The sequence below is a fragment of the Homo sapiens genome, chromosome 20, assembly GCF_000001405.40.
Source record: "Homo sapiens chromosome 20, GRCh38.p14 Primary Assembly".
NCBI lineage: Eukaryota > Metazoa > Chordata > Mammalia > Primates > Hominidae > Homo > Homo sapiens.
In genome coordinates, this window is record NC_000020.11 from 18198031 (window position 1) to 18256692 (window position 58662).

Below are 58662 nucleotides of genomic sequence, written 5' to 3' on the forward strand. Positions count from 1 at the left end.
TGCAGCTACTCAGGAGGCTGAGATAAGAGAATTGCTTGAACCTGGCAGGTGGAGGTTGCAGTGAGCCGAGATTGTGCCACTGCACTCCAGCCTGGGCAGCAGAGTGAGACTCCGTCTCAAAAAAACAAAAAAAATTACAGGTATGTTATATTCTGCTCTTTAAGTATATCTGATTGTTTTAATATTAAAATGGATTTTTTCACTCCAAAGCTTTGGGTAGAATTGAAACCCTAAGAAGATGGGCAGTTTTAGCTTATGGTTTGGGACACTCTATGAGCCTCCAGAGAGAGAGAGTGTGCGCACAAGCACACACACAAATGTGCACTATCAATCTGAAATTTCATTCTTTTCCTCTTAATGAATAATCAAGGAGTTCAAGACACACTTGTTTTCACTTTGACACTATAATTCGTTTCATTTTGAGAAAGAGAATTTTGAGTTGAAGATAAATGACAGTTGAAAAGCAAACGTGCTACTAATATGTTCACATTTGCCCAAAATGTCTAGTATTCCAGTTAAACTGAATATTGCTAAAGGTTCAATTAAATGAAAAGATATGTCCAGTGAAGGACATTAGGCTCCAAGTGGGATAAAAAGAAAAAGCCTGATCTTAGAAGGTCTTGAGGAAGCAAGGATTGTTGGCAACATGGGCCCTTGAGATTAAGCCTTAGGCTATGGCCTCATGCCTCTGAGTACAGTAGTTGCTTACCACTGAGGAGCAGACACTACTCAGCTCTTGCAGAGCCAGTGCTAGGCTGGGCTTGGTAAAAACAGCAAAGGTCACAAAGCATTAAGCAGACAATATTAGGTGCTAAAAATACAAAAATAACGGAAGCTCCCATTTCTGAACTCCTCTTTCTCCAGCAGCCCTATGAGGTGGTCCTGTAATTGCCTCTATTTTATGAAGAGAAAACTGAGGCTTCAGAGGTTAAGTAACTCCCCAAGGATGCACAGATAGTAAGCAGAAGATAGCATCTAAGTCCAGGCTAGAATGGGCCTCTCAGCCAGCCCCCTCCTTGTCTGCAGAAGTGAGTAAGATGTAGGAGGAAAATCATCCAAGGCCAAAGAGGCCCTTGAACCCTGGATAGGGACTCATGATTCAGAGCCCAGCCATATACTTCCCATTCACTTTGCTGGTGGGACCTCTAACTTCTTGTTTAGATATTTGATTGCTGGTCTCCCAAGTCAAGTTTCTTAATCTGAGGTGGTTGTATGCAAAGGCAAGTGTATATGAGTATGAGAGTATGAATGTATTTCTGGGGAGAGGGCCTGAAGCTTTATCAGATCTTCAAAGGGGTATGTGAGACAAATAGTAGTAATTAGCCCTGTTTAGATGCAGACTCGAGGCCGGGCGTGGTGGCTCACACCTGTAATCCCAGCACTTTGGGAGGCCAAGATGGGCAGATCACCAGAGGTCAGGAGTTCAAGACCAGCTTGGCCAACATGGTGAAACCCCATGTCTACTAAAAATACAAAAATTTGCCAGGCATGGTGGTGGTTGCCTGTAATCCCAGCTCCTCCTTGGGAGGCTGAGGCAGGAGAATCATTTGAACCAGGGAGGCGGAGGTTGCAGTGAGCCAAGACTGTGCCACTGTACTCCAGCCTGGGCAACAGAATGAGACTGTGTCGCCAAAGAACAAAACAAAACAAAAAACAGATGCAGACTCAAGGAAGAAACTTTCTAGAGCCAGCTGGGTAGTTGGGATAAAGGTACAAAGGGAACGACTCACCAAACAAATTTAAAATGTTTATTTTAAATTTTGACATAATATCAGGCTTAAGGAAAAGTTGCAAAAGAGAACAAAGAATTTCCAGATACTCTTTACCCCAGTTCTGTAAATGTTAATATTTTATACATTTGCCTCTCCCTCCTCTCTTTCTCACACATGCACACTCACTCATACACACAGACACTTTTTTTTTCTGGACAAGTTAAAAGTAAGTTGCAGATATCATGCTCATTTTACCCTTAATATTTTGGTGTGTATTTCTAAAAGCAAGGAATGTTCTTACCTAACCACAGTACAATGATCAAAATCAGGGAAATCAGTGTTAATATGCTGTTATCCAATCTATAAATCAAATTCAGATTTCACTAATTGTCCTACTACTGCCCTTTATGGCAAAAGAATATCCAAGATCCAGTGTTGCATTCAGTGGCCATGCTGCTTTAATCTATAATCAGGAACTGTTCCTGAGTCTTTTTTGACATTGACATTTTGAAGAGTACTTGGCTAATTTGTAGAATGTCCCTGAATTTGGGTATGTTCGCTGTTTCCTCATGCTTGTTGAAATTTGTTTTTGTGACCTAACATATGATCTATCCTGGAGAAAGGTTCATATGCTGAAGTGAAGAATGTGTGTTCTACAGCAGTTAGATGAAATGTTCTGTAAATATCTGTTAGGTCCATTTGGTTTAGAGTGCAGTATAAGTCCGAAGTTTCTTTGTTGATTTTCTTTGTAGATGACCTCTCCACTGAGTGAAGGGTGGTGAAGTCCCCAACTATTATTATATTGGAGCCTATCTCTCCTTTTTATTTTCTCAAAATGCATTTTCAGACCAATGGAACTTATCTCTTAAGCTCTAATGATATTTATTTTATATCTCTAGGTTCTCTGGTGTTGGATGCATATATATTTATAATTGTTATATCCTCTTGCTGAATTGATCCCTTTATCATTTATATAATGGCCTTCTTTGTCTCCTTTTATGGTTTTTGACTTAAAGTTTATTTTGTCTGATATAAGAATAGCTACTCTTGCATGCTTTTGGTTTCCATTTGTGTGGAATGTCTTTCCATTCCTTCACATTCAGTCTTTGTGTCTTTTCAGGTGAAGCGAGTTTCTTGAGGGCAGCATATAGCCAAGTCTTGACTTTTTTTTTTAAATCCATTTAGCCAGTCTATATATTTGATTTATTTATTTATTATTTTTTTGAGATGGAGTTTCGCTCTTGTTGCCCAGGCTGGAGTGCAATGGCACGATCTCAGCTCACTGTAAACTCTGCCTCCCACATTCAAGCAATTCTCCTGCCTCAGAATGTTGGCAAGTAGCTGGGATTACAGGCATGCACCACCTCACCCAGCTAATTTTGTATTTTTAGTAGAGATGGGGTTTCACCATGTTGGTCAGGCTGGTCTCAAACTCCTGACCTCAAGTGATCCGCCTGCCTCTGCCTGCCAAAGTGCTGGGATTACAGGCATAAGCCACCATGCCCAGGCAGTCTATATTTTTAAATTGGGAAATTTAAGCCATTTGTCTTCAAGGTTATTGTTGATAGTAGGTGAGAACTTACTCCTGTCATTTTGTTAATTGTTTTTTGATTGGTTTGTATATCCTTTGTCCCTTTCTCCTTCTCTTGTTGCTTATCTTTGTGATTTGGTGGTTTTCTGTAGTAATCATGTTTGATTCTTTTTTTATTTCCTTTCACTTGTGTATCTGCTGTACCAGCAAATTTTGGACTTTCATGTGTTTTTATGATGATAGGTATTGTCTTTTCACTTCCAGATATAGGATTCCCTTAAGCATTCCTTGTAGAATTGGTCTAGTGGTGATGAATACCCTCCATTTTTCTTGTGTGGGAAAGACTACTACTCCTTTATTTCTGAAGGATAGCTTTGCTGGGTATATTACCCATGGTTGGCAGGTTTTTTCTTTTAGCACATGGAATATATCATCCCATTCTCTCCTGGACTGTAATGTTTCTGCTAAGAAATCTGCTGTTAGTCTGAAGGGGCTAATATGTGACTTGATGCTTTTTTGTTGCTGTTTTTTTAGCATTTTCTCTGTCTTTGACATTTGATAATTTCACTGTAATGTGCCTGAGAGAGGATATTTTTGGGTTGAATCTATTTGAGGATCTTTGAGTTTCCTGTGTCTGAATGTCTATATCTCTTCCAAGACTTGTGAAGTTTTTGACTATTTCATTAAATTGGTTCTCTTTGCCTTTCCTCATTTCTTCTCCTTCTGGAACTCCCAAAATTCAAGTATTTGTCTGCTTGATGTTTTCTCATATATCATGTAAGCTTTCTTCATTAACATTTCTTTTTTTTCCTTTATTTTTCTTTCTTTTTGACTGACAAGTTATTTCAAAAGACTTGTCTTCAAGTTTAGAAATTCTTTCTTCAGCTTGATCTAGTCCATTTTTGAAGATCTTATATTTTTTAATTTCATTTATTGAATTATTCATTTCCAGGATATATGTTTGCTTCTTTTTATATGTATATATCTGTCTATCTGTTTAATTTCCCATTCAGATTGTGAATTGCTTTTCTGATATCTTTGTTTTGTCACCCGTGTTCTCTTGCAATCTCCATGTGTTCCTTGAGATCTTTATTTTGAAATCCTTTTCAAGCATTTAATAAATTTTCTTTTCTTTGCGTTCTGTTACTAGAGAATTATTTGTGTGTGTGTGTGTGTGTCTCTGTGTGTGTGTGTGTGTGTGTTTGGAGGTGGTGTGTTTCCTTGCTTTTTCATGTTTCTTGTGTTTTTATGTTGATAGCTGTACATCTGATGTAACAGATGCTTCTTCCAATTTTATGGAGTAGCTCTCATAGGGAATTACTTTTTCCTGTAGATGTATCTGTAGTGTCAGTGGGTAGGGTATTTTGCCTTTAGTTCTGGGTGGGTACCATAGTGTAGTCTTCATATTATTTATTTGACCGTATCAATGCCAGTGGTATCTGTGAATGCCCCAGTGGCTTTGGCTACAATTTGTGAGGTTGTGGTGAGACTTTGCTGGGGACTGGGGTGACCAGTAGCTAGGCTGGCTGGTCCTCAGGCCCTTGGGCAAGGTACATGGGCAGTAGAGCCCCTGGTGGGTCAGTCCTCAGGCCCCCAGGTGGTGGGGAACATGGGTGGCAGTGGCAGCAGGCCTGGTAGGCTTGTCCTTGGACCCCCAGGGGGCAGCCACTAGTGGGGGCAGCAGTGGGTCCTCTGTCAAGCTAGTCCCTAGGTGGAACATGTGAGCACTGGCAGTGGCAGCATGGGCCCCTGGTGAGCCAGTCCTCAGGCACATGAGCAGAGAAGTGGCAGCAGTGGGCCAGGTGGGCCATGGGTACCAGCCATGACAGTGGCATGGGTACCAGCAATGGCAGCAGCAGACTCTGGGGAGGTCTGTCATTGGCTTTCAGGTGGTGCATGCACATGGGTATACAGCAGCTCCATTGCTGGACAAGCTGGGTCTCTGCCAGTGGCAATGGCCCTGGGCAGGCAGCTCTCAGTCTCTGGGGAGTGCATGCCTCTGCTCTCTATGTCCTGGGAGCAGCCTCCTTGATGTGCTGGACTGTTTGTTCCCAGGATATAGTGCACTGTGTGGGCTCAGGTACCCAGGAACATGGCCACATGGCTGAATCCAGTTGGTGTCACAACACTTCTGCACTCTGAGGAGATGTCAGCAGGGCCCTAGAAATCAGGACCTTTACTTTTTAGCACACACAGTTTTTAAAAATTTATAATTCAACCCAGTTTATTATATTTACAATTTCCTACGTTTTAAAGTATTGAATAGATGACTTACGAGGTACAAAATGAATTTTCAGAGCAAAGTTGGAGAACTTTCACTTCTCGTTTTCTCTTTTTTTTTTTTTTAGATGGAGTCTTATTCCATTGTCCAGGCTGGACTGCAGTGGTGTGGTCTCAGCTCACTGCAACCCCCACCTCCTGAGTTCAAGCTATTCTCCTACCTCAGCCTCCTGGGTAGCTGGGATTACAGGCACCCGCCACCACGCCTGGCTGATTTTTTGTATTTTTAGTAGAGACAGGGTTTCACCATGTTGGTCAGGCTGGTCTCAAACTCCTCACCTCAGGTCATCTCCCCTCCTTGGCCTCCCAAAGTGCTGTGATTACAGGCATGCACCACTGCACCTAGCCACACTTCTCATTTTCAAAACTTAACTACAACGCTACAGTGATCAAAGCAGTGTGGTGATGGCATAAGGACAGATCATACAGAACAATGGAATAGAATTAAGAGCCTAAAAATAAACCCTTATAATCAGCTGATTAATGAGAAAGGAATAGTCTTTTTAGAAAATAGTTCTGGGACAACTGGATATCCACATGCCAAATGAATAAATGTGGACTCCACCCCCCCGACCGGCCTACTTCACATCATACAAAAATTAACACAAAATGCATCATAAGCCTAAATGTAAGAACTAATACTATAAAACTCTCAGAAGAAAGCATAGGAGTAAATTTTCATGATCTTGGTTAGTCAGTGGTTTCTTAGATATAATGCTAAAAGCACAAATGATAAAACATTGATAAATTATATTTAATAAAAATTAAAAGCATTCAACTTCAAAAGACATAATCAACAAAGTAAAAAGACAAGCCGCAGACTGGAAGAAAACCTTTCAAATTCACGTATCTGATAAGGTATTTATATCCAGAGTACATAGAGAACTCTTACAACTCAACAATATAAACACCCACCCAGATGGGTTTACAGGTGAATTCTAGCAAGCATTTAGGAAATAAATTATAGTAATTATTTTACAATCTATCTCTCAGAAAATAGAAGCAGAGGGCCTACTTCCTAACTCATTCCTGAGGTCAGCATTACCCTAATACCAAAACCAAATACACTGCAAGAAAACTACAGATTAGTATCTCTCATGAACATAGGTGCAGGAATTCTCAACAAAATATTAGCAAGTTGAATCCAACAATGTATAAAAAGAATTATAAAAGACAACCAAGTGTGATATATCCAGGAATGTAAGGCTGGTTCAGCATTCAAAAATCAGTTAATGCAATTCATCATATCAACAGAACAAAGAAGAAAAATCACACGATTATATCAATACATGCATAAAAAGCATTTGACAAACTTCGATACCCATGCATGATAAAAACTCTCAGCAAAGTAGGAATAGATGGGAATTTCCTTAACTTGATACAGAACATCTACAAAAACTCTACAGCTAAAATCATATCTAATGGTGAAAAGCTAGAAGTTTGTACACTAAGATCAGGAACAAGGCAAGGATGTCCTCTTCCTTTCACCACTCTTTTCAATATTGTACTGGAAGTCCTAGCTCATGCAATAAGATAAGAAAATAAAACTTTGTTTACAGATGACGTGATTACCTATGTAGAAAATCCAAAAGAATAAATAAAAAACTCCTGGAATTAATAAGTGATTATAGCAAGGTTGCAGGATATAAAGTTAGTATACAAAAGTCATTCACTTTCCTATATATTAGTAATGAACAAGTGGAATTTGAAATTTAAAAAACACAATGTTATTTATATTAGCAACCCCTAAAATGAAATACTCCGGTACAAATCTAACAAAATGAAAGGTATACAGACTGTGAAGGAAGATATAATGCTGTCTTTGTTTGCAGATGTTATGATTATTTATGTTGAAAATGTGAGTAATAAAGAAAAAGGAAAAAAACAAAACTCCTGAAACTAATAAAGTGATTATATCAAGGTTGTAGGATACAAGGTTAATACAAAAAAAAGCCAGTCACTTTCTTATATACCAGCAATGAACAAGTGGAATTTGAAATTAAAAACACAATACCATTAACACTAGTACCAAAAAAGAAATACTTAGGTACAAATCTAACAAAACATGTACAAGATCTATGTGAGGAAAACTATAAAAGTCTAATGAAAGAAATCAAATTACTAAATGGGAGCTATTCCATGTTCATGGATACTGTCAAGATGTCACCTCTCTTCAACTTGATGTACAGAATCAATGCAGTTTCAGTAAAGATGCCAGCAAGCTCTTTTTTATTATATTGACAAATTGGTTCTAAAATTTACATGGAGATGCAAAAAACCCAGAATAGCTAGTTTGAAGAAGAACAAAGTCAGAGGACTGACACTACCCAACTTTAAAACTTACTATAAAGTTACAATAATCAAAGCAGTGGTATTGACAAAAGAGTAAAGAAATAGATTAACGAAACAGAATAGGGAGCCCAGAAATAGACCCACATAAATATAGTCAGCTGATCTTTGACAAAGGAGCAAAGGCAATACAATGGAGCAAAGATAGTCTTTCCAACAAAGGATGCTAAAAGAACTTGAGGTCCTATACTTTTCATAAAAATTAACTCAAAATGGATCAGAGATCTACATGTAAAATGCAAAACTATGAAAGTCCTAGAAGATTACATAGGAGAAAATCTAGATGACCTTGAGTATGATGATGACTTTTTAGATATAACACCAAAAGTATGATTAATGAAAGAAATAATTGGACTTCATTGAGATTAAAAATTTTGCCTTCTCATTACAAATGAGAAGGCAAGCCACAGACTAAAAGATATAATTGTAATAGACTTATTTAAAATATTCAAATAATCTTAAAACTTAACAAAGAAGATAGATATGGCAAATAAGCATATGAAAAGATGCTCAACACCACATCATTAAAGAATTGCAAATTGAAACAATGAGATACAACTGCATACCTTTTAGAACATTTTAGGGGAATCTCAGTGTTTCTCATTTACTTAAATAAGTTCTTGCTACAGTTTTGGTGGTAATCCTCACAGGAGTCTGAGGGGACTGATTGCATCTGGAGAATTTGTGGGGAAGCCTCGGAAGCTTATTTCATGAATTATTAGAGTGAGGAGGGAGGTTGAGGGAGGGAGGGAAAGAGAAGGAAGAGACCAAGACCAAGAAAAAACAACCCAAAGGCAGGTCTTGTCGTATCTTCTAGTCCCTCGGCTGGACCTCAACCAACCCCCAGTGCTCATCTCTGAGCACTAGGAGGAGGGACTGTAAGGAAAAACTGGTCACCTGTTCTCTTTCTCTGGAGGCCCTTTGTTCCAGTTGCACAGCCTGATTCGCTCTTCCATCTGCTCCCATTAGTCAACGAAGGCCTGGTGTCACCATCCCAGGAACCTGGCTTCTTTCGCTGGGCTCCCTCCAGTCAGCAACACCAGATTGCTCTTTCTTCCCACTTAGCCCTGCCCCCTTTTGAATCTCATATAAAGTTCTATTTTCTCTTCTAATTCTCAGGTTATTTGCATTACAGCCACAGGTGTGGCTGTAAAAAACTTGGCCTTTGGATTGTTTGGGCTTGAATCCTGTATTTGCTACCTGTGGTTCAGTTTCCCTACCTGTTAAAAATATTTCTTTTGTTGTGAGGGGTATGTGAAGTACATACATGGCGCCTCGTAACTGGTGGGCACACAACAATGGTGGTTATCCTCAGGAGTAGAGAGTATCCCAAACAGTGTGGGGCTGGAACTGTGTAATTCTTCACGTTCACTGCACAAAGCACCAGGTTCCTGGGTTCCTTCCTCAGAGAATCTCATGTAGTTGGTCTGGGGTATAGCCCTGGCATAGGGGTTTTTAAAAGTTTCCCAGACCAGATGATCCTGACAGATGGCCAAGACTGAGAACCATAGGTGTGCGGGACTAATCAAGGATGGAAATCTCTTTGTGCACTTTATCTAACCCGCCTCACCCCCTAGATCCTATGCCTTTGCTTAGCCCTGGTCTTGACCCCCAGGCACACTGTGCCTCCAATGCTGGACAGGCCCTCATTTCACTTTCTGAAGTGTATTTCTTTCTCCAAGCCCGAAGGCCTGTCTGAACATTTGGTAACTGACCTACTCAGAATGAAGCAGGACTCACTTTGTCTTTTTTAGGTAGAAGCTGACTCCGTGTTGGATTACATTTTTTCTCACAATCACTTTTTCTTTGGTATCATATTGGTGCTTATCCTTTTCCTCCCTGAATTTCTATAGACAGAAGACCAGACTCACTGGCTTTCGTGCACTAAAAATCTAAACCACTGGAGTTTACATGGAGGAGCCCAGGTGTAAATTAATGTTTGGGCAAAGCAAGGCTTCTCCCCAGGGTAATCAAAATCCCCAGGGCTAGAGATAAGGAAGGGAGGGGTGAGGTAGGAAGAAGGCTGTACAGCTGAATTAGGTAGGATGCTTTAGGCTGCAAGTAATAGAAATGCCAACTCAAACTGGTTTAACCCACCATCAATTATTGTCTCACCTAGCATATGTCCAGAGGCAGTGTGTCCCATAGTCACATAGCTTGTTAGCTTATTAGCTGTGTGGCCTTGTGCAACTGACTTAGTCTCAATTTCCTCATCTGTGAGAAGGATTGTTGCATATCAAATTAGATAATATAAGCAAAATTCTTACAGCACTCTATAGCATAAAGTAAGTGCTTTATAAGTGTTAGCAACTGTATTGGTCAGTCATTGCTCCATAACAAACAAATGCAAACATCTCAGTCTACAACAATTGGTATTTCCTTCTCATGTGTCTACAGGTTGGCAGGATTTGGTTGGGCCACTCTAATTCAATCTGTGTGTGGCTGGGCATGGTGGCCTATGCCTGTAATCCCAGCATTTGGGGAGGCTGAGGTGGGTGGATTGATTGAGCCCAGGAGTTCGAGACCAGCCTGGGTAACATGGTGAAACCCCATCTCTACAAAAAAAAAAAAAAAAAAAAAGCCTGGCATGGTGATGTGTGCCTGTAGTCCCAGCTACTTCAGAGGCTAAGGTGGGAGGATCACATGAGCCCAGGAGGTCAAGGCTGCAGTGAGCCATGATTATGCCACTGCACTCCAGCCTGAGTGGCAGAGAGAGAACCTGTCTTAAAAAAAGAAAACAGAAAAAAAAAAAAAGACTCACAATCTGTGTGCTGCTGGGTTTAGCTCTTGTGCTGATGGGCTCAGGTTTGCCTCACACATGTTCCTTCTGGTCTCATGGCAGCACTACAACAGGCACCAGAAGAATGCTTTCCCACAGCAATAGTAGAGGCACAAGACAGTGGAAAAACACAAGGCCTTGGTCAGGAACTGGGACATTGTCCCACACGCGCGTGTGTGTGTTCGTGTGTGTGTATGCACACATACAGGGCAGAAATTATGAGTGAAAGAGACAGGGATGGAGGAAGGAATGGGGGAAGGAGGAGAGGAGTAGGTAAGGAAGGAATGCACGTCAATCTGAGTAAAGGGTATATAGGTATTCTTTGTACTGTTTTTATTTTTGCAACTTTTCTGTGTTTACAGTTATTTCCAAATAAAAAATAAGCAGAAAGGAAAAGCTAATCATCTCCCCCTATTCCAGTCCCCCAGGCATGTATCCTTCCGTAGCTTCTCCACACCTACACGAACCTAGACGATTCCTTCCACACCTTCCCCACACCCACACGAACCTAGATGAATTCCTTCCACACCTTCTCCACACCCACACGAACCTAGACGATTCCTTCCACACCTTCCCCACACCCATTCTCCACACCCACACGAACCTAGACGATTCCTTCCACACCTCCACACCCACACGAACCTAGATGAATTCCTTCCACACCTTCCCCACACCCACACAAACCTAGACGATTCCTTCCACACCTTCTCCACACCCACACGAACCTAGACGAATTCCTTCCAGACCTTCTCCACACCCACACAGACCTAGACGATTCCTTCCACACCTCCACACCCACACGAACCTAGACGAATTCCTTCCACACCTTGTGCACACCCACACGAACCTAGACGAATTCCTTCCACACCTTCTCCACACCCACACGAACCTAGACGAATTCCTTCCACACCTTCTCCACACCCACACGAACCTAGACGATTCCTTCCACACCTTCCCCACACCCACACAGACCTAGACGAATTCCTTGCACACCTTCTCCACACCCACACGAACCTAGACGAATTCCTTCCACACCTTCTCCATACCCACACGAACCTAGACAATTCCTTCCACACCTTCTCACACCCACACAAACCTAGATGAATTCCTTCCACACCTTCTCCACACCCACACGAACCTAAACGATTCCTTCCACACCTTCTCCACACCCACACACACCTAGATGAATTCCTTCCACACCTTCCCCACACCCACACAGACCTAGACGAATTCCTTCCACACCTTCTCCACACCCACACGAACCTAGACGATTCCTTCCACACCTTCTCCATACCCACACGAACCTAGACAATTCCTTCCACACCTTCTCACACCCACACAAACCTAGATGAATTCCTTCCACACCTTCCCCACACCCACACAGACCTAGACGAATTCCTTCCACACCTTCTCCACACCCACACGAACCTAGACGATTCCTTCCACACCTTCCCCACACCCACACGAACCTAGACAATTCCTTGCACACCTTCTCACACCCACACAAACCTAGACGAATTCCTTCCACACCTTCTCCACACCCACACAAACCTAGACGAATTCCTTCCACACCTTCCTCACACCCACACGAACCTAGACGATTCCTTCCACACCTTCCCCACACCCACACAGACCTAGACGAATTCCTTCCACACCTTCTCCACACCCACACGAACCTAGACGATTCCTTCCACACCTTCCCCACACCCACACGAACCTAGACAATTCCTTCCACACCTTCTCACACCCACACAAACCTAGATGAATTCCTTCCACACCTTCTCCACACCCACACAAACCTAGACGAATTCCTTCCACACCTTCCTCACACCCACACGAACCTAGATGATTCCTTCCACACCTTCCCCACACCCACACAGACCTAGACGAATTCCTTCCACACCTTCCTAACACCCACACGAACCTAGAGAATTCCTTCCACACCTTCACACCCACACAAACCTAGACGAATTCCTTCCACACCTTCTCCACACCCACACAAACCTAGACAAATTCTTATACACTTAAAATGGGATTTTGTTGTTTTATTAAAATGCAGTCATTCTCTATGCATTAATTATTGTGCAGCTTGATTTTTCTCCTTTTTTTTTGTTAAATCTTCCTCCGTCATCCAGGCTGGAGTGCAGTGGCGTGATCTCAGCTCACTGCAACCTCCACCTCCTAGGTTCAAGTGATTCTCCTGCCTCAGCCTCCTGAGTAGCTAGGATCACAGAGTTGTACGATAATGCCTGTCTAATTTTTGTATTTTTAGTACACACGGGATTTCACCATGTTGGCCAGGCTGGTCTTGAACTCCTGGCCTCAAGCAATCTGCCCACCTTGGCCTCCCAAAGTGCTGGGATTACAGGCATGAGCCACCGCATCTGGCCGATTTTTCTCTTCACAATACATCATAGACATCCCTTCAGGCCAAAAGACATAGATTTAATTTACTTTTAAATAGAGCTGCATAGTATTCTACATGTGTGTAAGTATCACAGTTTCTTCAACCATCCCTTATTGGTTGATACTCTGGCAGTTTCCAGTTTTTTGCCTACAAATAAAGCAGCAAACAGTATGCTTGCACATATAACCTGTTGTATTGGTGCCAAATCCATGAATCACTTCTGAAAGTATAATTTTAATCAGAGTCAAGTAGCACCACAGATCCTCCAAGATCCATTCTGCTCAACACTCTTCCACAGTGGCTATTAAGGCTGGTCTCCAGCTGTTCACACCTTATGTCCAGTGCATGCAAGCCTGGCATTTTTCTGGAGGGCCAGCAGATCTTCTAAGAAGCTGGGCACACCGAGTTTCTCCTTGAACGTGAAGAGACTATTGAAACCTGTCTGCTATCTTTTGGTAGGTCCCTCATATTTGGCAGGTGAGTCCAGTATTACTATATGTTCACCAAACTTCACAGAGCCCTTCTCATCTCACTCATGAGCGTCTGGTAATTATAACTTTAAAAAGGTTTTGTTAGGGCTGGGCGTGGTGGCTCATGCGTGTAATCCCAGCACTTTGGGAGACCGAGGCGGGCAGATTACCTGAGGTCAGGAGTTCAAAACCAGCCTGGCAAACATGGGGAAACCCCATCTGTACTAAAACTACAAAAATTAGCTGGGCATGGTGGCGGGTGCCTGTAGTCCCAGCTACTCAGGAGGCTGAGGCAGGAGAATCACTTGAACCTGGGAGGCGGCGGTTACAGTGAGCCCAGAACATGCCACTGCACTCCAGCCTGGGCAACAGAGTGAGACTCTGTCTCAAAAAAAAAAAAATGTTTTGTTAGAAGTTTTAGGCAGGGCCCAGGCTTCTGTAGTGGGGGGCCACATATGGTCCACAAGTGGCTGATTGGATGCTCAAGTGGAGTCCATTTCCAGCACAATTAATTTGGCTGAGATCATGGTTTTGATTTTCACATGGGACACACTGCCTCAGGCCAAGAATAATAATGAACACTTATGGAAAGCTGCCTCATTCAGGAACCCAATTAAGCACTTTTACAAAGACCATCTCATTTAATTTCCTCCACAACTCTGTGAAGTCTAAGAGTTGTATTACCCCATTGTTTCACTTTTCTATTACAACAATAATTCTGTATAAAAACACCCCAAAACCTAGTGGTTCAAAATCACCACCTATTATTTGCTTGTGGTTCTGTGAGTAACTGAGGCTGGGCTCAACTGGGCAGTCCTTCTGGTTTCTGCTGGGCTTCTTCCTCTTGTGTCTGTGGCCAGCTACAGGTCAGCAAGGCAACTTGGCTTCTGGGAGTTGGCTGGCTGTTGGCTGGAGAGATGGGAATTTTTGTTCTGTGTGGTCTCTCAGCCTCCAACAGGCTAGCCTGGGCTTATTTACATGTAGGGGGGTGGAGGTGGTGTTGAGAGTGGGAGACAGGTGGAACAGAGAGAGAAAGGCAACAGAAAGGCCAAGGCTTGTGGAGGTCTGCCTCAAAACTGGCACAACATGACTTTGCCACATTCTTTAGGCCAGAACAAGTCAGAAGGTCAGCCCAGATTTAAGGAGTAGGAAAAAAGACACCACATCTTGAGAGGAGCTGAAAAGTCACACTGCGAAGGGCACGAATACAAAGCAAAGTGGCCGGGTGCTCTGGCTCACGCCTGTAATCCCAGCACTTTGGGCTTTGGGAGGCCGAGGAGGGCAGATCGCCTGAGGTTTCAAGTTCGGGACCAGCCTGGCCAAGATGGTGAAACCCCGTCTCTACTAAAAATACAAAATTTAGCCAGGCATGGTGGTGGGTGCCTGTAATCCCAGCTACTTGGGAGGCTGAGGTACGAGAACCTCTTGAACCTGGGAGGCAGAGGTTGCAGTGAGCCAAGATGGTGCCAGTGCACTCCAGCCTGGGTGACAGGGCAAGACTCTGTCTCAAAAAAAAGAAGAGAAAAAGTTTGTGGCCATTTTTGTAATTTACTTTGCTGCCTCCTGTTTTTGTAAATAAAGTTTTATTGGGACACAGCCACACCCACTGGTGTATGTATCATCTATGGTTCCTTTCATGCTACAGTGGCAGAGTTGAATAGTAGCAATAGTGACCACGTGGCCCGCAAAGCCTAAAATATTCCCTGTCTGGCCCTTTCTAGAATACATGTGCTGCCCCCTGCCCTGCCCTGAGTTCTCTGAAGCCTCTATCCACATGGCTATGCTGTACCTTTAATGCAAACTGCCCTGACCTGGGGAAAAATGGTTTCTGTGGATGTTGTGTGTTTAAATGCCTGGACTAGTCTCCTCTCTGTGTGAAAACACCCTTGACTCCCACAGATTTCCTTGGCCTTCATGGTGATCCCTGTGGGCCCAGTCTTTGGTAGTCCTTTGCTTGGAGGAGGTGGCATGGGTTTGAGCTTCTGATCTTTAAGAGTAGGGACAGGTAAGACGAGAGCAGACAGGCCCTCTGGGAATTCAAGGCCCACACAGAGAGAAGCTGCCTGATGCCTGATCCCTCCCTGCCACGCAGCCGGGCACAGTCACAAAACAGTCCTGTTTGAAGTGGGTTATTAAGTATTGGCCCCAGGGCCAGGCCCTGGTAAGCCTGCCATTTCATCCAGCACTTTTCACCAAGCTTGCTGTTGAAGATTACTCAGGAAGGCGCCAGAGACACGATGATGAGATCCAATTATTATTTAAATCTAGAGCTGGTCTTAGCAGGCTGAGGTTTACTGGGAAATAGACCATAACAAATAGAAGTATTGATGAGTTTGGCCGGGCGCGATGGCTCACGCCTGTAATCCCAGCACTTTGGGAGGCCGAGGTGGGCGGATCACGAGGTCAGGAGATGAAGACCATCCTGGCTAACATGGTGAAACCCTGTCGCTACTAAAAATATAAAAATTAGCCGGGCTTGGTGGCGGGTGCCTGTAGTCCCAGCTACTCGGGAGGCTGAGGCAGGAGAATGGAGTGAACCCGGGAGGCGGAGCTTACAGTGAGAGGAGATCGCGCCACTGCACTCCAGCCTGGGTGACAGAGAGAGACTCTGTCTCAAAAAAAAAAAAAAAAAAACAAAAAGAAGTATTGATGAGTTCAATGTAAAGGGGAAAAAGCTCAGTATTTATGTACTTAATTGGAACCACCTATACTATGTATTAAGCCAAAAGAACAAGATTCAGAACAGCATGTGGTTTGCTACCATTTATGTTAAAAGAGGGCAGGGGTATTATATTATATTATATATTTTATTATATATGCAAATAATGCCCCCTAAAGATGTTCACGTACTGATCCCCAGCACCTGTGGCTGTTACATTACATGGATGGCAAGTAGGTATTAAGTTTGTTAGCTGACTTGAGATGCAGAGGTTAGCTGGGGTTATCAGAAGGCCCATTATAGAGTGAAAGAGGGAGGCAGCCCCAGAAAGATTACACCCGCCATTGCTGGCTTTGAAGATGGAGGAAGACAGCCAGGAGCTGAGGAATGCAGGCAGCCTCCAGAGGCTGGAAAGGGAAAGTCCTTCCTGCAGTCTCCAGAAGGAGCGCAGCCTTCCTGACCACACCTTGATTTGAGCTCACTGAGCCCCATTTCAGACTTCAGGCCTCCAGGACTGTGAGATAATGAATTTGTGTTAATGTCAAGCCTTTAGGTTTGTGGCAATTTATCACAGTAGCAGTGGGAAGCATATATATATATATATAGTCTCACGTGTGTCCATGTGAAGACACCACCAAACAGGCTTTGTGTGAGCAACACGGCTATTTATTTCACCTGGGTGCAGGCGGGCTGAGTCCAAAAAGAGAGTCAGCAAAGGGTGGTGAGATTATCATTGGTTCTTATAGGTTTTAGGATAGGCGATGGAGTTAAGAGCAATGTTTTGGGGGAGGGGGTGGCTCTCACAAAGTACATTCTTAAGGGTTATAAAGATTATAAAGAATATTGATCAGTTAGGGTGGGGCGGAAACAAATCACAATGGTGGAATGTCATCAGTTAAGGCTATTTTCACTTCTGTGGATCTTCAGTTGCTTCAGGCCATCTGGATGTATACGTGCAGGTCACTGGGGATATGATGGCTTAGCTTGGGCTCAGAGGCCTGACATATATATATATATGTAGCAGGAGGTTCTCCTCAAGCAACTAATCTCTAGGCAATCAGCCTTACTGTTATTTTATTTGTTTGTTTTTGTTGAGACGGAGTTTCGCTCTGTTGCCCAGGCTGGAGTGCAGTGGCACAGTCTCAGTTCACTGCAACCTCTGCCTCCTGGATTCAAGCGATTCTCCTGCCTCAGTCTCCTGAGTATCTGGGACTGCAGGCACGTACCACCACACCCAGGTAGTTTTTGTATTTTTAGTAGAGTCGGGGTTTCACCATATTGGCCAGGCTGCTCTCAAACTTCTGACCTCGTGATCCTCCTGCCTTGGCCTCCCAAAGTGCTGGGATTACAGGCATAAGCCCTTACGGTTATTTTAATAAGCCCTTACTGTTATTTTAATAACTGACTTGCCAAGTACCGGGAAAAATCCTCCTTGTCCAATAGCATTAGGAGGCTGTTCCTTACCAAGGGCCATGTTGAGTTTTAAAGCTCAATATGTAGTAAGGCCAATCTCCAGATCTTCACTATTCAAAGTGTGGTCATCGCCTGAGGGCTTTTTAGATATGCAGGGTATCAGCCCTACACCAGTCCTTCTGAATCAGAATCTGTACTTTAATAAGATGCAGTGATTCGTGTGCACACTAAACTCTGAGAAACACTGATCCAGCCCATCTTCCTTGCCTAGGTGCATTAAAAGAATACCCCACACTCTTTAATCAATATGAAAATAAAGGCATGATTATTTCCGCCAAATTTTTCTTTCTCCTGCCTCCAAATTGTTCTCTGTTGCCACATAAGAGTCTCTTCCCCCTTCTTTTGGCAAAAATTCAAATGATCATCTTCAGAAGTCACCTTTCTCCTGATAACTTCCGATCACTTCTGTTCATGTCTCCCACAGCAAATTGTCCTAAGGAATTAACACACTTTCCCTTCTCCTTGTGAAGAGACAGCCTGAGACCAGAGACTGCCCCTTCTCCTGATGAGAAGATAGCCTGAGGCCAAAGACTGTCCCTTCCGTGTCCCTCCCTACTCCTCAAGCAGAGCCTCCACTCTTCAAACTTAACGGTCTCAACTGATTTCCTCAATGACTTGATTTCTGTACGGACTTTTATTTGTGACATCAGGTTTCCCTAAACATCCAAGGGCATACTGGGCTCCTTAAATGACCTCACCCAACTATGACGTGGCACGAGGTGAAACAGTTTCCCAAAAGAACGCTTGTGCCTCCAGACCAGAATTGTCACACCTGAAGTTGTTTATTTGAGCAGCCTTGTCATTGGGCTTTCCAAAGCAGGCTTTGTACAGTGGCCACACCATGGTCTTGCATGATACTTGAATTTGGAAGGTTCCTGGTAGACGTAGAAACGGCCCAGACTGCCTGTTCAGAGCTAAGCATCATGGTAAGTTAAGGTACATTCTCTCCTAGTACACCTTGAGTTACCTAATAAAATAATCCAGAGCAGCCAGGCATGGTGGCTCACACCTATAATCCCAGCACTTTGGGAGGCCAAGGTGGGTGGATCACGAGGTCAGGAGATCAAGACCACCCTGGCCAACACAGTGAAACCCCGTCTCTACTAAAAATACAAAAATTAGAGGGTGTGGTGGCGAGTGCCTGTAGTCCCAGCTACTGGGGAGGCTAAGGCAGGAGAATTGCTTGAATCCGGGAGGCACAGGTTGCAGTGAGCTGAGATCACGCCACTGTACCCCAGCCTGGTGACAGAGTGAGACTCCGTCAAAAAAAAAAAAAAAAAAAGATCTACAGCTGAGCCTCCAAGAAGTAGACTGAGGGTTGCATTTTCTTCATCTGACATTTGAAACTGCCAGTGAAGTAAGGAAGGGCAGCTCTTTTCCACAAGCAAACATTACCTCTCTATGTCTATCTTGTAGTGGAGACCTCAAATGTGTCTGTCTTGGTAAGAATTCAGGAAGCAGTAGAGCTAGGTACCTGTGGTAGATATCACTAGAAACTTCAATTTCAACAACGTGGTGAGTAGGATATAAGCTGTTGAGGTTCTGTGGCCATATCCCCACCCAAATCTCATTTTGAATTGTAGCTCTGACAATTCCCATGTGTCATGGAACGGACCTGGTGGGAGGTAATTGAATCACAAGGGCAGGTCGTTCCCATGCTGTTCTTGTGATAGTGAATAAGTCTCACGTGATCTGATGGTTTTATAAAGAGGAGTTCCCTTACACAAGAGCTCTCTTTGCCTGCCTCCATGTAAGACGTGACTTTGCTCCTCCTTCATCTTCTGCCATGACTGTGAAGCCTCCCCACCCATGTGGAACTGTGACCCAGTTAAACTTCTTTCCTTTATAAATTACCCAGGCTCGAGTATGTCTTTATCAGCAGTATGAAAAAGGACTAATACAGCAGTTAACATGAACAACTCATACTCCAGAACATTCCACCCTAGATTTTCAGAGTAAAATCCAAGAGAACAGTGGAATCATAAGGGTGGGAGAGAAGTTCACGGGGCAGGAGGGGACCAAGACTGGGACAGTATATTTCATGGTTATATTTCTACAAGGATTACACTGGGGCTCCTCTTCCTTAGTACTGACCTTAACCGTTCAGATCACGATTAAAACATTTCTTATCATCCCAAGGCCTATGGATTTGGGAGCCCCACAACAGTGTAAAGCCCTGAGTTAACAAAATATCATCATTTATAAAAGCTCTAAACTAGGCACAGCAACCGTATTTTTTTGGTTTTGTTTTTTTTAATCCAGATTCAGAAATTAGAAGCCTCTTTTTAAAATTGAAATGGGCCCAAGTGGTTAAGTCATGTTACTTGGCTCATGTGCCTATTGTTCTTGCTATGAAAACTAGCAACTTGTGGCAATGAACATAAAGCTTTTTTTTCCAATAGCTTTACTGAGATACAATTTATGAGGCATAAAGTTTACCCATTTTAAGTGTAGAAGTCAATGGTTTCAAGTGTATTTATGGAGTCATGCAACCATCACTGTCATTCAATTTCAGAATGTTTTCTTCCCTCCATGAACCCACTAGCAGATTCGCAGTCACTCCTCATGACCACCCCGACCCACTCGGGTAATAGGGAGCCTTTGACTAGCCATTCACTCCATTTCCAAACAGTTTTTCATTCAAGGGCAGTGTAATTTTCACAGCATTGAACAAAACTTTCACCGGAAAGAGACAGAGGCAAAGCACCAGGCTGAGCTCCTCAGAGAAACTTGCTCTTTTGGTTACACTTACTTCATCCGCAGCTGCTCAATCAGAGACTCTCCCTGCCCCTGGCAGTCCAACTTCCCTCAGCAGGAGTCTGTTTTCAGGCTGCAGGGCTACAGAATGTGGTCATTCCCCCCACCTTAAAATATTCACATAAAGCAAATGCGTCCTCTCTGGGTAAATTCTGAGCCACGGGGGCAGGCGAATGTGAGTGTGTATATGTGTGCGCATGTGTGCATGGGAGTGTGTATGTGTACATGTGTGTGGTCGCCAACAGTTTGCAGCACAAACATTCACATCGAATGTAAATCTTGCTGGTCTCCAAAGCCCTCACCTGGGGAAAGTCACCATACTGACGTTGTTTTACATTATTAATGACAGGGATGCAATGAGAAACCTTAGAAAAATCCAGAAATATCTGAAAGCTCAAACCCCACAGTAGTGTTATGAATATTTGTAGGCAAAGCACTCAGTTCTACAACTTATTTTGCACACTTCTTATAATTCATATAATGCATTCAATATCAACTTATGGGTCCACATGTCAGCTTGATTATGCTGAAGAGCAAGTGAACCTCTAAACCAAACTTTTTGTTCAGAAGGAAAAGCTCATCCAAGTTCTTCCTGTACTTGAGGAGCCAACTACCACTATCTTTTTGAAACTTGACAAGTGGTAATTTGTCCAGGGATTTAGCTATCAAGCCATCGAATCACAGAAGCAGTATCAGCCAAATGATGCCATAAACTGTTCTTTTTGATCATAAGACTGGGTTTCAGATAATTATCATGTAATGTATACACTACACGTTTTGTTTCAGTAGCTCAATTGCAATTTCTAATGGAGCTTTAAAAAATTGATACATCATGGCCTGGTGAGGTGGCTCACACCACAATCCCAACACTTTGGAGGGCTGAAGTGGGGGATTGCTTGAACTCAGTCATTGGAGACCAGCCTGCACAACATAGCGAGACATCATCTCTACTAAAAGTAAAAAATAATTAGCCAGATGTGATGGCATGCACCTGTAGTCCCAGCTACTCAGGAGGCCGAGGCAGGAGGATCTCTTGAGCCCAGGAGATCAAGCCTGCAGTGAGCTGTGATCGCACCACTGCACTCCAGCCTGGGCAACAAAGCAAGACTCTATCTCAAAAAAAAAAAAAATCATTACATCAGGTAGCTGATTTCTAGAGCAAACAAAAAGTTTAGGGGTCCCACAGAGTGCTATAGCCACGTGTGTCAGACTGTCACTCTCCATCACCCTCTCTGTGCGCTCCTCTGACTCTCTAAGGGGCCAGCTTGACCCCAGCCCTGGACAGGGCCCACAAGGAGTCATAAGACAAGATGGAATTGGTGGCAGAGGTTCCAGTGAACCCAGATCGACCCATCACACTCCAGCCTGGGCCACAGAGTGAGACCTGTCTCAAAAAAAAAGATTGTTGTTGAGGCTGAACACAGTGGCTCACGCCTGTAATCCCCCCACTTTGCGAGGTCAAGGTGGGATCACTTGAGGCCAGGAGTTTGAGACCAGCATGGGCAACATAGTGGAGCCCCATCTCTACAAAAATTTTAAAATTGCCCAAAACCCAAGGTGGCGGCGTGGCCATCACTGGCCAGGATCACGGGCACAGTCCTGCGCTCTGTGGTGGCTCCTCACAGCCCTGCTCCAGACTCCCGTGCAGGCATCTAGTGGGACACGGCAAACTCAGGCTGCAAGGACATCCGGGCCCAGATGAGGAGAGTTTTCTGTGCTTCCCCTACGACAGCAACCTGCTGACTGAGAGATCCACCTCCAAAACCCCTCGGTGGTGTTCTTCTACATGGCCCGCCTGCAGGCAAGAAGTGATGGAATTTATGTTGTCATGGAAGTTAATGTTTCAACTCAAGAAGAGAAATAACCTATCGACATTATCTGATGACAAATTACAAGAGTGTTTCCCATCCCCACAGTATAAAAAGGTTATTTGCATAGGTGCAAAAGAAAATGGTTTGCCACTGGAGTACAAAAAGAAGTTAAAAGCTGTGGGACCAAATGACCGTACAGGAAAGGTCTCAGAAGAAATTGAAGACATCATCAAAAAGGAATCACGAACTCATTAGAACATAACAGAATATATCTAAGGATATTCCATGTACTAATGTAAAATACCATTTGAAAACAGGGATCTGGAGGATCTCCATGTTTGATCCATCTTCAACCGTGCTCTGAAGAAATATCGCACGTGGGTGATTCTTGTTTTCAGACTATAAAAATAAACTGGTTTAGGAGTTAAGCAATGTTATAAAAGAGGGTGATTACCTAGCACTTTGGGAGGCCGAGGTGGGCGGATCACTTGAGGTTAGCAGTTCGAGACCAGCCTGGCCAACATGGTGAAACTCCATCTCCACGAAAAATACAAAAATTAGCCAGGTGTGGTGGCACATGCCTGTAATCCCAGCTACTCAGGAGTCTGAGGCAGGAAAATCGCTTGAGGCAGAGGTTGCAGTGAGCCGAGATTGTACCACTGCACTCCAGCCTGTGCGACAGAGTGAGACTCTGTCTCAAAAACAAAAAACAAAAAAACAGAAACAAAAACAAAAAAAGAGGACGATGAGGCCCTGGAATGTGTGACAAATGCATGTGAGTACCCCTTCGGTAAACACTTGAAGCTATTATTCTCTTGAGTTGATCTTCAGTGTTTCCTTGTTCTGGCAAAGGATAGATTTGCAGCTTGCTTGATGATGATACTGATGGTGCTGGTAAATTGCTCTGCTCTGGGTTTTAAAAAAATCAGCTTAATGAGAGTAAGTAATCTGCAGACAATTGATAATAACATTTTGAAACTGGAAAGATGGTATACTGTTTTTAGAGGAATAAATCTATTTGTGGTTAAAAAAATAAATAAAATTAGCCAGGTGTGGTGGTGGCGTGCATCTGTACTCCCACATACTCAGGAGGCTAAGGTGGGAGGATGGCTTGAGCCCAGGAATTCAAAGCTGCAATGAACTATGAATGCACCACTGCATTCCAGCCTGAATGACAGACAGAGACTCTGTGTCTAAAAAAAACCCCAAAAGCCAAAACAAAATAAAAAAAATGTTTGTTGAATGCATAATAACTTTTGATACTTTCCCTCAAAATGCAAGTTAGGAAATGAAGACACAGAACATCCCTCCCTCTGTTTCTCCTGAGTGCATTCAGTGCATCCCCTCAGTCTATCCTGTGCATCTGATTTATTTGAGAGGCTCTGCTCTGGGTGGCCCCACTGAAGACAGAGCATTTACCCCACTCAGAGTTTTCAAAAAGTTTTCATATGCACTTTCCCATTTGATATTCACAACCTCCCTGTGAGGGCCCATGTATCTATCCCCATCTCATAGACATTCATTGGACCTTGCTGGGAACATAGCCAGGAACCAACAAATGTTAATTACTCTTATTTTTCATGTCTTCTTTCCCATGTCTTCAATTGCCAAGCTACATTAATTAAATTTTTGCCTGTGACACTTTGTGCAATGAAACAAAGGTTGTAAATATAAATCAATTAATATTTGTTAGACACTTACAGGCTTGCAATGCCCCAGCCACCATATAATAGATACCAATCAGTAAATAAATAAATAAATAAGGAAGAAAGGGCAGCTTTTGCTTATGGAAGAATTATAATTAATATGTGTAGAAGGAATGAGGAAAATAGAAAATCACTGAGAAAAGCACAGTAATAATTGTTGGACTCACCAATGAATTCTAAAAGTATTCAGCAAAAGTTTGAGGAAAAACAGGATATTTGCAGACTCAAGTGTGTTCCCCAAAATGTTTATTAATTACAAAGAGAAATATAGTAATTTCAGAGCAGACAAATCCAAGCAGATCAGGGAGACATGACTACAAAGTTTAGTTTACTTTATATAAAACAAATAGGTTAAAGAAATATCAGCAAACATTTTTGTCAGTTTTTCCCCAAATCAGATGTTTCACAGATGTGCCATCTGATTGTAGGGAGCACTTATAAGCCCCAAAAATATTGTACCAATGAGGTGAGTGATAATTCCCATTCTTACTGAATTTCTTCTTGCCTGCCGGCTGGCTTCTCTAAGGTTTAGCCAGTTTTTTATTTTATGCTGTGTAATTTCTCCTTTACATAGATTATATGGAAACATCTCCATACAGTGAAGAATCATAAATTCCTGTTTCAGTAAACTCCAAATTAATAACTTCTAAAGATTTTATTTACCTGACAATTGAATATAATTCAGCCTGATATTGACTTCATAAACATCATCATGGATAGTAGAGAAAACATGCTATCAGAGAAATTAAACTGTTTTCACAATCCTGGGTTTGAAGCTCACTGACCTGAGCAATTGCCTAGAAAATCTGAGATTCTAAATTTTAAATTTAATCAAATATTTTATGAAACCATAAGAACGCAAGAAAAAGGGGATACTGAGAAGCAAAAATCAAATGAAACAAAAAAAAGCAAATAGCAAAATAGCAGCAACTCAAACTATATTAATAATCACATCAAATATAAATGGACTAAATAGTCAAAAGGCAGAGATTATCAAACTAGTTATAAAAGTAAGAGCTAACTATATACTGTCTATTAGAGATGCAATTTAAGGTTAACCAACCCACATGGCTGAATGTCCTTACTTGGGAAAGAATATCCTAGAATGGCCACATCTTGGGAACTGAGGGACACATTATCAAAATTGAGCAGATTTCTGTAAAAGTAAAGGGATTCAAGGGAAGGGGACCTACACTTTACCTCTTGATGGGAGGAGAATCAAAAAATTTGTGGCCATTGAAAAAAACTGTTACAAGGGTAAAACTACCTATGTATACATTGGTTATGAGGATTAGAATTGAACGTAATGCATGTATTGGACACATGAACGAGAGGTTACTAGTATAATTATTATGGCTGTTAAAATAGTGAATGATTGGAATGCAGTCTGGTCAGGTTGTTTTTTTAGCTTTAACCATCAGAACTTCAATATCATGTGGCATCTCAGCAGGAGATGTTCAGTAGCTTATTGCCTTGGGTCAGGTGCCCCAGAAGCAGACTCTTAATTGCAGAGTTGAATGTAAGCGACTCATTAAGGACATGCTCACAGGAAGGCTGATGTGGAAGTAGGGATGGGCAAAGCAAATGTATGCTTTCAGGCAAAGTCCTGTGGCTCCAGCGTGATCCTACAGGGGAACTCAGGAGTGTGAGTTATGCCTCAGAGTTTCCCTGACTCCAAGCAAAGGAAGTGGGCTGTCACACGCCTGCATCCTTCAGACTTTGGCCATGAACTGCCCCAGATAGAGGATATAAACTCACAGGCACTTCTAGCAACCTGAGTGTGGAAAAAGTGGCTCCAGTAGCCCGAGAAAAGACTTCCAAGAAGAGTCTCTGGTGTGAGTCGTGGGGTGCATACTCAAGGGAGTACAGACAAAACAGTTAAAGGGATCTGCAAGGGTCTGGCCAGAGCCCTGGCAGTGTCTACTGCACTTATTAATATTTATTATGCTGAATAGACATTAGGTTGGAGACTCTCAGCTAACACCCAGCTTGCCTGCTACAGGGCAGGGTCTTCTTTCATGTTTGTTAGGAAAGAAATCTAACATCTTGACGGGCCACCATGTGTGAGGCCACACAATAAACAATTTAAAAAACACGACCTCATTCACTCTTTAGATGGCCTTAGGAAGAGAGTTTCATATCCTTCTTTGAAGGATGAAGAATGCTCTAGAGAGACTTAGGATCTTGCCCAACGTCAAGTAGATAATAAATGGCGAAGCTGAGATTTGTACGCATGTGTGTCTGGCTCCCTGGCTGTTTCCTGAGAACTTGCTTGGGAAATAGAAAACCTTTATGAAATCCTCAGAGACCCTGAAAATTGTCTTCTCAAAATAATTTTACAACAAACTACAGTGAACCTATGTCCATTGCTGCTGTGTTCATTTTCTAGAGCTGCCATAACAACAAACTGGGTGGCCGAAAACGATGGAAATTTGTTTTCTCACAGTTCTGGAGGCCAGGAGTCCAAAACCCAAGGTGTTGGCACAGCCGTGCTCCCTCTGAGGGTGCTAGGGAAGGAAATGCTCCAGGCCTCTCTCCCGGCTTCTGGAAGCCTTAGTCTTTCTGGGGCAGTAGCTGCTTCACGTGATCCTCTGTAATCACACAGCGTTCTCCCTGTGTCTCCACACCATTGCCCTCTGCATGTATGTTCAAATTTGCCTTTTTTACAAGGGTACCAGTGACCCCATCTTAACTTAGCTAAATCTGCAAAGATTCTATTTCCAAGTAAGCTCACAATCTGAGATACTAGAGATAGGATTTCAACATATGTTTTTTGAGGAATACAATTCAACCCATAGCAGCTGCCCACAAGAGACCATGTCTCTAAATAAATAAACAAAACAACAAAACAATGCTTTCTTTACAGAAATCTCTCTCAGTGGCTGGGAAGACAGTATACCAAAAGCCCAGGTTTAACTTGATTTGATGGGTGATCCTAGGAATTTTTGTTCTTTGTATGCAACTTCCTATTGGCTAATAGGACCCAAAAAAAATCCATTTCAGGGACTCAGAGGGTAGGCGGTGTCTGTGTATCAGCCTGGCCTTATGCCCCCTCGGAGCCCCAGGCTGACTCATGGCAGGGTTCTCTCAGCTCAGCCCTCGTGCTTTCTTTGTTTCTCTTGTTGTTGAGCACAGCCTGGTTTTCCTGCCGGCTCCCACAGAGAGTGTGCCCTGTCCCACATCTCTGACGAGCTGACAATACAGAGCTGCAGGCTGGAGCCCCTGAGGACTGAGAGTATACTGACCTCTAACTTCTTCACCCTTGTCTGCAAGAAAAGAAAGCCTCTGAGCTGCAGGGTGGCAGGTCCTGGCTGTGTCATGATTCTTGAATCACAGATGTTTTTCTTGGCTGAATGCCGGGGCCAAACTATCCAGGGAACACTGGTGGGGCAGGGAAAAAAAAGAAGAAAGCCCTAAGTTTGTTTTCTTTGCTGTCTTTTTCATCCAGATTTAAACAGTGTCAAGGCTAAGACTGAGCAGATCTAGGGACAAACAGCAACAACCACCATCTGGAAAATCAGCGGGCAAGGTGCTCTGGCTAGGCCAGCAGGCACAGCAGCCCTTCAGAGGTGGTGACATTTGACTCTCGGCATAATCCCCCGTGTCCTGCCATTCTTTTGCTTACCTTTCCCATTCTGGGGTCTGCACTAAGGTCTGGAATTGAGAGCTGCTATATAGGACCTGATGTTAGCAGGCGTGTGCCCCAACTGTTTTCTCCAGTATCCTAAAAGAAGAGAAACCCCAAGCCAGCTACATGGATAATTCTTCTCTGGCCAAGAAAGAAAAATGCTCGCATGGATTATGCATTTTCAGAAGGAACCGTGCATTCTCAGAAGGGTGTTTTTCCTTTGCCAAGCTCTGTGCTGGGTTTTTCCTGTGCTGGGCTCAGACAGTGTTTGGCACAGAGTAGTCATTCATTTCACAAGTATGTATTGAGCACGTGTGATGTATTGTTCTAGGTGTTACTTAAATGGACAAAAGAGTAAAATAAAACCATAGTATCTAAACTAATTACAGAGTTTCTAAATGTTGGTGACATAGAGGCCTGGGACATTATTTTAGCTCTGTCATGTAGAGATCAATAGTGATAATTTGTTTTGTTCATGATTAATTAGACAGCAATATCATTGATGCTTCTATTCCAGAGCTGAGGCACCTTATGGTGCCAGTAAGGAGGGAAATGCCAGGAAAAAAAGGGTGAGGACAGTCAAAGGGCACAGGAATCAACCTGAAAGAGCTCCTAATGGCCAAAGCTGAAGCAATTTAAGACTTAAAAAAAGTAATGTTGGATTATAACCATAGAATAAACATCCATGAGTCCATACTGATACCAGTAAGTTTTTAAAAATCAGTAAATAAATAAATAAGGAAGAAAGAGCAGCTTTTGCTTATGTGTAGAAGGAATGAGGAAAATAGAAAATCACTGAGAAAAGCACAATAATAATTGTTGGACTCACCAATGAATTCTAAAACTATTCAGCAAAAGTTTGAGGACAAACAGGATATTTGCAGACTCAAGTATGTCCCCCAAAATGTTTATTAATTACAAAGAGAAATATAGTAATTTCAGAGCAGGCAAATCCAAGAGACACCACCTTAACTAGGTGATCAAAGATACTGAGAAGTGACAGCGTGCTGGCAGCCCTCACAGCCCTCGCTCGCTCTGGGTGCCTCCTCGGCCTTGGCACCCACTCTGGCCCTGCTTGAGGAGCCCTTCAGCCCGCCACTGCACTGTGGGAGCCCCTTTCTGGGCTGGCCAAGGCCAGAGCTGGCTCCCTCAGCTTGCAGGGGAGTGTGGAGGGAGAGACGCGAGCTGGAACCAGGGCTGCGCACGGTGCTGGCGGGCCAGCTGGAGTTCCGGGTGGGCGTGGGCTTGGCGGGCCCCGCACTTGGAGCAGCCAGTCGGCGCTGCCGGCTCCGGGCAATGAGGGGCTTAGAACCCAGGCCAATGGCTGCGGAGGGTATGTTGGGTCCCCCAGCAGTGCCGGCCCACCGGCACTGCGCTCGATTTCTCACCGGGCCTTAGCTGCCTCCCTGCGGGGCAGGGCTCAGGACCTGCAGTCCACCATGCCTGAGCCTCCTCCTCCTCCGTGGGCTCCTGTGCGGCCTGAGCCTCCCCGACGAGCGTGGCCCCCCGCTCCACAGCGCCCAGTCCCATCGACCACCCAAGGGCTGAGGAGTGCAGGCGCACGGCGCGGGACTGGCAGGCAGCTCCACCTGCTGCCCTGGTGCTGGATCCACTGGGTGAAGCCAGCTGGGCTCCTGAGTCTGGTGGGGACTTGGAGAACTTTTATGTCTAGCCAAGGGATTGTAAATACACCAATGGGCACTCTGTATCTAGCTCAAGGTTTGTGAATGCACCAATCAGCACCCTGTGTCTAGCTCAGGGTTTGTGAATGCACCAATCAACACTCTGTATCTAGCTATTCGGGTGGGGACTTGGAGAACCTTTGTATGGACACTCTGTATCTAGCTAATCTAGTGGGGACGTGGAGAACCTTTGTGTCTAGCTCAGGGATTGTAAATGCACCAATCAGCACCCTGTCAAAACAGACCACTGGGCTCTCTGTAAAATGGACCAATCAGCAGGATGTGGGTAGGGCCAGATAAGAGAATAAAAGCAGGCTGCCAGAGCCAGCAGTGGCAACCTGCTCGGGTCTCCTTCCACGCTGTGGAAGCTTTGTTCTTTCGCTTTTCGCAAATCCTGCTGCTGCTGCTCACTCTTTGGGTCTGCACTACCTTTATGAGCTGTAACATACGCCGTGAAGGTCTGCAGCTTCACCCCTGAAGCCAGCGAGATCGCAAACCCACCGGGGGGAGCGAACAACTCCAGACGCGCGCCCTTAAGAGCTGTAACACTCACTGCGAAGGGCTGCAGCTTCACTCCTGAGCCAGCGAGACCACGAACCCACCAGAAGGAAGAAACTACGAACACATCCGAACATCAGAAGGAACAAACTCTGGACACGCCGCCTTTAAGAACTGTAGCACTCACCACGAGGGTCCGCGGCTTCATTCTTAAAGTCAGTGAGACCAAGAACCCACCAATTCCGGACACAATGCCATCACCAGTAAGAAGATACATCAACATGATGTTCCCTCAGTAGGATGCAGGGAGAAGGAACAATGCCACCTGTGGTTTCCTGCCCAAAATGAATAGACTCCATCTAACGCCGAGACACACCCACGTTGAGAGATATTCTACGAAATCAGTGACCAGTACTTTTCAACAGTGGCAAAGTCATGAATGACAAGGGAAGACTGAGGGACTGTCACAGGTTTTAGGAGATTAAGGAGACATGACATCTATATGTGATAGTGGGAAAACTGTTGAAGCCCAAATAAAGTCTGCAGCTATGTTAATAGTATAGTACCCATGTCCATTTAGAATTTTTTTTTTTTTTTTTTTTTTTTTTTTTGAGACTTGAGACTCTCTCCATCACCCAGGCTGGAGTGCAGTAGGGCGATCTCGGCTCAGTGCAAGCTCCGCCTCCCAGGTTCACGCCATTCTCCTTCCTTAGCACCCCCTTCCCTCTTCCCCACCCCCCCACCCCCGCCATCAACTGGGACTACAGGCACCCGCCACCACGCCCAGCTAATTTTTTGTGTTTTTAGTAGAGACGGGGTTTCACTGTGTTAGCCAGGATGGTCTCGATCTCCTGACCTTGTGATCCGCCCGCCTTGGCCTCCAAAAGTGCTGGGATTACAGGCGTGAGCCACCGCGCCCAGCCTAGAAAAAAATTTTTTATAGTAAATAATCAAACAAGAATGTACATTTCTTAATTTTAATGTGGTTATACCAGATGTTGATATTGGGGGTAAAGGAGAACTCTACTATCTGCAACTTTTCTGTGAGCCTAAAACTGTTCTTTTTAAAAGCAAGAATACATTTGACGCTCAGTGCAGTGTCTCACACCTGTAATCCCAGCAGTTTGGAAGGGCGAGGGAGGCAGATCACCTGAGGTCAGGAGCCTAGCCAACATTATGAAACCCTGTCTCTACTAAAAATATAAAAACCAGCTGGACATGGTGGCAGGCACCTGCAGTCCTAGCTACTCTGGAGACTGAGGCAGGAGAATCCCTTGAACCCAGGAGATGGAGGTTGCAGTGAGCCGAGATCACTGTGCACTCTGCACTTAACTTTTTCAGAACAAAATACTGTATAAGCCACACTACCCCATACAAAGAACTGTAATTATTTGTAATTCTTATGAACTAGGTATTCATTTGTACAAATCTGGAAAGCCAGTGGGCGACAGAGTGAGACTCCGTCTCAAAAAAAACAAACAAAAAAAGGATACATTTGAAATCAGGTCTATTTTAGATTCCATAGAAAAAGATTTACTTTTAAAGATTCAGAATGGCCGGGTGTGGTGGCTCACACCTGTAATCCCAGCACTTTGGGAGGCCGAGGCAGCCAGATCATGAGGTCAGGAGATCGAGACCATCCTAGCTAACACGGTGAAACCTCGTCTCTACTAAAAGTACAAAAAATTAGCCAGGTGTGGTGGCGGGCGCCTGTAGTCCCAGCTACTCGGGAGACTGAGGCAGGAGAATGGCGTGAACCCAGGAGGCGGAGGTTGCAGTGAGCGGAGGTTGCAGTGAGCCAAGATTGTGCCACTGCACTCCAGCCTGGGCAACAGAGCAAGACTCCCTCTCAAAAAAAAAAAAAAAAAGATTCAGAATGGGCTGGGCGTGGTGGCTCACGCCTGTAATCCCAGCACTTTGGGAGGCCGAGGTGGCAGATCACCTGAGGACCAGCCTGGCTAACATGGTGAAACCCTGTCTCTACTAAAAATACAAAAATTAGCCAGGCATGGCGGCACCCACCTGTAATCTCAGCTACTCAGAAGGCTGAGGCAGGATAATCACTTGAACCTGGGAGGCGGACGTTGCAGTGAGCGGAGATCATGCCATTGCACTCCGGCCTGGGCGACAGAGAGAGACTCCGTCTCAGGAAAAAAAATAAAAAACAAAGATTCAGAATGATCTGGTTTTATAAAGCATGTGTTTATCATGAACTTGGTGTATTTAAGAGCGTAAACCCGTGTGTCTGTGAAAGGCTAAACCGGCTGTCAAGGTAACTGAGCCTTTGTTCTTGCTTTGCCCCTTTCTGACTCAGCATTACCAGGTCATCTTGGCTTTCCAGATTTGTACAAATGAATACCTAGTTCATAAGTATTACAAATGATTACAATTCTTTGTATGGGGGTAATGTGGCTTATACAGTATTTTGTTCTGAAAAACAAAGTAATACAAAAACTAGTCAGTGGTGTGAATTTTGTTTACCTGAAATCAGATGTCATGTTGATCACGTAACTTCTTCTGGCCTAACATTGACGCATTGATATCCTCAGACCAGGTCCAGAGAGGCCACTTCCCATAATACCAGGCTTTCATTACTGGCACCAAATTGGTGGGGAGAAAAAAGAAAGAAGGGATTTCTTTCTACTAAATAAACTCTTAGGACCTTCTGAGAGAAAGGATCAAATCTCAGGTAACCAGAAAGGTCACTGTGATTATGAAAATCATAGCAACCAATGGTTAAGCAGAAATGTAGATGACGCCATTTCTATTGTATCCATGTAACTACTGAGAAGAGTTAAATATTTCCTACTTCTACTGTCTGTGTACTTCTCAAAGAAACCTTTTTTTCAGTTGTTTTTTTTTTTTTTTTGGAGACTGAGTCTTGCTCCGTCGCCCAGGCTGGAGTGCAGTGACACAATCTTGGCTCACTGCAACCTCTGCCTCTCGGGTTCAAGCGATTCTCCCTGCTTCAGCCTCCCGAGTAGCTGGGACTACAAGTGCGTGCCACCGTGCCCGGCCTTTTAGTCTTTTTTAAAAAAAAATTTTGTATTTCCATAGTTTTTTTGGGGGGGAACAGGTGGTGTTTGGTTCCATGAGTAAGTTCTTTCGTGGTGATTTCTGAGATTTTGGTGCACCCACCACCCGAGCAGTGTACACGGAACCCAATTTGTAGACTTTTATCCCTCACCCCCTTCCCACCCTTTCCCCCTGGAGTCCCCACTGTCTATTGTATCATTATTATGCATTTGCGTCCTCATAGCTTAGCTCCCACTTACGAGTGAGAACATACGATGTTTGGTTTTTCCATTCCTGAGTTACTTCACTTAGAATCATAGTCTCCAATCCCATCAAAGTTGCTGGGAATGCCATTAATTCATTCCTTTTTATGGCTGAGTAGTATTCCATCACATATATATACCACAGTTCAAATAAACCTTTATTTTTAAGAATGCTGTATTTCTGGCCAGGCACAGTGACTCACGCCTGTAATCCCAGCACTTTGGGAAGCCAAGGCGGATGGATCACAAGGTCAAGAGTTCAAGACCATCCTAGCCAACATGGTGAAACCCCATCTCTACTAAAAATACAAAAATTAGCCAGGAGTGGTGGCATGTGCCTGTAGTCCTAGCTATTAGGGAAGCTGAGGCAGGAGAATCACTTGAACCCGGGAGGCGGAGGTTGCAGTGATCTGAGATTGCACCACTGCACTCCAGCCTGGGTGACAGAGCGAGACTCTGTCTCAAAAAAAAAAAATTGCTGTATTTCTTAACCAGGCACAGTGGCTCATGTTTGTAATCCTAGCACTTTGGGAGGCCGAGGCAGGCAGATCACTTGAGGCCAGGAGTTCAAGACCAACCTGGCCAACATGGTGAAACCCTGTCTCTACTAAAAATACAAAAATTAGCTGGGCGTCGTGGTACATGCTTGGAATCCCAGCTACTTGGAAGGCTGAGGCATGAGAATCACTTGAACGCAAGAGGTGGAGGTTGCAGTGAGCCAAGATCATGCTACTGCACTCCAGCCTGGGTGATGGAGTGACACTCTGTCTCAAAAAGAAAAAAAAGAAAAATGCTGTATTTTTAACAACATGTGCTATGTGTTCTTTCTTGGTCTATGAATAATAACCCTTATTGTGTAGGGAAAATGTGGCTGCAGCCAGGGTCACCATCGACACTTGTGCATACTGTGCACTACAAAATGCACCCAGCTGAGGGACAAGTAGGGGCTGACATCTGTCTTCCTCTCTGCTCCCCACGCTGCATGCCTGTGGGGCTGTAACTACCCAGAGGAATGCATGTCTTTTTCTAATTACACAAAGGTGCCAACTGGCTGTTAGCTCTACTCGTAGGTGTAGTGTATGTGTAATGGACTGGATCAGCAAATTGAGAGAGAGATTACAAGTTCAGTGCAGCAAAAGGCATTGTGGTGATCTATTTGAAATTCTTTACCATATTATGAAAAATATTCCTCTCTAAATCTAGTGTTTTCATTGAAAAATTCATACTCTCTGCCATACCAGAAACCTACTGTCACTACTCACATATTCTTCAGAAATTTCCTGAATACATCCAAATATATATTTTTGTACACACACACAGCCACAGCCACACATATATTCATTTATGCAAATGGAAGTTTGCTATTTTATCCCTTGTTTTTTTAAAAACTTCAAGATTTTTATTATTGTGGTAAAATATATATAACATAAACTATATCATTTTAATAATTTTTAAAGGGTAAAATTCAATAGCATTAAGGACATTTACATCATTTGTGAAACTCTCATCACTATCTCCACAACTCTTTCATTCCAAACTGAAACTCTGTACCCATTAAACAATAACTCCTAATCCCTCCACTCCATCCACCACTGTTTTTCTTTCTGTCTCTATTAATTAGTGGCAGAATTTACTTTCTGCCACTACATACCTCATATAAGTAGAATCACACAATATTTGTCCTTTTGTATCTGCCTTATTTCAGTTAGCATAATGTCTTTGAGGTTCATTCATGTTGTGGGATGTATCCGAATTTCATTTTTTTTTCAGGCTGAGTAATATTCTATTGCATGTATATAACACATTTTATTTATCCATTCACCTGTCAATCAACACTTGAGCTGCTTATACCTTGTGGCTATTGTGAATAATGGTGCTGTGAACAGGGGTGTATGAATATCTATTCAAGTTCCTGGTTCCAAGTTTCGGGGTACATATCCAGAAATCATATGGTAATTCCAGCTTTAATTTTTTCAGGAGCCACCATACTGTTTTCCACAGCATCTGCACCATTTTACATTTCTACCAACCAACAATGAACAAATCTAATTTGCTCACATCTTCACCAACACTTGTATTTTGTTAGTAGTCATCCTAATCAGTGTGATGTAATACATCTTTGCGGTTTTTATTTGAATTTCTCTAATGATTAGCAATGTCAAGCATCGTTTCAGGTATTAATTGTGGCTATTTGTGTATCTTCTTCAGAGACATGTTTACTAAAATCTTTTATCCATTTTTTACTTGGGTTGGCTTTTGAGTTTTAGGCATTTATTATATATTCTGGACATTAATCCCTTGTCAGATATATGGTTTACAAATATTTTCTCCCATTCTGTCAGTTGTCTTTTCACTCTGTTGATAGCATACTTTCATGCACAGAAGTTTTAAATTTTGGGCCGCGTTTAGTGGCTTATGCCTGTAATCCCAGCACTTTGGGTGGCTGAGATGGGAGGTCAAGGGTTCAAGACCAGCTTGGTCAACATAGCAAGATGCCCATCTCTATAAAAAGAAATAAAAAAGAATTTAAAAAAACCAAAAAAATAAATTTTTAATTTTGATGAATCCCAATTCGTCTACTTTTTCTTTTCCTTCTTTCCTTCCTTTCTTTCTCTTTCTTGCTTCCATTTCTTTTCTTTCTTTCTTTCTCCTTCCTTCCTTCCTTCTTTCCTTCCTTTCTTTCTCTTTCTTGCTTCCATTTCTTTCCTTCCTTCCTTCCTTTTTTTCTTTCCTGAGACAGAAAGGGTCTCACTGTGTTGTCCAGGCTGGAGTGCAGTGGTATGATCTCAGCTCACTGCAACTTCTGCCTCCCAGGCTCAAGCCTGATGTCATGTCCAGAAGCACAAACAACTAAATCATTACCAAATCTAATGTCATGAAGCTTCCCCCCTATGTTTTATTCTAAGAGTTTTAGCCCTTAAATTCAGGCCTTTGATCAATTTGATTTAATTTTTGTACAGGTACACCTGAGAGATACAGCAGATTCGGTTCCAGACCACTCTAATAAAGCGAATATTAAAATAAAGCCAGGGACAAAAAGTTTTTGGTTTCCCAGTGTATATAAAAGTTATGTTTATACTACCCTGTAGTCTATTAAGTGTGCAATAGCATTACAATGAAAATGTAATACCTTAATGAAAAAATACCTTATTGCTAAAAAATGCTAATGATTGTCTTAGGCTTCAGTGAGTTGTACTATTTTTGCTGGTGGTCTTGCTTCAATGTTCATGGCTGCTGACTGATTAGGGTGGTGGTTGCTGAAGTCTGGGGTGTCTGTGCAATCTCTTAAAATAAGACAACAGTGAAGTTTGCCACATTGATTGGCTCTTCCTTTCACAAAAGATCTCTCTGTAGCATGCGATGCATTTGGCAGCATTTTACCCACAGTAAAACTTCTTTCGACACTGGAATCAGTCCCCTCAAACCCTGTTGCTGTTTTCCCAAGTAAGCTTATGTAAGATTCCAAATCCTTTGTTATTTCAACAATTCACAGCATCTTCACCAGGAGTAGATCCTATCTCAAGAAAAACCACTTTCTTTGCTCATCCACAAGAAACAACTCTTCATTTGTTCAAATTTTATGATGAAATTACAGCAACCCAGTCACATCTTCAGGCTCCTCTTCTAATTCTAGTTCTCTTGCTGTTTCCACAACATGCACAGTGGCTTCCTCCACTGAAGTCTTGAACCGCTCAAAATCCTTCATGATGCTTGGAATCAACTTCTTCCAAACTCCTGTGAATGTTGATATTTTGACCTCCTCCCATGAATCGCAGATTTTTTTTTTTGATTTTTTTTTTTTTTGAGTCTTGCTCTCACCTAGCCTGGAGTGCAGTGGCGCGATCTCGGCTCACTGCAGCCTCCACGTTCTGGGTTCAAGGGATTCTCATGCCTCAGCCGCCCTCATAGCTGGGATTACAGGTGCCCACCACCACGCCCGGCTAATTTTTGTATTTTTAGGAGAGACATGCGGTTTCACCATGTTGGCCAAGCTGGTCTTGAACTCCTGACCTTGAGTGATCCACCCGCCTTGGTTTCCCAAAATGCTGGGATTACAGGCATGAGCCATCGTGCCCAGCCAGAATCACAGATGTTCTAAATGGCATCCAGAATGGCCTGATTTCAGTATTGTTGTGTCTGAGGGAATAAGGAAGCCTGACGTGAGTACAGAGAGATGGGAAATGGCCTATTGGTTGAGTAATCAGGTGCCTCAAAACAATTAACAATGGTAACATCAAATATCATTGATCATAAATCACCATTAACAGATATAACAATAATGAAAAAGTTTGAAATATTGCAAGAATTGCCAAAATGTGACACAGAGACACGAAGTGAGCACATGCTGTTGGAACACATCCCTGATAGATTTGCTTAATGTAGAGTTGCCACAAATCTCCAATTTGCAAAGAATGCCATATATGCAAAGTGCAGTAAAGCGAAATGCAGTAAAATGAGGTATGCCTGTATATGGTATAAGAAAAAGATCTAATTTGACACTTTTGCATGTAGATATCCGGTTTTCCTGGCATCTCTCCATTGAATGGCCTTGGCATCCATGTCAAAAATTGTTTGACCATATATGTGAGTGTTTAAATCTGGGCTCTCTATTCCATTGGTTTATAGGTTTGTATATCTGTCTTTATGCTGGTACCATACTGTTCACACTACTATAGCTTTGTAGTAAGTTTTAAAACCAGCTTTGGTCCTTCTTTTTGAAGATTATTTTGGCTATTAGACATCCCTTGAAATTCCATATGAATTAAAGATGGATTTTTTCTATTTCTGCAAAAACTATCATTGGGATTTCAACAGGGATTGCATTGAATCTGTAGACTGCTTTTGGAAGTACTGATGTCTTCACAATATTACATTTTCCAATCTATGAACCTGGGTTGTCTTTCTATTGATTTATGTCTTCTTTAATTTCTTCCAAAATATTTTGTAGTCTTCATTGTACCAGTCTTTCACCTCCTGTATTAGGTTAATTCCTAAGCATTTTATTATTTTTTTTGATACTGCTGTAAATGAAATTGTTTTCTAAATTTCCTTTTCAGATTGTTGGTTTTTTGGGTTTTTGGTTTGTTTTGTTTTTCCTTTGAGACAAATTCTCATTCTGTTGCCCAGGCTGGAGTGCAGTGGCACGATCTGGGCTCACTGCAACCTCTGCCTCTTAGGATCAAGTGATTCTCATGCTTCAGCCCCCTGAAGCTACTACTTAGCTCTCGAGTAGTCCTGAGCTGAGACTACAGGCATGCACCACCACGCTTGGCTAATTTTTTTTGTATCTTTAATAAAGACGAGGTTTCACCATGTTGGCCAGGATGGTCTTGAAGTCCTGACCTCAATCCACCCGCCTTGGCCTCCCAAAGTGCTGGAATTACAGGTGTGAGCCACTGTGTTCTGACACTTGTTCATTGTTAATGCATAGAAACACAACTGATTTTTGCATGTTGATTTTGTATCCTGCTCTATCCTTTGCTTTTAAAAATATATGTATTGGGATTTTCCCTTACAATCAATATTTTGAGATACTTCATTGTGCCCTCGATAGCATTCTATTATGCGGGTATTCTAGATTGGTCTTCATTCTACAGCCCACAGAACAAAGCTGGCCCATTGCCTGTTTTTGTACCTAAGCTGAAAGTGGTTTTATAATTTTTAAATTATTGCATTTTAAGCAGTACATATATAACCTTTATCTTGTTTCTTGACCATAAAACCTAAAATACTTATTATTGGCCCATCAAGAAAAAGTATATTAATCCCCATTCTGGAACATACTTAGCCAGTCTCTTGTTGAAATTTTATTTGAATTGTTTCTAATTTCAGGCTTTTTTTTTTTTTAAGAGATAGATCTTGCTATGTTGACCAGGCTGGTCTCGAACTCCTGGCCTCAAGTGATCCTCCCACCTTGGCCTCCCAAAGTGCTGGGATTACAGGTGTGAGCCACCGCACCTGGCCCTAATCTCATGGTATTCTAAGCAATATTTTAGTAATGTTCATCAAATTTTGCCCTCAAGGATATCTGTAGGGTAAATCCCTAGTAGAGGAATAATTGCTGGATCCACACATGTGCATTTTTATTTTGGAGAGTTAATGCCACAAGTCCCCTGAAGGAAATCACAGCCACTCTCCTCTCATCAGCAGTGCATTTCCTATGTGCTTACAGTGTGAATTACTGATTTTTACACTTTTATTGTCTCATTGTTGGAATTTCCATTTATTTAATTGTAAGTTAGGCTGAGCACCTTTTAATAAAAAGGTATATCTATATGTTCCTGTTTTTTGCTCCTTTTTTCTTTCACATGGTTGTGGGTCAGGATAAGTAAGGTTAGGAGGCCATGCTGACTTGCTTCCTTGCGTGAAGCCCTGTGGGCTTCTTTTGCAGTGGGCTTCTTTCGTTTGCACCCTTGCATGTTAGCACCTAACTCTTTGCAAGGTAGCAAAAGAGCTACCAGTCTCTGATGCCCAATATGGCTGGGAAAAGCCCCTTTCTCATGATGTAGCTTCCCCAGTCTCCAGCCAATCATCACCAAAAGCCCAAGAAGCTATTAGCTACAAATTCCTGCTTTGAGGAGATAGGGACTTCTCTGGGGTCCCACATGCACGGCTAGACTCAAGGTTTAGCTTACAGTGACCTTTTCCTCAATTTAATAGTAAAAAAGACACCCCTAGGTGGAAACTTTTTATGCTTTTGATACATGTGACAAGTGTTAGAGCATGTAGACAGCAAGTGCATGCGCCAACCGCTGGTCCTCCTTTGCATACTTGACCTTACCAGTATTTTATGAATAGGTATGAACTACTACCCTAAAGGGAATTTCCCTTAAGGCACTAGCTGCCGTCTCTCCTTTTAAGCAGCCTGCTCTGCCTCTCACAATGTACTTTGCGCTTTGCAATAAACTTTTTTGCTTACTCTTACTTTGGATTTGCTGTCAATTTCTTTTGTGTGATGAAGTCAAGAACCTGATCCGGCCCACTGACAACAGTTGAATTATTGATAGTCACTAGCTATTTTTGTTTCTAATAATAATTCTTTATATATTAAGGCAAACTGAGCTTTTGTCATATGAGTATCAAATGTTTTTTTCCCAAGTTTGTCATTTAAAAAATTGTTTAAGTCCGTATTTACCCTAAAAGTGTTATATGCACATGAATATAGTCATCTTTTCCTTTATGGCTTCTGGGTTTTATGTCTTACATGAAAATTTCTTCCCTATTTGAAGATGATTAAAAAAAACTTCATGTTTTCTTTTGGTTCTTATATGTTTTTAAAGTACTTTAATCCATCTGGCATTGACTTTGGTATATGGAGTAAAGGATGGCTCTGGCTGGTAGTCAGCTGTCCCAAAGCCATTTCGTGAATAATCTATCTTTTTTTTCACTGCTTTAAAATGCCATCTTTCCATATGTATTTAGGTTTACTTTTCAGCACTCTAATTTGTTCCACTGATCTAGCTATACATTCATTCATGTACTATTTCACGCTTCCTTAATTAAGTATAGTTTTATAATGCCTTTTATCATTTGGAAAAATTAGTCTTTATTAGCCTTCTTCTGTAGAGTTTTCTTGGCTATTTTTTCTATGAAATTCAGAATCAGCTTGTCTAATTAAAAAGTTGGTATTTAATTGAAATTGCATTAAATTTTTAGATAAATTCAAAGAAAAACTGTATTGTTAGTTCTTCCTATTAAAAACCAGGGTGTATACTGCTATTTATTCAGGGTTTTTTCTTTGCTAGCTAGAGCTTTAAAGTTTTGGTTTATATAAATTAATTTTAACTGAGTTTATTCCTAGGTATTTTTTCTTTTCTGGGTATTATGAGTAAGATTTTTCTTTTTTATGTTTTCTAACAGATTTTTTGTCCATCAAAAATGATTGTATTTTGATCTTTGGAGAAAAATGATGGATAGGAGACAGGACTAACTTGTAGCTCCCATTCAGATGGACAGAGCAACATGTGGAGACTCACACTGTGGACTTTTGCTCCAAAACCTACCACAGGAACATACCAGGAAAGCCAAGAGAATCCACAGAACCTTTGAAGGAAACTGATTGCTGCTGCAGGTCCCTGGAGACAACGGAAAAAACTCCGAAGACAAAGGACATAATCTCTTGGGAGCTCTAGGGCCCTGCTCACCTCCTGATCCTCCCTACATTACTGCAGCTAATGCTGTCTTGAAAGTACCACCTCCTGGCTGGAGGCCAATCAACACAAAACTAGCACAACAAACAAAAATACAACCAAGACCCTCACAGAGTCCACTTCGCTCCCCTGCTACCTCCACCAGAGCAGGTGCTGGTATCCACAGCTGAGAGACCTGAAGACATCACATCACAGGACTCTGTGCAGACACTCCAGTACCAGTCTGGAGCCCAGTAGCTCCACTAGTTGTCTAGATCCAGAAGAGAAATAACAATCACTGCAGTTTGGCTGTCAGGAAGCCATATCCCTGGGGGAAGGGGGAGAGCACCACATCAAGGGAGCACCCCATGGGACAAAAGAATCTGAACAGCAACACTCGAACTCCAGATCTTCCCTCTGACATAGTCTACCCAAATGAAAATGAAACAGAAAAACAATCCTGGTAATAGGACAAAACAAGGTTCTTTAACACCCCCAAAAGATCACACTAGCTCACCAGCAATGGATTCAAACCAAGAAGAAATCTCTGAATTGCCAAAAAAAGAATTCAGAAGGTCGATTATTAAGCTAATCAAGGAGGCACCAGAAAAAGGTGAAGTCCAACTTAATGAAATCAAAAAAATGATACAAGATATGAAGGGAAAAATCTTCAGTGAAATAGACAGAGTAAATAAATAACAGTCACAACTTCTAGAAATGAAGGAGATACTTAGAGAAATGCAAAATGCACTGGAAAGTCTCAGCAATAGAACCAAACAAGTAGAAGAAAGAACTTCAGAGCTTGAAGACAAGGCTTTCCTATTAACCCAATCTAACAAACACAAAGAAAAAAGAATTCAAAAATGAACAAAGCCTCCAAGAAGTTTGTTGGTCTTGAGGAAGAAGAGAAATCTAAAAGTCTGGAAAGCATGTGTGAGGGAATAATTGAGGAAAACTTCCCTGGCCTTGCTAGAGATCTATACACCTAAATACAAGAAGCTCAAAGAACACCTGGGAGATTTATGGCAAAAAGAGCATCACTTAGGCACATAGTCATCAGGTTATCTAAAGTCAAGATGAAGGAAAGAATCTTAAGAGCTGTAAGGCAAAAGCATCAGGTAACCTGTAAAGGAAAACCTATCAGATTAACAGCAAATTTCTCAGCAGAAACCCTACAAGCTGGAAGGAATTGGGGCCCTATCTTTAGCCTCCTTAAACAAAACAATTATCACCCAAGAATTTTGTGTCCAGTGAAACTAAGCTTCATAAATGAAAAAAAAAGATACACCTTTTTTCAGACAAACAAATGCTGAGAGAATTCACCACTACCAAGCCAGCACTACAAGATCTGCTAAAAGGAGCTCTAAAGCTTAAAACACATCCTCAAAATACACCAAAATAGAGCCTCCTTTTTTTCTTTTTTTTTTTTTTTTGAGACAGTCTTGATCTGTCGCCCAGGCTAGAGTGCAGTGGTGCTATCTTGGCTCACTGCAAGCTCCACCTCCTGGGTTCATGCCATTCTCCTGTCTCAGCCTCCTGAGTAGCTGGGACTACAGGTGCCCGCCACCATGCCTGGCTATTTTTTTTTTGTATTTTTAGTAGAGATGGGGTTTCACCGTGTTAGCCAGGGTGATCTCAATCTCCTGACCTCGTGATCTGCCTGCCTCAGCCTCCCAAAGTGCTGGGATTACAGGCGTGAGCCACTGCACCCGGCCAATAGAGCCTCCTTAAAGCATAAATCTCACAGGACCTATGGAACAAAAACACAATAAAAAAAAAAAAAAACCCCAAGGTATTCAGGCAACAAAATTGCTTGATGAATAGAATAGTACCTCACATGTCAATACTAACATTGATTGTAAATGGCCTAAATGCTCCACTTAAAAGACACAGAAACAAACAAAACAAAAACAAACACAAACAAAAGATACAGAATGGCAGAATGGATAAGAATTCACCAACCAAGTATCTGCTGTCTTCAAGAGACTTACCTAACACATGAGAACTCACATAAACCTAAGGTAAAGCAGTGAAAAAGATATTTCATGCAAATGGACACCAAAAGCAAACATGAGTTCACTTAAGATATAAGCTATTCTTATATCAAAAAAAACAAACTTGAAAGCAACATCAGTTAACGAAGACAAAGAGGGCCTAGACAAAGAGGGCCTAATGGCCCCTTTTATCATGATAAAAGGACTTGTCCAACAGGAAAATATCACAATCCTAAATATATACGCAAATAACACTGGAGCTCTTAAATTTATAAAACAATTGTTACTAGACTTAAGAAATGAGATAGACAGCAACACAATAATAGTGGCGGATTTCAATACTCCACTGACAGCACTAGAGAGGTTATCAAGACAGAAAGTCAACAAAGAAACAATGGATTAAAACTATACCCTAGAACAAATGGACTTAACAGATATTTATAGAACATTCTACGAGCAACTGCAGAATATACATTTTATTCATCAGCACATGGAACATTCTGTAAGATAGACCATATGATAGGCCACAAAACAGTCTCAACAAATTTAAGAAAATCTTTTTTTTTTTTTTTTTTAACAGAGTCTGACTCTATTGCCCAGGCTGGAGTACAGTGGTGCAATCTTGGCTCACTGCAACCTCTGCCTCTTGGGTTCAAGTGATTCTCATGCCTCAGCCTCCTAAGTAGCTGGGATTACAGACACCTGCCACCACACCTGGCTAATTTTTGTATTTTTAGTAGCGATGGGGTTTCTCCATGTTGGCCAGGCTGGTCTCGAACTCCTGACCTCAAGTGATCTGCCTGCCTCAGCCTCCCAAAGTGCTGGGATTACAGGCATGAGCCACCATGCCCGGCCAAGAAAATCAAAATTATATCAAGTACTCTCTCAGACCACAGTGGAAAAAAATTGGAAATCAACTCCAAAAGGAACTTTCAAAACTATGCCAACACATGGAAATTAAATAACCTGCTCCTGAGTGATCGTTGGGTCAACAATGAAATCAAAATGGACGTTAAAAAATTCTTTGAACTGAACGGTAATAGCGACATAACCTATCAAAACCTCTGGGCTACAGCAAAGACGGTGCTAAGAGGAAAGTTCATAGCCTTGAATGCCTGCATCAAAAAGTCTGGAAGAGAACACATAGACAATCTGAGGTCACACCACACATAACTGGAGAAACAAGAACAAACCAACCCCAAACTCAGCAGAAGAAAAGAAATAACAAAGATCAGAGCAGAACTAAATGAAATTGAAACAAAAAATACAAAAGATAAATGAAACAAAAAGCTTGTTCTTTGAAAATATAAATAAAATTGATAGACCATTACCAAGATTAACCAAGAAAAGGAGAAGATCCAAATAAGCTCAATTAGAAATGAAACAGGAGATATTAAAACCAATACCATAGAAATACAAAAGCTAATTCAAGGCTACTATGAACACCTTTACACACATAAACTAGAAAACCTAGAGGAGATAGATAAATTCCTGGAAATATACAATTCTCCTAGATTAAACCAGGAAGAAATAGAAACTCTGAACAGACCAATAACCAGCAGTGATATTGAAATGGTAATTTAAAAATTGTCAACAAAAAGAAGTCCAGTACCAGACAGATTCACAGCTGAATTCTATCAGACATTCAAAAAAGAATTGGTACCAATCCTATTGACACTATTCCACAACACAGAGAAAGAGGGAACCCTCCCTAAACCATTCTATGAAGCCAGTATCACCCTAATATCAAAACCAGGAAAGGACATAACAAAGAAAAAGAAAACTACAGACCAATATCCCTGATGAACATAGATGCAAAAATCCTCAACAAAATACTAGCTAACAAAATCCAACATCATATCAAAAAGATAATCCACCACGACCGAGTGGGTTTCACACCAGAGATGCAGGGTTGGTTCAACATGCACAAGTCAATAAATGAGATATACGTAAACAGAATTAAAAACAAAAATCACATGGTCATCTCAATAGACACAGAAAAATTATTTGACAAAATCCAGCATCCCTTTATCATTAAAACCCTCAGCAAAATCGGCATAGAAGGGACATACCATAAGGCCATAAAAGCCTTCTACAACAAATCCACAGCCAACATAATACTGAACAGGGGAAAATTGAAAGCATTCTCCCCGAGAACTGAAACAAGACAGGGAATGCCCCCTCTCATCACTTGTATTCAATATAGTACTGGAAGTGCTAGTCAGAGCAATCAGACAAGAGAAAGAAATAAAGGGCACCCAAACTGGTTTTAAAAAAGTCCAACTGTCACTATTTGCTGATGATATGATCATATACCTAGAAAACCCTGAAGACTTCTCCAAAAAGCTCCTAGAACTGATAAATGAATTCAGCAAAGTTTCAGGATACAAAATTAGTGTACACAAATCAGTAGCTCTGTTACACACAGCAACCAAGCTGAGAATCAAATCAAGAACTCAACCCCTTTTACAACAGCTGCAAATAAAATAAAATAAAATACTTGGGATATACCTAACCGAGGAGGTGAAAGACCTCTACAAGGAAAACTACAAAACACTACTGAAAGAAATCATAAACAACACAAACAAATGGAAACACATCCCGTGCTCACAGATGGGTACAATCAATGTGAAAATGACCATACTGCCAAAAACAATCAACAAATTCAATGCAATTCCCATAGAAATTACACCAGCATTCTTCACAGAACTAGAAAAAAATAATTCTAATGTAGACCAATGAACAGAAGAGAAAACTCAGAAATAAAACCAAGTACCTACAGCCAACTGATCTTTGACAAAGCAAACACAAACAGTCGAGAAAGGACACCCTAGTCAACAAGTGGTGCTGGGATAATTGACTAGCCACAGGTAGAAGAGTGAAACTGGATCCTCATCTCTCACCTTATACAAAAATCAACTCAAGATAGATCAAAGATTTAAATCTAAGACCTGAAACCTTAAAAATTCTAGAAGATAATATCAGAAAAATCCTTCTAGATATTGGCTTAGGCAAAGACTTCATGACCAAGAACCCAAAAGCAAATGCAACAAAAACAAAGATAAATAGATGGGACTTAATTAAACTAAAAAGCTTCTGCACAGCAAAAGAAACAATTAGCAGAGTAAATAGTCAACACACAGAATGGGAGAAAATCTTCACAATCCATACATCCAGCAAAGGACTAATACCCAGAATCTACAAGAAACTCAAACAAATCAGCAAGAAAAAGAAAACAATCCATATCAAAAAGTGGGCTAATGACATGAATAGATAATTCTCAAAAGAAGATAAACAAATGGCTAACAAGCATATAAAAAATGCTCAGCATCACTAATGATCAGGGAATTGCAAATCAAAACAACAGTGAGATACCACCTTACTCCTACAAGAATGGCCATAATCAAAAAATTAAAAAAAATTGATGTTAGCATAGATGTAGTGAAAAGGGAACACCTTTACACTGCTGGTGGGAATGTAAACTACTACAACCACAATGGAAAAAAGTATGGCGATTCCTTAAAGAACTAAAAGTAGAACTACCATTTGATCCAGCAATCCCACTACTGGGTTTCTGCCCAAAGAAAAAGAAGTCATTATATGAAAAAGATACTCACACACATATGTTTACAGCAGCACAATTCGCAATTGTAGAACTATGGAACCTGCCCAAATACCCATCAACCAATGAGTGGATAAAGAAACTGTGGTATATATATGTATATGTATGTATATATATATATATGTATGTATATATATGTGTGTATGTATATGTGTGTGTGTGTATATATATATGTGTGTGTATATATATGTGTATATATATATATCCATATCCAGCAGCGGCTGGGTCTGAGTGAGAGTAATTAAGGAGGTGGAATTGGCTAAAATTGAATGAGCGTTTACTACGTGTCTGGGAGTCAGTGCTTTAAGCCCAGCCAGCCTAGGATCATTTCCATCTTTTACAAATGAAGGAAACTGGGCTCCGATAAAGTACAATATGTGCCCAGGTTCCCTGGTCTGCAGGTGATGGAGGCAGTTTTGGGACTTTGAGAGAAGGCGTGAAGAAAGGCTTCAGCTTTGGGGGGCTGTCATGAAGCAGGAGAGCCAGCAGGAGCAGGGGAGGAGATATAGGACCGGAGATGAAGATTTCCGCTCAGCATATGCTGCGCAGAAAGTCTGGCCGGCAGATGACTCCGCAGGTCTGGGCCAGGAGTGAGCCTGGGCCGCAGTTGGAGATTTGGGACACCTCCTTAATTTCCTGCCTTAAAGCCTTCACCCAGCAGTGAGGTCTCTGCTAGGACTGAGACCTCCCAATCCCAGCTCTGTCCTTTCTGGAGCCTCAAGAATGGCTAATTCAAGGATTGGGTGTCATCGTTCCCCCCAGCTAGTGTGAGTTGAACTTCACCACCCCAGGCCATTTCCCCTTGAACATGCTGGTCCCTCTGCCAGATTGGTCCCCCTCATTGATTGCACCCAGCCTGACCACTCTGCCACTTACTAGCTGGGAGACCTCGGTCAACTGACCAATTTAACTTGTCTGTGCCTCAGTCTCTGCATCTGTAATGGGAATGCGAATGATACCTGCCCGAGGGTTGTTATGAGGATTACATTTCTATTATTTTAAATTATTATTATTTTAATTAAATATTAGTACACATGTAATTGCTATTTAAATGTTGCTAAGTAAGAAAATGCAACTAGAGATTTTTGTATGGGGCATACTACGAGCATTAAGAAAGAAGGTCAATTTTATTTGGAAGTTGGAAAGGGATCAAGAAAGAAATTATTCTTGGGCTCCGTCTGCCCTCACCTCCTTGCTGTGGCCAGTTAGTCTCAGGGCTTGGCTTCTGTTTGATAGTCTAGTGTGCTGTGGTGAAGCGGTTGTGTGCTAATTCTAATTTCTTTACGTTCTTCCCCCAAAACCAGATATGTCAGGTCTTTTTTTGTCATTAATTTTTAAAATTTTTATTTATTAATTTATTTTTGAGACAGGGTCTCGCTCTGTTGCCCAGGCTGGAGTGCAGTGATATGATCATGGCTCACTGCAGCCTCAGGTGCCTGGGCTCAAGCAATCCTCTAGCCTCAGCCTCCTGAGTAGCTGGGATCACAGGTGTGTGCCACCACACTCAGCTAATTTTCTTATTATTTTTAGAGATGGGGTCTTGTTGTGTTGGCCAGGCTGGTCTTGAACTCCTGGGCTTCAGTGATCCTCCTGTTTCTGCCTCCTAAAGTGTGGGGATTACAGACATGAGCTCACAGCAAAATTGAGAAAAAGATACAAAGATTTCCCATATACACACCACGCTCGCACATGCAAAGCCTCCCCCATTATTAACATCCCCCACCAGAGTCGCACATTTGTTCATTATAACCAATGAACCTACACTGACCATCATTATCACCCACAGGCCATAGTTTACATTAAGGTTCTCTCTTGGTGTACATTCTGCAGGTTTGGACAAATGTATAATGACACGTACCCACCATTACAGGATCACACAAAGTAGTTTCACTACCCTAAAAATCCTCTGTGCTCCATCAAAAAGCTTATCCACCATGATCAAATGGGCTTCATCCCTGGGATGCAAGGCTGGTTCAATATACGCAAATCAATAAATGAAATCCAGCATATAAACAGAACCAAAGACAAAAACCACATGATTATCTCAATAGATGCAGAAAAGGCCTTTGACAAAATTCAACAGCCCTGCATGCTAAAACTCTCAATAAATTAGGTATTGATGGGATGTATCTCAAAACAATAAGAGCTGCTTATGAAAAACTCACAGCCAATATCGTACTGAATGGGCAAAAACTGGAAGCATTCCCTTTGAAAACTGGCACAAGAGAGGGATGCCCTCTCTCACCACTCCTATTCAACGTAGTGTTGGAAGTTCTGGCCAGGGCAATCAGGCAGGAGAAAGAAATAAAGGGTATCCAATTAGGAAAAGAGGAAGTCAAATTGTCCCTGTTTGCAGATGACATGATTGTATATTTAGAAATCCCCATCGTCTCAGCCGAAAATCTCCTTAAGCTGATAGGCAACTTCAGCAAAGTCTCAGGATACAAAATCAATGTGCAAACATCACAAGCATTCTTATACACCAATAACAGACAAACAGAGAGCCAAATCATGAGTGAACTCCCATTCACAATTGCTTCAAAGAGAATAAAATACCTAGGAATCCAACTTAAAGAGATGTGAAGGACCTCTTCAAGGAGAACTACAAACCACTGCTCAACAAAATAAAAGAGAACACAAACAAATGGAAGAACATTCCATGCTCATGGATAGGAAGAATCAATATTGTGAAAATGGCCACACTGCCCAAGGTAATTTATAGATGCAATGCCATCCCCATCAAGCTACCAATGGCTTTCTTCACGGAATTGGAAAACACTACTTTAAAGTTCATATGGAACCAAAAAAGAGCCCACATTGCCAAGTCAATCCTAAGCCAAAAGAACAAAGCTGGAGGCATCATGCTACCTGACTTCAAACTATACTACAAGGCTACAGTAACCAAAAGAGCATGGTACTGGTACCAAAACAGAGATATAAACCAATGGAACAGAACAGAGCCCTCAGAAATAATACCACACATCTACAACCATCTGATCTTTGACAAACCTGACAAAAACAAGAAATGGGGAAAGGAGTCCCTATTTAATAAATGGTGCTGGGAAAACTGGCTAACCATATGTAGAAAGCTGAAACTGGATCCCTTCCTTACATCTTATACAAAAATTAATTCAAGATGGATTAAAGACTTACATGTTAGACCAAAAACCATAAAAACCCTAGAAGAAAACCTAGGCAATGCCATTCAGGACACAGGCATAGGCAAGGACTTAATGTCTAAAACACCAAAAGCAATGGCAACAAAAGCCAAAATTGACAAATGGGATTTAATTAAACTAAAGAGCTTCTGCACAGCAAAAGAAACTACCATCAGAGTGAACAGGCAACCTACAGAATGGGAGAAAATTTTTGCAATCTACTCATCTGACAAAGGGCTAATATCCAGAATCTACAAAGAACTCAAAGAAATTTACAAGAAACAAAAACAACCCCATCAAAAAGTGGGTGAAGGATATGAACAGACACTTCTCAAAAGAAGACATTTATGCAGCCAACAGACACATGAAAAAATGCTCATCATCACTGGCCATCAGAAAAATGCAAATCAAAACCACAATGAGATACCATCTCACACCAGTTAGAATGGTGATCATTCAAAAGTCAGGAAAGGACAGGGGCTGGAGAAGATGTGGAGAAATAGGAACACTTTTACACTGTTGGTGGGACTGTAAACTGATTCAACCATTGTGGAAGACAGTGTAGTGATTCCTCAAGGATCTAGAACTAGAAATACCATTTGACCCAGCCATCCCATTACTGGGTATATACCCAAAGGATTATAAATCATGCTGCTATAAAGACACATGCACACGTATGTTTATTGCAGCACTATTCACAATAGCAAAGACTTGGAACCAACCCAAATGTCCATCAATAATAGACTGGATTAAGAAAATGTGGCACATATACACCATGGAATACTATGCATCCATGAAAAAGGATGAGTTCATGTCCATTGTAGGGACATGGATGAAGCTGGAAACCATCATTCTTAGCAAAGTATTGCAAGGACAGAAAATCAAACACCATATGTTCTCACTCATAGGTGGGAATTGAACAATGAGAACGCTGGACACAGGAAGGGGAACATCACACCCGGGGGCCTGTCGTGGGGTGGGGGGAGGGGGGAGGATAGCATTAGGAGATATACCTAATGTAAATGACAAGTTAATGGGTGCAGCACACCAACATGGCACATGTATACATATGTGACAAACCTGCACGTTATGCACATGTACCCTAGAACTTAAAGTATAATTTAAAAAAATCCTCTGTGCTCCACGTATTTATTCTTCTCCTCCCAACCCCTGGCAACTACTGATCATTTTACTGCTGCCTTTTCCAGAATGTCACATAGTTGGAATCATATAGTGTATAGCTTTTTCAGATTGATTTCCTTCACTTAGTCATAGGCATTTAAGTTTCCTCCACGTCTGTTCATGGCTTGCTAGCTCATTTCTTTTTAGCACTGAATAATATTTCATTGTCTGGATGAACTACAGTTGATTTATCCATTCACCTACTGAAGGACGTCTTGGTTGGTTCCCAGTTTTGGCAGTTATGAACAAAGCCACTATAAAATCTGTGTGCAGGTTTTTGTGTGTACGTAAGTTTTCAACTCCTTTGAGTAAATACCAAAGAGCACGACTGCTGGATAAAATGGTAAGAATATTTTTAATTTTGTAAGAAACTGCCAAACTGTCTTCCAAAGTGGCTGTATCATTTTGCATTCCCACAAAAATTCATTTGTGTTGTAACGAATGAGAGTTCCTGTCACTCCACAACTTCATCAACATTTGGTGTTGTCAGAGTTCTGGATTTTGTGGATTTGGGTCATTTAATAGGTGTATAGTGGTATCCCACCACTGTTTTAATCACATTTCTCTAATGATGTATGATGTCCTCTGTTGATGGACATTTGGGTTGTTCCCAGTTTGAGGATGGTACAAAAAGAAATGCTGAAAACATTCCTGCAGGTATTTTTGGTGGTCCTATGCACTCATTTTGCTTCAGTATACACATAGAAGTGTGAAACTGCTGTATCCAAAGATATGGATGTGTTCAGCTTTATGAAACTGTGCCAATTGGGTTTCCAAGGTAGTTGTACCAGTTTCCACTTATGCCTGGAGTTAGTCATATTTAAAAACTAGAAACATTTCTTTCATATTGAAATAACTCTGGGATTTGCATAATTCAAAGGAGGCCTGGTACGGCTTGTAACAATCTGAACCATGCTCCTTTTCAACAGAGAATTGTAAAATGGTATTAAAGGAGTATAATTTGTTCCCCTTGCTAATAGTAAAAGAGAAATGATTCACACAAAGACACAGAGAATAATGGAAGCCAGCATTCTTGAATCTGTCTTCCCTGTATTAAACTATTACCTAATTAACAGCATGCTGGGGTCGTACATTGGATTCTGGAGCCAACCTCCAGGGTGCACTGGAGTCTATTTGAGGATGGAGGGTGGGAGAAGGGAGAAGAGCAGAAAACATAACTATTGGGTACTGGGTTTAATACCTGAGTGATGAAATCTTCTGTCCAAGAAACCCCCATGACATGGGTTTACCTATGTAACAAACCTTCACATGGACCTTTGAACCTAAAATAAAGGGCCTTTATTACAAGGCCTTTATCACAAGGACCTTTGAACCTAAAAAAAAGTTTTTTTTTTTAAAGAAAAAACATTCTGCTAAAAATGTACAAATGTATGATACAATTGAATATTTGAATACAACTGAATATATTAAATAAGACATTTTGGCCAGGCACGGTGGCTCGCACCTGTAATCCCAGAACTTTGGGAGGCCAAGGTGGGCGGATCACTTGAGATTAGGAGTTCGAGACCAACCCATGCAACATGGTGATACTCTGTCTCTTTAAAAAAAAAAAAAAAAAAAAGAAAGAAATTTTTATTAATTTTCATATGTAAAAAGAGTAGGGTGGTCAGGCACGGTGGCTCACGCCTGTAATCCCAGCACTTTGGGAGGCTAAGGCAGCGGATCACAAGGTCAAGAAATCGAGATCATCCTGGCCAACATGGTGAAACCTCATCTCTACTAAAAATACAAAAATTAGCCGGGCGTGGTGGCATGCACCTGTAGTCCCAGCTACTCGGGAGGCTGAGACAGGAAAATTGCTTGAACCCAGGAGGCAGAGGTTGCAGTGAGCCGAGATAGGACCACTGCACTCTGAGCTGGCGACAGAGTGAGACTGCGTCTCAAGAAAAGAAAGAAAAAGAGTAGGGTAATTGTGATAAAAATAATTGTATCTTTTGGAGATACATGTCTAAATATCTAGAAGTGAAATGATACAATGTCTGGGATTTGCTTCAGTTCTATGGGTGGAGGGGGATGTCACTGAGTGGGATGTGGGGGGCAGGACCAGTCACCACTGATGGCAATTGAGGCTGGGCGATGGGTACTGTGGATTCACTCAACTCTGAACCATTTCTGTGTATCTTCAAAACTTTCCATGGTAAAGTTATTTTTAAAAGCTACTCTTAAAAAAAGATATAAAAAATCATGTAATCTATTTTAGAAAAATTTCCATCAAAATTGCTAAAATAAAATATGGCAATTGAGGAAGGAAAAAAGTAAGAAAAAAATGCAGGAAATATAGTAACATATTTTACAATAATGTCAATCCAAAATATTATTTAAGAAGATTTTGCTACATGACACGAGTAGGGAGTGATATTGTCAATTATCTGAAGTTGCCCATCTAGAAGTTATCAATAAGCTTATTTATCCATCATGAATTTGCTGGTAACCCACTGGGGGCAGGGCATCAGGAACCCCAGCCCGGGCAGGGAGACCTAGGCAGTGTCCTCATCGGCCTCCCCGCCTATGCCAGTGACCATACCACCAAGTCTCTCTGCGTCTGTTTTCTGCTCTGAACAGTGGAGCTCATGATGGCATTAGAGCAACACCCATTTTACTGTGTTGTGAGGAGTAAAGATCATAATGGACATAGGTGCTCTTGATTCATTTGGGAAAAAAGAGGGGCATGGGGCAGGGATTTGCTTGTGGAATAGTGCTCTGAGGGCAGGGAAAGCAGGTAGCTATTTTTATGGGAACCACACACAACCCTAATACTGTAGGAGTTGAAAGAACAAGCTTTTAGGATGGCTCCCAGCACTGCCCCTTGGGAGCTGTCTGCCTTGGGCACTCTTTGCCATAGGCGCTGTCTGTCGGTGCCCCAACGACGTCTTCATCCTGGAATTCAATCAGACCTCAAAGCCCCGTGGTGATAATCAAAAGTATCAATATGTGGCAAAGGTGTAGAAGAGTGATTGGCTTGTAGGAAGCACTTAAGGCAGGTGCACAATCAACTTTGTGATTACTACTAATATAATAAAGCAGCAGGTTGTTTACTCTGATGTCCCGTGGACCCCTTAAGTATTTCTGGAGCCAGGCCTATGTCTGCAAAATGATGAGTTCCTGCCCCAGAGAGCTACAGCATCTTTCTGTAAAACCATAATTGATTCAGACTGCACCTAACTAACCTAGCCAGAAAGTTGGAATTTCAAGATGACCAACTAGACCTTTAATAGTTCAGTGCTTTTATAGTTCATGTCCAGGGTCACATGTCACTGGGAAACAAACCTCCATCCTTCTGTCCTGTGAAATGGGTACTCATCCTCAAGGTGGTAGAAAGGAGAGGCTGCTTTCCACTCTGTTGATGTTGTTAAGTCCTTGCTTAAAGGGTAAGACTGGGAGGTCCCAGGAAGGCAGCCTGAACAATTTCTCTTCTCTCTGGGTTTGCCACAGACACTTCAGTGCCTGCCTTCCTGACAGTGGGATACGCCGGGTGATTCACCAGGTTCAGTCTGGGAGGAGGCGTGGAGGATCCTGCCTATCTTCTCAGACACGCAAAGTCCCAGGTTTTGTTTTCCGAGTCTTGGCGTCCCCAGCCAAAGTTCCTGGGTACTGGCTGCCACCCATGGGAGAGGGGAACACCCACCAGCTCCACCCCATAGGACATTGCTAGGGCCTTAGTCACCTAGAAAAGCCCTCCACGTATTTGCCTGGTTAATGCAACAATAGAAGGGTTACGCCCCAGCAACTTTGGTCTCCTCACTCGGTCACCTCAAGAAAGCCTCATCAAACCTTTGCCATGAAAGCACAATGCCAGAAACGCGGCTGCGTGCCTGGCTTAGCCATACTTGGGCTGCTCTTCATTCAAAAAGGCCTCTGGCAGCCTCTCCTGAAATCATTTGGGCTCGAGATGTCATTCCCTGGTCACACCTAGATTCTTAACTGATTTGTTAAGATTTATGAAGAAAGGCTCCATTCTCTTATTCACTTGGCAAATACTTTTTGGCTCCTGTTCAGAGGTGATTGCAAGAAGCACACGGAGAAGTCAGATGTGGTCTCCGGAGCTGTTCTGGCAGTTTTCACAAGGCCCAGGGGCAGGGTAGAGGTGCATGAGGCCGGGGTGAGTTCTTGGCCTGAAGATCTGAAGACATAGACAAGTTGAGGTACTGCTAACATCCCCTAGGGAGTCCCAGACTTTTGTGCCACCTGGGGTCAGGCAACAGGGAGTGGTAGGGCCTGCGGTAAACCAGAGAATGCACGGGCTTTCTAGAGAGCAGCCGCCCTCCCGAGTAGCTGACTGCTGCCTTGTGGAAATAAGTGCCCAGCTGAGCCAGATCTCTTGTTTTGTCAAGAGAAGCCAGGAATTTGGAGTTATTGTGAAATTTACGGTATTTCATGTTAACAACTAATTTTTTAAAAATTATATATACACATGGAAAGATGCTCAACATTGGTAATCATTAGGGAAAAACACACCAAAACTACAATGAAATACCACCTCACATCCATTAGGATGGCCATTATTTTTTTAAAAAAGAAAATAAGAAATGTTGGTGAGAATGTGGAAAAGTTGAAATCCTTGTGCCCTGTCAGTAGGAATGTAAAACGGTATAGCCACTGTGAAAAACAGTATGGCAGTTCTGCAAAAAATTAAAAATAGAACTACCATATGATCCAGCATTTCCACTTCTGGGTATACTTCCAAAAGAACTGAAAGCAGGGATACTAACAGATATTTATACACCTCTGTTTGTAGCAGCGTTATTCATAATAGCCAAACTGTACCAGGAACCCAAGTGTCCATCAGTAGGTGAATGGATTAGCAAAATGTGATATACGTGAGTGTATACAATGAGACATTATTTAGCCTTAAAAAGGAAGGAAATTCTGACAGTGTTACAACGTGGATGGGTCTTGAAGACATCATGCTAAGTGATGTAAGCCAGTCACAAGAAGACAAATGCTGCATGATTCCGCTTCTATGAGGTACCCAGAATTGTCAAAGTCACAGAGACAGAAAATAGAATGGTGGGTTGCCAGGAGCTGGGAGAGAAGAGAATGGAGAATTAGCATTTAATGGATATAGTTTCTGTTTTGCAAGATAAAAAGAGCTCTGGAGATGGTTGTACAACATTATGAATGTATTTAATGCCACTCAACTATACACTCAAAATGGATAAAATGGTGAATTCTATGTTATGTGTATTTTACCACAATAAAAAAAAATGGGAACAAAATTGTAAGTACAGCACAATTCAAACAAAATTTGTCTTTGGGTCCTGTGGGGCCCGAGGCTGCTAGCTTGTCCTTCTGCCCTACTGGTCTTCTGCGAGAGCCCATGGCCGTTCCACATTCTGGCCTAACTCCACTCTGCGTAGTCTTGGGAGCTGGACACACCTAGGTTTGAATCCTGGCTCTGCTCCTTAGTAGTCATGAGATGCTGAATTCTTCTCTACCAATGGGTCTGGGATTATAAAAGCTTTGTCTCTGAGAATATTTGTTTCCTACCAGAAGGCTCTGAAGGAAACAAATCTACTAGATTCACGACCTGGACAGAGCATCCATTGCCAATGTGAATAAACTCTGTGTGAAACTAAAGCAGAGCTCAGCTCCTGGCTGTGAGGACGAGTTCCCAGCACACTGATTTGAAGTGGTACTTCAGAACTATAAACTCTCTTTGACCTCATGCTTAACATTTTAAGAAGAGGGCAGCAAAATCGCCAAGGTATGCTGAGAGCAAGTGTTCATGTGCACCCAGCCAAACATTGTGAAGAAAAGGAGTAGGGAGAGGACATATTCACAAAACAATTTTTTTTTTTAAGAGACAGAGTCTTACTCTGTCACCAGGCTGGAGTGTGATGGTGCAATCATGGCTCACTGCAGCCTCAAATTCCTGGGCTCCAGCAATCCTCCCACCTCAGCCTCCCGAGTAGCTAAGACTATAGGCGTGTGCTACCATGCCTGGCTAATTTTAAAATATATACAGATTATAGAGGTAGGGTCTCACTATGTTGCTCAGGCTGGTCTTGAACTCCTGGCCTGAAGTAATCCTCCTGCCTTGGCCTCCCAAAGTGTTGGGATTTAAGGTGTGAGCAAACACGCCCAGCCATTTTTTAAATAATGTAATTTCCCCCACAATTTCCCTGTAGAGTTTGAAATTTTTGTTGACTGTTTTGTCTGAGGGATTCCAATGGACTTGCTTTTTCTTATGGTATAAAATGTAGCAAAAGTAAATTAGAATTTTTGAGTTATATTCTTAAAATTTGCCACCTTTCCTTGGACAGGTACTAGAGATTTGAAAACAAATAAACTGTGCCAGGCCCCTGTCTGCAAGGAGCCGACATTGTAGAGGAGAAGACAGAGTGTGCTTAAGCGTAGTTTGCTAACTTCTGAGTGTGAAAATTGATTATACAAATTGGGTCATTCTTGTCATACCCAACAAAAACAGAGTTGAGAAGCCAGAAGGGAAAAGCACTTGCGGCATATAGCATTGCTCCAAAAATTTAATTCTCTCCAAGTCCAGCAGCTAAAGCTGCCTGTGGTAACCTAAGACCAGCTTTACCCAATAGCTGCTGAAACAAGACCAGCCTTGGACCAGCTTTACCCAATAGCTGCTACAGCTCAAAGACTAATTTTACCCAGGCCTGTGGCTCACCAACTGGAGCTTTCCAGCTCCCCACAACTTTACTAATACCCATGAACTTTCTTTCAAGACCACAGGCAACATTTCTTTTTAAAAATAAAACCCCCAACTTTCTCTTTGTTCTTCAGACACACCAAAGAGTACCTAGTCTATGTGTACGCCCCAAATTGCAATTCTTGTATCCCAAATAAAACGTTAAATTTAGAGACTCATCTCTACATTTTTATTAGACTATGGCATGGACAAGAGGGTGCAACAAGAGTACCCTGCTGGGCACAGTGGCTCATGCCTGTAATCCCAGCACTTTGGGAGGCTGAGGCAGTTGGATCACCTGAGGTCAGGAGTTCAAGATCTGCTTAGCCAACATGGTGAAACCCTGTCTCTACTAAAAATACAAAAATTAGCTGGGTGTGGTGGCACACACCTGTAATCCCAGCTACTCAGGAGGCTGAGGCAGGAGAATCACTTGAACCCAAGAGACGGAGTTTGCAGCCGAGATAGTGCCACTACACTCTAGCCTGGGAGACAGAGTGAGACTCCGTCTCAAAAAAAAGAAGAAAAAAAAGGCACTAAGAGTACCTAGGATAGGTAAGCAACTCAGCTAGATAGGAGAGGCCAGGGAAGTGGCCTGCTGGAGAGGAGATCAGAGTTGAAAAATAAGGCTGACCAGGAGTTAGCCAGAGTAAGTGGGAGTGGGGAGATGGAGGAGCCCACAGAGGTGGAGCTCACCTGTTTGCCTGTGATGTAAGGCCTAGAATTTCGTTCAATATTAAGTGCTGCTTTGACATCTGGTCAAACTGAGAGAGCCTAGAATGCTCTAACCACAAATTCCCCTCCCTTCTGCTCTCTTGGATAAGATCCCCTAGCCAAACACGGTGCAGTTCCTGCTTATCTCTGAGCAGTGGGTGTCAGTC

The 58662-nt window shown here is 42.2% G+C and overlaps 1 pseudogene, besides 5 other annotated features; it reads left to right on the forward strand.

Annotated features, from left to right (window-relative positions):
* Window positions 4905-5405: an enhancer, noted in NCBI's record as "H3K4me1 hESC enhancer chr20:18183579-18184079 (GRCh37/hg19 assembly coordinates)". NCBI's record gives its function as "activates a minimal SCP1, AML or CMV promoter by ChIP-STARR-seq in primed H9 embryonic stem cells {active_cell/tissue: H9 hESC(primed)}" and the evidence as "EXISTENCE:reporter gene assay evidence [ECO:0000049][PMID:30033119]".
* Window positions 16880-17380: an enhancer, noted in NCBI's record as "H3K4me1 hESC enhancer chr20:18195554-18196054 (GRCh37/hg19 assembly coordinates)". NCBI's record gives its function as "activates a minimal SCP1, AML or CMV promoter by ChIP-STARR-seq in primed H9 embryonic stem cells {active_cell/tissue: H9 hESC(primed)}" and the evidence as "EXISTENCE:reporter gene assay evidence [ECO:0000049][PMID:30033119]".
* Window positions 17381-17881: an enhancer, noted in NCBI's record as "H3K4me1 hESC enhancer chr20:18196055-18196555 (GRCh37/hg19 assembly coordinates)". NCBI's record gives its function as "activates a minimal SCP1, AML or CMV promoter by ChIP-STARR-seq in primed H9 embryonic stem cells {active_cell/tissue: H9 hESC(primed)}" and the evidence as "EXISTENCE:reporter gene assay evidence [ECO:0000049][PMID:30033119]".
* GGCTP2 (GGCT pseudogene 2) lies at window positions 22030-23232 on the forward strand (annotated as a pseudogene).
* Window positions 27281-27780: an enhancer, noted in NCBI's record as "H3K27ac hESC enhancer chr20:18205955-18206454 (GRCh37/hg19 assembly coordinates)". NCBI's record gives its function as "activates a minimal SCP1, AML or CMV promoter by ChIP-STARR-seq in primed H9 embryonic stem cells {active_cell/tissue: H9 hESC(primed)}" and the evidence as "EXISTENCE:reporter gene assay evidence [ECO:0000049][PMID:30033119]".
* Window positions 54219-55418: an enhancer, noted in NCBI's record as "P300/CBP strongly-dependent group 1 enhancer chr20:18232893-18234092 (GRCh37/hg19 assembly coordinates)". NCBI's record gives its function as "activates an origin of replication core promoter dependent on BRD2, BRD4, P300/CBP, MED14 and CDK7 cofactors, with strong dependence on P300/CBP, by STARR-seq in HCT116 cells {active_cell/tissue: HCT116}" and the evidence as "EXISTENCE:reporter gene assay evidence [ECO:0000049][PMID:35650434]".